The 57,394-nt window shown below is 42.2% G+C and overlaps 2 protein-coding genes across 2 annotated transcripts; one reads left to right on the top strand and one right to left on the bottom strand.

Annotated features, from left to right (window-relative positions):
- The first annotated feature begins 14,848 nt into the window (after nucleotides 1-14,848).
- CRLS1 (cardiolipin synthase 1) lies at nucleotides 14,849-41,293 on the top strand. The gene is made up of 7 exons (XM_082856736.1): nucleotides 14,849-15,306; nucleotides 18,081-18,218; nucleotides 22,787-22,916; nucleotides 35,846-35,931; nucleotides 36,834-36,902; nucleotides 38,494-38,585; nucleotides 40,317-41,293. The coding sequence occupies exons 1-7, from the start codon at nucleotides 15,001-15,003 to the stop codon at nucleotides 40,402-40,404; spliced, it is 909 nt and encodes a 302-aa protein (XP_082712862.1). The 5' UTR covers nucleotides 14,849-15,000; the 3' UTR covers nucleotides 40,405-41,293.
- A 3,840-nt stretch (nucleotides 41,294-45,133) lies between these two features.
- LRRN4 (leucine rich repeat neuronal 4) lies at nucleotides 45,134-56,281 on the bottom strand (the record flags this gene model as incomplete). The annotated part of the gene is made up of 4 exons (XM_082857803.1): nucleotides 45,134-46,379; nucleotides 47,894-48,031; nucleotides 53,568-53,772; nucleotides 55,621-56,281. 4 exons carry the CDS (start codon nucleotides 56,279-56,281, stop codon nucleotides 45,134-45,136), a joined length of 2,250 nt encoding a protein of 749 aa, XP_082713929.1.
- Nucleotides 56,282-57,394: the final 1,113 nt, after the last annotated feature.

Raw genomic sequence — 57,394 nt, 5'->3', positions numbered from 1 at the left:
CTCACAAGGCACATGTTGCCTTCATGTCCCATGGATGTCACTTCTGTACCAGGGACATGGGGAAACCAAAACACAACTTACAGCAAACTAGATGACTGGAAAATTAAAACCAAAAAAAAAAAAAAAGGCAATGTACACTGAACGTTTAACTGTAGGACCAATAAATGTGATTATTGCCATAGAACAGAATGTAAATATTAAGTCCTGATTTTAAAAAAGGAAGGAAGGAGAAGGTAGATAGTAGTGTAAATATGATGTCTTTGTGGGATAGAGGGTTAAAAGGTATTTAAAGATGATAAATCTATTAATAGTATAAAAAGTACATTTCACAAAAGTCAGTACAGATAACATCAAACAAAGTAAGGTGATAGACGAGAGAGCGAAGGAAGAGGAAATATACTACATAAATAGTATACACATCTACTATATGTTTATATAATATATACTTATGTAGTATAAATATACTATGTTAACATACATTGTTCAAAGAGGAAAATAACATATACTGTTTAAAAGGTCAGATGTTAAAACTATTAGATGAAATTATAAACCTAAATTATCAGAAGAAACTCTTCTGTGTTTCTTAGATCCTCTGTTGTCTACTTGGCATCCATTAATCGCAAGGCCAAACTAATGTCCAAAGTTGTTTACATCTCTGCTGGGATCCAGCTTTCTCTGATTACAAACCTTCCAACAACAAACGCCAGTATCTATGTTTCACTTCTTGCCCAATAGGGGACATCCTCACCTCACCAGTTCCCACAACCACAGCAATAAACACTTAGGCTTCCCCCTTGCTCCCGCCTTCTGACCAGCCTTGATGCTAACCCCTGTGGCCCTTTGTGGTGTGGTATTGCCCACTTCTCTTGGGAAGTGTAAGTAATAAATTCTTTCAAAGGCAGTTGCCTCATGTCTGTTAGCTTACCATTCCTGATTAAAATAAATCCCAGGTACAAATTTTAGAACAGAAACATACAAAGCAAAACAAGAAAACATATCGTGGAAAGTTTTAGAAGTAAGAAAAGAGCCTAACATATTCATGACAGAAGTAAACCTAAACCTAAATATGTCAAATCAATAAATGCAAATGGGCTAAACTCGCCTATTGAAACAAAAGTCTTTCAGATGGGATCACAAACTCTTGTATGCAAGATGCACTTAAGTCAACTAGAAAGTTGAAAATAAAAGTATGGACAAAGGTGTACCAGGAAAATACAAACAGAAAGCAAGGGTGTCATCTTAATATAAAAGGAGACTGAAGTCAAGGCAAAGCTTTATTAAAGAATATTTTCTATAATTCTAGGCAGAGCAGTTCATAAAATTATATAATAATTATGGATATGTTGCAAATAGCGTTAGGAAGCAGAAACTATAAGAGAGACCAGGAAATGCAGAAGTCAAGTAGTAAGAGACTGGTTTACTTCTCTCAGTTCATGGTAGTCAAGTGGATAAAAATTAAGAATAAAGAAGACATTCTCTAATAACACCATATACAAAAATAAACTCAAAATGGATTAAAGACCTAAATATAAGACTGGAAACCATAAAACTCCTAGAAGAAAACACAGGCAGTACACTCTGACATAAATCGTAGTGGTATTTTTTTTGGATCTGTTTCCTAAAGCAAAGGAAATAGAAGAACAAATAAATAAATGGGACCTAGGGACTTCCCTGGTGGTCCAGTGGTTAAGACTCCACACTCCCAATGCAGGTATCACAGGTTCGATCCCTGGTCAGGAAACTAAGATCCCGCATGTGGTGCAGTGTGGCCAAAAATATATATATATAAATAACTAAATAAAAATAGGGACTTCCCTGGCAGCCCAGTTGTTGGGACTCCATGTTCCCAGTGCGGGGAGCGGGAATGCGGGTTCAATCCCTGATCAGGGAAATGGGATCCTGCATGCCCCATGGGGAGGCCAAAAATATATATGTATATATAATGGAATACTACCTAGCCATAAAAAAGAATGAAAATTTGCCATTTGCAACAAAATGGATGAACTTCGAGGATATTAAGCAGAATATCACTGTAGATTACAGTTGAGTGGAGGGTGGGGTGTAGCTATTGGAGTCAGGTAGTAAATAGATTTTGGGCCCAAGTCCATCTTACAGTGGACCAATGGGTCCCTGAACCTACCCTATAGTTACTTCAGTTCCTGAATGCCTAATTGGAGCAGACATACTTAACTTAAAAAATCTCCACTTGGCTCCCTAATTTGTGGATCAAGGCTATTCTGATAGGAAGGCCATATATTATTATCATAGTATCGTAAGGCCAAAATAGTAAACCAAAGGCAATGCTGCATTGCTGGAGCAATCACAGAGATTACTGCCACCATTTCTTTTGGAAGATAAAGTGCACTATTTAATTCATTTTATTATAGAAGATGTCTTAGAAAGACAGCAGTAGAATGTTTTAAATTACTCTAATTGCAGCTGCAATTCCAATTGTAGCCTCTTTACTAGAGCAAATCAGCGTAGCCCCTAGAACTCGGCAGGAAGCTATACATTTGGCAAATGCTATTTTCTCTATCTCATTAATAAGAGAACACTGGCAGCAGTTTGCTTTCACCTGTCAAGAACAATATTTCTTCATTGTCTTATCTCAGGTCCGTGACAGCTATGACTCTCTGTCATAATTTAGTGTACAGAGACTTGGACCATCTCCCCATCCCATGGGATGCCAATTCTTGTCCATACACTGATGACATCATGCTGATAGAATGATAAGTGAGCAGACTATACTGGCTACCCTAGATACCTTGGCAGGTCATCCATACCATAACCTTGGAGGTAAATCCCACAAAAATTTAGGGGTCTGTCTCCTCAGTGAAGCTTCTGGATTCCAGTACTTAGGAGCATATCAGAATATACCCTGCAAAGTGAAAGACAAGTTGCTGTACTTTGCACCCCGTTACACTCTGAAAGAGTCACAATACTTGTCCTGCTTTGGATTTTGGAAGCCAGATACAACACACTAGGTATGCTACTTATACAATAAGTATAATCCATAATACTTTTAGTTTTGAGTGTGGCTCAGGGATACTGTGATTTATGAATTATATATTCATCCCTGTTTCTGGCACAGAGTTTCCCAAACCTTTGGAATTTCCTGAGCAATAAGCAAAAAAATGGGAGCATTTTTTTTGTCATAATACTTGGTCTCTTGTCCTCAGTTCCTGAAATCACTTCAGAGCCATAAAAGTGAAATGGGTGTCTTATCACCTTTCCATCACTACGGGGTTTATGTTACTGAAGGGACTTTTGGAAAGCACCTAAGGGTTACTAGGGAAGCAACTACACAATCGGGGGTTGGAACTTTCAGTCCTACCCCCTGATTTCCAAAGAGGGGAGGGAGACTGGGGGTTGAATCAATGGCCAATGGCTAATGATTTAATCAATCAGGACTATGTAATGAAGCCTATAAAAGTCCAAAAGGAGAGGGTTAGGGGCGCTTCTGGATTGGGGAACATGTGGAGATTTGGGGTGAGGACATGGAAGCTCCATATCCTTTCACCGTACCTTGCCCTATGCATCTCGTCCATCTGGCTGTCCCTGAGTTATATCCTTTTACAATAAACCAGTTATCTAGTGAGTAAATGGGTTTATGGAGTTCTGTGAGCAGCTTTAGCTAATTATTCACACCCAAGGAAGGGATTTGTGGGAACCTCTGATTTATAGCCAACTAGAAGCACAGGTAACAACCTGGGCTTGGGATTTGTATCTGAGGTAGAGGGCAGTCTTATGGGACTTCACCTGTGGAATCTGATACTATCTCCAGGTTGATAGTGTCAGAATTGAGCCAAATTGTAGGATACCCAGATGGTGTCCAGAGACTTGCTTGGTTGTGTGGGAAAATTCCACCCCCCACACTGGAATTTGATCCAGGACCCAAATAGGCTCAGAGCAAGAGAAGGCTCGCCAGTTGGTTCAGGCTGCAGTGCAAACATCTTAGTGATGTTGGTGCTCTAAGTTTCTGTGTCAGATTACTCGATGGAACCTGGTCCCGGCAGGTCCTCATAGGCCAATCACGACATAGGCCTCCAGGATTGGCAGAAGCCTGGTTCTCTTCAGCCAATAACTACTCCTCCTCTTCAGAAACAGCTCCAAGCCCTCTACTGAGCCCTCATCTACTGGCCACAGGACACTAAGAGGTATTCTCCGATCCACCAAGCCGTAATGTTGAGTGGGTGTAGCGGCATTCATCATAAAGTGAAAGGGGTGTATGGAAGAACAGGCTTGAGTTGGTCCCAAAGGCCCAGTATGTTTTCAGGAATGTGACTCACACTCCCAGTGAGTCTGGTCCTGTCATACTGCTCTTTCCCTTCCATATCTGAGGCCTCATAGGGTAGTTCAGCTGAGAAAGAAACATTTTGAACCTGGCTTATAGGTGGTTCTGCATGACATCTGGCGCTAGCCAAAAGTGGCATGCTGCTATATTACAGAATCTCTAAGGAGAACACAGTGTTCTGAAGAACACTGGGAAAAGGATTTTTTCCCCAGTGGGCATAACTTCAAGCATACATCATGTGGCTTAGCCAGTCAGGACGTATAAGAAACAAGATGGTCAAGCCTGTGCTTAACTTAGAATAAAAGCAAAAATACATGAAATGGCTTACAATGCCTTTCATATCTTGCCCCATGTTCACACTCTAACCTCAACTCCTACTGCGCTCATTCCTCTCACTCACTCTGTTTCAGCCACACTGGTCTCCTTGCTGGCCCTTGTACAAACCAGGCACATTCTACCAGAGAGTCTTTGCACATGCTGTTTCTCCTCTCTGATCTGCTTTTCAATCAAAGGGCCACATGGGTCATCCCCTCAACTCCTTTGGGTCATTACTCAAGTATCACCTTCTTAGTGACATCTTCCCTGGACATTGTTTAAAATTGCACTTCCCCAACCCTATCTTCCATCTCTGTTTCTCTGTTGACAATCTAATATACTATATAGTTTATTCATCTTGTTTATTCTGTTTCCTCATCCCACTAGAATGTAAGTTCCATGGGGATAGGAATTTTTAACTATTATCTTCACTGTTAAGTCCCCTTTTCCTATAATAGTACCTGGCACTGACAGGCACTCAATAAGTATTTGCTGAATGAATGAACATCAGTCTGGGGAAGAGGCTTGTGAATAAGTTTCTAAGAATGTACTCTGAGTCTGGGTGTACTCTGTACACCTGGGTCCACATGAATGCGCACCAAAGGAGCTTTGCAACTAAACAGATATCACCCATTCCGTGGATGTCAGCTAGTCTCTTTCTACAGCCACCTCAGCCCTTGGCCAATGAGTTCATGAACAAAGTGACCACGGGGCCTGGGGTTGCAGTTAGGCATGTGCTCAACAACATGAACTTCACCAAGACTGACCTAGACTATCACCATTGCTGAGGGTCTAAGTTGACAGCAGAGCAACTTATCTGAGACAACACAGTGCCAAACTTCAGGGGGATGAGCTTGCCACTTGGTGGCAGATCAATTACTTTGGGCCGCAAGAGGGCAGCAATTTGTTTTCTCTGGAAGAAGTGAGCTTATTTTGGATAGGTCTGCTCTTGCTGCCTTACTTCTTTCAGCAATGCCATATGTGAATTTATTAAACTTATTTACTGTCACGATATCCCACGTATTACTTCTCACTAAGGAAGTCATTTTACAACTGAAGAAGTAAGGCAATGGGTTGAAGTTCATGGGTACTGTCTTTACCATGTACCCCATCACCTAAGAGCATCTGGCCTGAGGGAACACTGGAATGGACAATGAAAAATCAGTTACGATGCCAACTAGTTGATAATATCTAGCAAGTCTGGGGTACTGTCCTACAGGATGAATTATTTTCTCCAAGCCAGTGACCACTTTATGGTGCTGTTTCTTACACAGCCAGAACACATGGGTCTAGGAACCAAGGTGTAAGAGTAACACCTTGTCACTGTTACTTCTAATGATCCCTTCATAAAGTTTTTGCTTTGCATGCCCATAAAATTGGGCTTTACTAGCTAGAGGTCTTACTATCCAAAGGAGGAATACTTCTACCAGAAGACAGGACAATGAATCCATTGAACTGGATGTTGAAACTACCACCTAAACATTTTGGCTCTTGTGCCTATGATGTAGAAAACATAAAGAGGATTAGTGGGCTTCCACTTGATAATTAGGAGAAAACTGGGTCACTGATATAAATTGGGGCATGGAAGACATTTCCAGAACTTAGAGGGTCTTCTAGGGCAGTTCCTAATATGTTCACATCCACTAATAGAAGGTGGTAGAAACTATAGGCAGGATCATTATGGGCTCAGACACCTCAGGATGAAGCTTTGAGTCATCCTACCAGGTAGAGAATCCAGACCAGCTGAGATGCTGACCGAGTAAAAAGGGAATACAGAATGGGAATGGAGAAAGATAGTTCTAAATATTAACTAGAACCTCAAGACCAGTTGCAGAAAGAAGGCCTGTATTTGTACATTAAGCAACTTGCCTCCCCCCCTTACTTCCCCTATTATTTGAAATAAAATGTATTGGTAGTAGTCAACTTGATAATTTAGTCCTTTGGATAGAGGTTATCAAGCAGAGTGTAGGAATAAACACCACACAGTGAGTGATAGATCTTTATAGCTTCCTTTTATAAAGAAGGGAAATATGTTTTTTACGTTGTCATGTTAAGTTGCTGTTGTTATACAGACGTTTATGAATGGGTAGAATGAACATGTATGCATAGTGACTAGCCAAAGAGGTGAATGGTAGTAAATAAAGTGATTTTGATACCCGACACCCAATCCATCCTCCTAGTGTGCCTTCCTATAATGCAGAGGTTGGAAAGCAAAGAAACGTTTCCCAAAGTTTTTTTTTTTTTTTTTTTTTGGCTGTGCCGCGTGGCTTTTGGGATCTTAGTTTTCCCACTAGGGATGGAACCCCAGGCCCATGGCAGTGAAAGCACGGAGTCCTAACCACTGGACCGCCAGGGAATTCCCTCCCAAAGTCCTTTTGCCACTTGAATTCTGAGTGTGAATTGGAGTCCACTGATTAGATTTGGAAGGTAGAATTGGAGAGCCGTCTTCCTCCTTCTTGCTGTTTTCTGCTGGCACATGTAGTTGAGGAGACATTTAATTTAACTTCTCTGCAGCAACATTCTAGCAGTTGTTAAGAGGCAGTTGTGTGATGTTGGCAGGCCCCAATTCTCCACCTTTCTTGTTGTGGGGGTAGAAGCTCCCCTGGCAAGCCAGGCCTGTAGTGTTTTTCTGGGAGTCAGCCCTGGAGACCCAGCATGCAGCCCATTCCTCCAGCCCTTCCAACAATATTACAATCATCTCTGTTTTACAATCCTTCTTTTTAATGTGCCGAGAATGGTCTGCATTTCCTGTAACTAAATCCTCACTGATATACCTTTATCCAAAGCACTCTACCCAGCTCACCTACTACATACTTAAAAAGTTATGAGGCAATATTAATTCATAAAAACTACATACTAGTTTTATTTGAAGTTATAGAGGTCACTATCAGAAGAGCTAAAAAAAGCTATACCAGGTTTGCTCTGGAGCATGGGCCTAGGGGTGGAAAGGTAGAGTGTACATATTTGTTTTCATCATCAGCTTTTCTACACAATGGAATTAGTTACCATATATATATATATATATATATATATATATATATATATATATATAACTTGATAAGATAGACATAAAAATAAATGAAAAGGTTAAAAAAATTGAGTGAGATTTTGACATTTAACTTGAAACTATTTTTAATACAGAGACTTGCAAAGTCACTGAATAATTCATTAAGATGAGAACCTTAGCCTTACTTCCATATACAAATAATAATTTCAACAGACTTCTTCTAGATATATTGAAAACACTGGATAGCCTGAAAACTTCTCTTTCTCAAAGAAGGTCTATTATCTAAAGTATTGGAAATGGCTCTCCTTCTCAGTCCTGAGAAGCACTGTATTCACAGGTTTGGCAGGCAAAATGTCATCCCCCCTCCGATGACATCCACATCCTAGTCCCCAAAATCTGTGACTATGTTAGGTTATACAGCAAAGGAAAATTAAGATTGTTAATCAGCTGGTCTTAAAATTGGGAGATTGATTATTCTGAATTATTTAGGTAGGCTCAACATAATCAGAAGGAATTTAAAAGTAGAAGAAGGAGGCAGATGGAGTCAGTCAGAGGAAGATGTGACTATGGAGAAAAGGCACAAAGAGAAGCAATCCTGATGGCTTTTTAGATGGAGGAAGAGGGGCATCAGGCAAGGAATGTGGGTGGCCTCTAGAATCTGGGAAAGGCAAGGAAACAGATGCTACCCAGAGCCTCTAGAAAGGACCATAGCCCTGTCAATGCCTTGATTTTAGCCCAGTGAGATCCGTGTTAGACTTCTGATCTTCAGACCTGTAAGATAATAGATTTGTGTTAAGGCACTAAGTTTGTGGTAAGGTGTTGCAATAGCAATAGGACAGCGATACAACATCGTATAAACAGTATTCTAGCAAAAGGAGCTGATATCTAGTCATGACACTGAAAACCAGCTGTAAAAAAAAAAAGAGGCAAGTCATGCATTTTGTTTTCTCCTACTCACTGAATGTTTGGAGAACCTCTCAGTGAAAAAGACTCTTAGCTAACATTTCGGTTGTGGAAGTTTTTCACATTTTGTCATTGACACCTTCACTGTGAGACAGTAAGAAAGATGCCTTTTTTGCTATAGTTTCTGTATCATCAGAGGTTACCCAAACAGCAGCTGGACTATGAGAGATTCTCAGTGAAGGGTCTGGGATGAAGGACACACCCCTTCACCAAGGTGATGAATAAAGAAGAGTAAGGCACTGAAATTTCTTGGTTGCTAGGTTGACACCTTTAAAAGCTGAGGTGTTATCCCCTTTTCTTCTCTGCTTAATATGTTAAATTAGGGGCCATAGAGAACAAGCACAAGATGTGAACGTGGGAAAGAGTTCACATCTGAACTCACAACCTGAGCTCTGACCACAGAAGTGTGAGTGAGCATTGCCCACAATGGTTATGACCATGGGGTTGGTGAGTGGGTCTCCTGAAATTTTACCAAAATTTGTATTGCTTATTTTTTATAGCTTTCATTGGATTATATAGGAAGCCTGCAAAACATTCCATGGAAGATGCTTTTGATCTTTTAGGGGCTGGAGTCCAGACAGCTTGCAATGTAAGCTCTCTGAGAACAGAGACATGTAGATTCCCTACAATCTAAACATGAGTGGTATAGAAGAATTTTCTAATTGTGGAAGAAAGGAAATAATATGTTTAGTTTAATTTGCTTCCTGGGAAATGGGCTTGGAATTGACAAAACATAGAAGAGGTGGCGGTAGCCAAATATCAGAGGGTGGTTTTAGTATCAGAAAACCTATTCCAAACTGTGGCTGATTTGTATACAAGTTGATATACTTTGGTAACAGCCAGTTTTACTGGATAAAAATCTCAGTTTTAGTGAGTGGGTAAAGACTGAAGAATATTTCAAAAGGGATCTAGCCCTGTATTTTGTTCAAAATTTAAGAAGAGTCATAGTTTAACTCAAATTTCGTCAAGAAACACAACTGTTTTCTCAACTAGTACTGAGCCTCTCAGCCCTACACCACCTTTTCCTAGATATGAACACGTGCTCCAGAATTAAAGTTATTAAACAACCTGATTTAACTGAAAAAAAAAATTAATGCTGGGAATTCCCTGGTGATCCAGGGGTTAGGACTTGGTGCTTTCACTGCCAGAGCCCAGGGTTCCATCCCTGGTCAGGGAATTAAGCTTCTGCAAGCTGCGCAGTACAGCCAAAAGAAAAAAAAATAATAATAATGCTGAGTTGTGTGGAGATGTGGCTTCTAAAAATATGAGGACTAACAAACTATTAAGTTTTCAAGGAATATGAGGTATGTATAGGAAATCAGTAGCTGAAGAATATTTATTACATTCAAAAACACTTTAAAAAACAAAATTCTCAAATTTGTATTCACTTTGCAGGTATTATATAACCCCTTTAAAATTAACTAAAGTGCTGAGTATTCTATGGAGGAAAAAAATTATCTTGTGCTCACATTTGAAGGTTTCTCTCAGAAGTAAACCACTGAAAGAATCCACAGTATTGCTTTAAATTTTTTCCATTGGGGAGGGGGGTGTGAAGGTGTTTATCATCTTTCAAATTCAGTCACTTGTTCTGAAATGGATTGGATAGTTAGATGATAACATTAAAATAGGTCTCTCTAAGCTATAGAAAACAAGATTCTTAAATTTTTGACAAGGAGAAATGGAACAAAAAATAAAGCAAGTCATACACTAAATAATGTTAAAAATCCTGCTGTTACTTTAAAAATATTTTACTACTGGGAATTCCCTGGTGGTCCAGTGGTTAGGACTCGGTGCTTTCACTTCTGTGGGACCAGGTTCAATCCCTGGTCAGGGAACTAAGGTCCCACAGGATGTGTGGCACAGCCAAAAAAAATTTTTTTTTATTACTAAGGGAAAATAGGACAAAAGTATTAAAACCAACTCTTTCACTTCCTTGTTTGTAGATAATGCCTGCCTATTTGACTGTTTTTACTTCCTTTGAAGCTTCCTACAAGAAATGAACCATTTATATGAGTTTTTATAAACTCTTAGCTAAAGACTTGTTCACATATTCTCAGAAAGGAATAATCAAAGGCTGGCACTAGAAATTGACAAAAAAAGAATTTAGTTTAGATCTCTTAATTTAAAGAGCAATCTAAATTATAGAATTTATATAGAGTTCATCTCTGCAGGCCCTGAAGAGCTTGACCCTACCACTAATGCCCTCTCTTGGGTACACGTGTTTCAAATCTAAACCCGATCACTTTATTCCTTCCTGTTTAGACTGTTAGTTCATGTAGTTATTACAATGGTTTAAACCTGTACCTTATTTGTGTTACTAAGTATTCAAAATACCTTTGGGGTTAGGATGAGTAATTAAAGCTCACTCCTACAAAACTTAACTCTCCTTGATTCCTGAGGAGAGAAATAATTTCATTTTCCTGATTTGGCTTTAACTTCCAATTATTATTTATATAAGACCCATCCACTTGCAGAGCTATTTTCTTTGCACTATAATTATTTCTTCTTTGTTACTTAATATAAGTAACAAACACTATACCTTATTGTATGTCTAATATAAGAAGAGGGTAAACATATCTCTATGTTTATCAATAGACTATTAACAGAAAATATTAACGAATAGATTTGGGATAGTTTTCTTTTCAAAAAGCTTATGCTTCAAATAGAAGTGACAAGTGGGAAAGAATGAGTGGGTTGCAGAATTTTCAAAAGCCTAAAACCAGGATCCAGGAATCTTTAGCAGAGGTAGGATGTGCCTATTTTCAGCACAGCCCGACCTGCACTGCTTTGCAACTAACCAAGGAAAGCCTGAGTGGCGAGACAATACTACCCTCTAGGGGCAACATTTTTACTTTCACAACTTCCACAGCAAAGGATCAATCAAAAGATAAGAAGCCATACACAGGGGCTTCCCTGGTGGCCCAGTGGTTGGGAATCCGCCTGCCAGTGCAGGGGACACGGATTCGAGCCCTGGTCCGGGAAGATCCCACATGTCGTGGAGCAACTGTGTGCCACAGCTGCCACGGGCTGTGTTCCACAACTGCTGAGCCTGTGAGCCACAACTGAGTCCACATGCCACAGCTGGTGAGGCCCGTGTGCCTGGAGCCCGTGCTCCGCAACAGAAGAGGCCACCGCAATGAGAGGCCCGTGCACCGCAATGAAGAGTGGACCCCGCTCACCGCAACTAGAGAAAGCCCGCGTGCAGCAACAGAGACCCAACACAGCCAAAAATAAATAAATAAATTTATTAAAAAAAAAAAAGCCATACACGGTATAGCTCCATAGTTCAGCTGTGACTGCACAGTAGATATTAGTAGCTATTGTTGTTAGCATTGATGCTTTCAAAGAAGTAACTTAAGCACACTGTCAACTGGCTAATTATTCAAGGTTATTTACAATCCTTTCTTTTCCTGTTTTGTTCTGTTAGAATTTACATGATTGACTACAGAAGTTGGGATAAGACACCTGACTAGTTTTTAAAAAAAATAATTCTAATAAAAAGGGTGAAGAGATAAAAATTGGCATTAATCTCAAGCAAGAGACTTAGGGCTCATAGACGGATACTTACTTGGATTCTTGTTACAGGCTTACTTTTCCAATTATTTTTTCCTAATTTTGGTAAAAAGTCCAGTGACAGAGATTCCCAATCCCTCAGACATATGAGCTGCCCACCTATTTAGTTAATCTTATTAGATAGAAATTAACTTATACAATTTATAAAACAGGGAATGAACTTATTATAAATCAAATACTAACCGTAGAACTTTTAGGTTTCCTCTGCCCCCTGCCCTCCCCTAGCTGAATATGTTAGCAAATATGCTTCACTACTATTTACTATGTGTATCCTAACAGCTTATATCTGGGATTGTTGTTTTACTGGGTTTCTGCATTTTCTCCACCCTTCATCCCAGATTAATCTGTTCATTTGTTGACACCTGTCATGTTCTAGAAAATGAGATCAAAGACTGATAGCTGCATGTTCTCCTGTCTTAAAATGTTAAGGAAATGGTCTGTTGGAAGCACTGTTACTTTTTAGTTCTATGTATTGAGCTGTCATTGACCTTTAGGCCAAAATGCCAGACACTTAACTGCCCTACTTTATAAAGACTTAGTAGTAATATCAGTAGTCCGTAGTAAAGCTGACTTTCTGTATTACATATATATACATATATATAATAGTTTCCTATATTTTATTTTATTAAACATTTTCCAGCTTTATTGAGATATAATTGACATATAACATTGTGTAAATTTAATATGATGATTTGATACATGTATATATTGGGAATTGTTTACCACAGTAAGGTTAGTTAACACCTCCATCACCACACATAATTATTTGTGTATGTGTGTATGTGGTGAGAATATTTAAGCTCTACTCTCTGAGTAACTTTGAAGTATATAATACAGTACTGTTAACTATAGTCACCATGCTGTATATTAGTGCCCCAGAACTTATAACTGGAAATTTGTAGCATTTAACCAACACCTCCCCATTTCCTAGTTTACTATATTTAAAGTGTGAGTTTTGTTAGTTGGGGGTTAATTTTTTCTCTAATTTTATATTGAAGTGAGAAACAGAAGAACATAATGAAATCACTACACAGACAACAGACAAAAGTTTTATTTTAAAAATTTACAGTTTAGTATAATGTAATTCCATACACAGAAATATACAAAAAATACATACGACTAAAATTGTATTTTAAACAGAAAACCATAAATTATATTTCATGGTTTAATTTCTGTGACTATTTTTTGCCTATGAGCCAAAAGGCTATCTCCAAACAATAAAGCAACTAAGTGAAGAGCTCAGGTGTTATTCTCGATGGTATCATTCTTGATGGCCCTGGATAAAACTAGATTACCATAAATTGATAGTACATAAATTGAATAAATAATTAAACATTAAATTAGAATTTAGAAAAAACAAGATTAAATACCAAAAGGAATAGAAATAAAAACTATCAGAGCAAGAAATGAAAAAAACATGAAGAGAAAAGCAAGTAAGATCATGCCCTCATAGCAGGAGGCAGATGCAGCAGGACTGACAGCTTATGGAGCACAGAGAAGAAAAAATCCCAAGACACAATGAGAAAGTGTCCTAAATTAGTAGAAGGTGGAAAGAGTGAGTAAACGGAAAGAGTAAACGCAGGTCCTTGAGTGGAAGGGATAAGAGACTGAAATACTGCCCACTCCCCCCTGACAGGATTATCCAGAAAGTCTATGTATCAGTTGTAGGTATTTGATTCCAATATCATTGTTTTTTTAAAAGAATTATCCTTTTTACATTGCTAGTACAAACACTTAATTTTTCTCTCAATATCAGCATTTCAATATGTGTGCAAGAAGTTGAAGATTTCTTTTGATAAATACTCAGCTCTACAATGACGTTCAAATTCAATTGGTCTTTCCTAAGCTACCTGAACTAAGTTTAAGATCAACTTCAATGTGGGTCTGTCAGCACAGACATGGCTCAGGGGCATGGTGCAGAGGCCACAAGAACCATTCAAATTCACTGACATAGACTCTACAAGAAAACAGGTCTGCAACATTAATAAATATTAATAACAACAATATAGCAATAATCAATATAATTTATAACTTCTATATTAATCATTAATGTATAAAATTTGTCAGTTAATTAACGATTCTTATTTTGGATATTCCTCTAATAAACACGTTTCTTAACCTCTCTAAGCCTAAATTTCCTTATCTGTAAAAGTAATATACTAATGGAACCCATCCTAGAGTTGCTGGGAAGATTAAACGGGATGATGCACTCTAGCCTGGCTACAGTAAACACTTTTTTCAGGTAAACGATCGGTAATTGCTAGTACTGACATTTTCTAACACCCATATTTTTGGGCATATGCAACGCTCAAAAGAGGGAAAAGAACAGAGAGCTAGTATTAAATACTTCTTCTGTATCAGACATTTTAGTAATATGTAAAACTCTCGCGATTGTGCCCAGAGCCGCGCACACCTCGGGTTTCCGGCCGGGGCGCGAGATGTCTCCCGCCCTCTCCCGGCCACAGCCGCCGCGCCGTAGTCCTGCCCTGCGCGTTCCTCTCCTCGCCTCCCCACGGAGCCCGGAGCCCGCCTGTGGGCGGACTGCGGCGCCGTGCCGGACCGCTACCCGGCAGCCCACTGGGCCTAACGGCACGTGACTCCCGCCACCTGCGCCGTCGCCCCCGGCGCTGGGAAGGCCAGCGGCGACGGTGTCGCAAAAGCGTCGCGACGGCGTCCGTTCTTGGCGGCCCAGGCCACTGGTATAACCGAACGTGCTGAGGCTTGAGAACCAGTATGGAGGCTGTCGAGGCTCTCCGATGTTGCTGGGCTTCGATGGGGAAGCTACTCGCCGGTGCCCCGGGCTGCTGAGCTCTCGCCGCCTGCGTCCCCGCGGCTCGCCCGCAGGGCCATGCTGGCCTCGCGGGTGGCGCGCACCTCGTGGGGTGCCTTGCGCGTAGCCGTGTGGGCCCCGGGAGCGCGGCCGGGCAAGGGGCGCGCCCGCGGGGCCTTGCTGCCGCCAGTGCCATGCTGCCTGGGGTGCCTGGCGGAGCGCTGGTGGCTGCGCCCGGCTGCGCTCGGCCTGCGGCTGCCTGGGGCCAGCCCGCGGGCCCACTGCTCGGGCGCGGGGAAGGCAGCCCCCGGGCCCGCAGTGCAAGAGAACGCCGCCACCGAGGCCCGGGGCGGCCGGTGGGGCCCGGCGAGCGCCGCCAGCCTGGTACGTACTGAGGAGAAGGCGGAGGGGCGACTCTGGGTCGGGGTCGACTGCTGCGGCGGCGCTCGGTCCCGGACGCAAATAACGTGCCGTGGCCGGTGAGGTCCGATGCTTCCGTTTCAGAACTTTTAAAGCGTTCCCCGAAGAGAAGTTATGGGCAGATCATTCGGTCGGGGTGAGTGTCAGGGGTACCAGCCGCGTCGTCCTGTCTCGGTGGTCAAGTTAGAGCCCTCTCCTTCCCGTCTATCCGCACCGGTAGCTGGACGCGCCTCTGGATATTGCATTGGTAAAAATACCCTTCACCTGTCTTATTAAAAGCCCATTTTAAATTTTTTGAAGCGAATCCCCAATGTTTAGGGCAAGTCTCTGGGCGTCTTCAGAATGATATACAGGCCTTTCTGTTTGCTTGTGCAGATTTGGTTAACTATCATTTGACCTTTGGTGACTTTACATATTGTAGGATGAAGGATAGCTAAGTAATTTAAATCGTAATTAAAAGATCATTTAACCTTTAATTATAGGAAAAGATTAAACCTCTCTTCCTGAGGTAACGGAGGAAAATATTTGTCTGCTTACCTGTTGAAATACTGACCAAACAGAAGACATGAGAGCATGAGTGTGGGAGAGCTTTTGATGTCATGTAGCAAGACTCATGCAATTATTACATCTTCAATTGTTATGTCTTCAGTGGGCCCCTGTGCTGCTTTCATCAGTTATACAGCATGGGTTGGGGTGGCCACATCCTGGCAGGAGTCTCGGCCACATTAATAGCTAGAGCATGTTGGGGTTTGAATGAATGCTGGATGCTTTGAGGTTGCCATATCCTGGCTGAAGTCCTTCCCAGAATGGCAGTAGTTGTTCGAGTATGCCACAGGTTATCTGGTTGGGTAATCTGAGATTAGCTCTCTTAATTTTAACTTAGAAACGTTTACAAATTTAATGATTATAAATTGAGGTATTTTATTTTAACTGAAATATCTTATGTGGAGCTAAAAGGAATCCCTTTCATTGTTCTAAGAACATTCAGTCTGGTTTATTAATTCACCAAATGAAATGCCCTGGCTGTTTACAACTGTGTCTTTAATTTTTCCCCATGGGCCTCTCTTGAGTTTAATTTTGGGCCTCTGTATTCTGACCTTTTGCTTTGTTTTTCCTTTCTCATGAACTGTACCTCCTCACCCCCCTCAATGAGGCACTGTAATGCTGGATCGGTATTTGACTTACTCTGTATCGCAGTATGGTCAACAGACTTTTTTTTTCCTCTGGACTCTGAAACACTTGGACCTTTGAACTTGAATTTGGAATATGTTCCAAGAATGATTCCATTTGATTAATATAATGTGGATTAGTTCAACAGAAGGTCCTTGAGTAGAGGTTTGGAGTGCTGCTTGTTTGGTGATTGTTTCCTGCAGAATTTGAATTTTTCTGTATCTTTAATGACAGTATTCTGCCACTGGGCCCCAATAACTTCATTATTCCTTCAAACTGAGGTGAACATTTCTTGCTGGGTTCTGTTTATAAACACAAACTTAGTATCTTTAGAGAACTGGCTTTTCTTACAGAATGGCTGAAGGAATTTTAAAAGAGGTATTTAGAAGTGGAAATGTCAAAATTAAGGTTCAGGCAAATAGGTTACTGATTGATAAAGAGGTTAAGTAGGGTTATCTTGTGAGGAGATAGTCCCATGGGGTAGAGCTGGCAGTCTTGACTCAGTGGAGAAAAAAATTCCGGCCTTTAGGGAATGACATTTTTCTCTGTATTATTTCTGTACCCTGTTCTGTGCAGTGTATCTTAGTTCCACTAGGCTGAGGCTTTTTAAAGTTGAAATACCCTCTCATGAAACAGACTTTGGCCAGGAAGGAATGGTTTTCAGAGCAGCTGCTGAGGTGCCCTTTTGTTGGTGCCAACTTCAAACACCTTGGCTCCAAATGAAGTTTCAAGGAATCATAAAGCCCCCACAGGGGAGCTGTGAAAGCCCTCAGCTTCTGGTTGGGGATCTTAACATTTCTGTGGCTATTTTGAACAAATTTACAAAATCTCTTTATTTCCTAAGTATCTCAATACCTTTTCCTTGTTCCATTTTCTTCTAGCAGTTCTCCAGTTTAGTGATGAGGTTATGGAATTAAATGTTTTATTCCTCTTCATTCGTATCTCCAACACTGTGTATGGCATTTAGCATTCTTTTGATGGGTATGTGATTTCATTTCATCATTAGCATTCTTTTGATGGGTATGTGATTTCATCATTACATATGATGATATGTAATTCGGCTTTTTTCTGACACTTTCTAGACCGTTTGTCTACTTGAGGTATAAGATCTTCCTGAAGATCTTTTTTTTAATTTTGTATAATGGGAAAGTAATTCTTTTTTTAAAAAAAATTTTATTGAATATAGTTGATTTACAATGTTGTTGAATTTTCACTTTTAAAAGCAGTATGTTTTTAGTTTTGAATTCTGATGGTGAAGTAATACATTAAAGGCTTGACTTATATGATAGATAATACATGTTTCTTCCTTCTCTCTTTAGTGAGAAAACCTACTCTATATACCACCAACATTTTAGTCTGTGTTTTGGTATATGACATATCTTCATCTGCATTCTTAACAGTTTTAGATGTGTGTAAAAATAACGGAATGGATTTTAAAACTGAAAGTACTAATTTTAAGGTTTATGTAGCTTCTAACCTTTAAGTTGATGGAGTGTATTTTTCCAATGTATATAGTTATTTAAAGTATGAATTTATAGTATTTAAATTTTGTTGTCTTTATGTTTCAGTATGAAAACCCATGGACAATCCCAAATATGTTGTCAATGACGAGAATTGGCTTGGCCCCAGTTTTGGGCTATTTGATTATTGAAGAAGATTTTAATATTGCACTAGGAGTTTTTGCTTTAGCTGGGCTAACTGATTTGGTAAGTTGTACCGGCACTCCCCCTGTTTTGCTCCCCTTCTAAATCCCAGGGTCTCTACTACACTGAAATAGCACAGACTCAGTCTGCTTTTCTTTGGAAGGAAATCCTCAAGATGAATTTCACCTAGTGCTTTGTGTAAAGGCTTGTCTTTAACATCTATATGGGACTCTGTTATTCTTTATATGATCTAAGGAAGGAAGTGGAGGTTGTAGGGAGGCATGGGAGAGGGAGCTCTTTACTCTTGGTTTTTAACTTCTTCATAGAAGAAAAAACCTTAGAAATTCTCAAAGGGCCAAGTACTTGCTTTAGGGATAGAAATAAAGGAGAGAAGCTGTGAGACTTTTTTTCTACTTATATAGTAGAGAGAAATATCTGATCTGCAACAACAGTTGGTTTTACTGGTGGAGAGGGAAACAGTGGGCCAGTTGTTGTGACCAGGGAGCTTGCAGAGGCCGGATCTCTGCTCAGGTTTATGCTGGCAGGAGGCCATAGGCACCCCACAGATTTGGTCCTTGATTCCTTCTCTACACCCCTCTGACCACCTTCCAGAAGACCCTGCCCTAGGTGGGCATTAGACATCCTTCCTTCTTCCACTCTCCCAGCAGATGGACCAAGGAGAAAAGAGCACCTTGACACCACTGTGTCAGTTTATAGGGAGGGAAAGATTTATTCAGGTTATCTCCAATTAGAACTTGGAAAATAATTTTCTAACAGAAAGCCACACTATGTGTTATATAGGCTTTTGTGGACTGGCCAGTCATCATCATGTGTGACATTATTTGTATTTATCACCCACCCTGTTGCATAAAGGATTTGAAATGGCTTGTAAAACTATATGTCCTGCAAAAACACAATTGAAGGAAGTGGGGGAAAGGTAGAGGAAAGATTTTGAATCAGGACAAAAGCATGTAGAAATAGACATTATGTATATAAATTGTATATTCTTGTACAAGGTTGGTCTGAGATCCAAGTGAGTACCCAGACAGGCAATAATAATTTGGTGCCTCTTTAAACTGATGTATGTTTGAAAAGCTTTGCTCAGTATTCAGTGAGAATAAAGAGAAACTAATTTTCTGTTAATAAAAGTCACATAGCATCTTTCTTTGTAACATCAGCTGTTCCCTTTGAGGTTCATAGAAACAAAATTACACCTGCCCAGTAGCATTGTTGAGCAATACAGAGTTAGCTGAAAATTCTGCAGGATAAATAATGAGGACATTTGCACTGTTATATGGCATTTCTAAATATGCATCAAATACAGTTTCTTGAAGTGGTTACCGCCTCTTTTTCCCGAGTTTAGCTCCTGTTTGTCACAACTTCTCATTCTCACAATCTCTTCTTTTGTCCCTGCTTTTATCTGTGAAGCCTGAAGCCCTCCATTTATTAATATAGTCTCCAAGTCTGTCAAAGGCCATTATATTGATAATGGAATTTTTTTTTCATAATAGGCAAGATCTTTTTCAGTTACTGGATTTGCTCTTTTTTGGTTTGTAGGTTTTTTTAGTTGCCACATGAGATTGCAATATTCATCGAATGGGAGAGGTCTCATTTACACTTTTCTAAATATGTAAGACAATGTGTACAGAAACCTGAGTTAACAGGCATCATATTACATTTACTTCATGTAGGTTTTGATGCCTCTAGAATGGCTGCTGGGCAGATGGCTGGACTCATGGAGGGTTTAAGTAGGGGAATGTTGTATGTGGGAAATGGATTACAGGAATGCAAGAATAGAAGCAGAGAGGCTGGTTATGAGGCTTATAGTAATCTAGGGAAGAGGGTTGGGAAATATGTTTTGAAGATAGAGTTGATATGTTAATGGATTGGATATGTGGGGTGAGAGAAAGGAATTAAATAGGAGTGCTAGGCTGTTACTTTTTTCCTTTTCAACAAGCAGATGCATGGAGGTTTACATTTTCTGTGATGGTCAACACTCAGGGTAGGACAGGGTTTGTGGGAAAAGAGTTGTTATGCCTGTTCAGATAGAGGTAACATTGGGTAGTTGAATACAGTAGTTTGGAGTTGGAGGAAATCATGGTTAGAGATAGATTTAAGAGTTATCATCATATAGATGGTCAAGTCTGGATGAAATCATCTAGGCTGTGGTAAAAGAAGAGAAGAGGTCAGAGAAAAGAACAATAATGGAGCAATGGAGAAGGAGCCAAAAAAGGACACTGAGAAGGAATAGCTGGTGAGAAAGAAAGAAAATTGGGCAATAAGGTGTCCCAGATGTTAAGTGAAGAAAGTGCTTTAATTGTGTTGGGGTCAAGTAAGCTAAGAATGTAGAATTCATTGGTGACTTTTATGGGTACAATCTCTAGAGGGTGGGGCAGTCAAAATGGGTTGGCGAGCATAAATGAGGTGGTGATGACAATAGATGTCACATTGGGGAAGTTTTGCTTCATAGGGGGATAGAGAGATAGTCAAGGAAGGGTAGTTTATAAAGAGATACATACTGGGGAAAGTTTTGTTGTTAATTAACTAATTAATTAAATGACTGGGTAGGAAGAGAGAGATTGATGATGCAGGGGAGGTGGGGAAAACTCAGAAGGTAAGAGGACTTGGGATCAGGGACCGCAGAGAGAATGTGCATGGACACTAGTAGGTGGTGGACTTGGAGGTGGGAATACAAGGGAGGGCTGACACTCTGTTTCTGTTTTTTGAGCAAATATAGACATGGTCATGAGCTAGAGAGAGAGGCTTTGGGAAGGATGAGCAGACTATGAATAGGGAAGGTATACACAGTAAGCAGGTGTGGGTTTGCCAGGCAGTATTGAGTGCCCACAGGAGATTTGTGGTCATGAAAAAGTGAGATCAATCAGCCCATTTATGTGTTTTTCTTGATCAGTGTTCAGCTGCTTGGGTGCAGGCCTATAGTACATGGTAGTTGTATTTAAGCAGGGTTGAGGGAGAGTGGAGTAGGGAGTTATAGAGGTTTACAAAGAAGAGATGATGTTGATGACCTTGGAATCCAGTGTGAGTAGAGGAACAATGAGGACAAGAGGGTGATGATGGTGATAAAATGGGAGGTTAAGTTCCCCGAGATCAGAAACTGAACTGACACCTGAATCTTCCAAGGCCCCAACTCCCAGTTCTAGGCACTTTCTGTTAGTGTTACCTATAGTATACTTAAGAAAATAGATTTTTTCAGTTGAGGTAGTAATAGCTAGTAACTGCTTTTTTTGAGGATTTACTAAGCGCTGAGTGCTAAACAAGTATTAATCACATTATGTACTGAGACAACCCACCCTGCGAGGTAGGTAGCACTATCTCTGGTTTACAGATGAGGAAACTGAGGCTTAGGCCAAATAACTTGCCCAGAGTCACACAGTTAAGTGAGTGGGAGAGCCAGTGCTTGAACCACTTATGCTCTGCTACGAAGAGTAAGTTCTTAACCATTGTCCTGTACGACTGCTCTAAGTCATTGGAATACTTGAGATATGGAGGACTTATTTATCCTTTAAAATGTACCATGTTAAATTACGTCTAGATTAATTTGATCTTTTTCCTTGGAACTAGGACTGGAAAATTCAAATATTTGTTGAAGTTTGAAGTTAAATAAAATGAGTAAAAGCCGGGGTAGGGACTTGGAAAACCAGAAGATATCTGCCTCGTTTAATGAAAATAGGCAGTACTTGGTTTCAGTCAATTTTGTGGCCCCAGGGTGGCCAGATCTTCCCATTTCTCAAGTGAGCCTGGAGATCTGGATTTTTTTGAGTTAAGACTTTGAATATTTAAATATTGGCAACTAATTTATATTTAAAAAATCACTGGGCAGGTCAAACAAAACCAGCCTGCAGGCCTCTTTGGCCCCCTGGTAACCCAAGTATGACCTCTGCTTTAAAATGTAATTTGTTTCCAAGAGTAGTGAATAAGTAATTTTCATATCAAAAATTTTAAGTAGGCCAGGTACAGAGGACTGAGTTTTGTATTCAAATACAGGTCATGCAATACAGTCAGACATGGAATTAACAGTGGCACTAGATAAAAAATATTGATAATAGTTAAAATAGAATAAAATAAAAATAATAACAGCTAAAACGTAGGGAGTTGGGTCATATTACAGAAAAGTAGGTAGGAATGGAAGTTAGAAAATCTCGCAGTTAAACGGTAGTCCTTGCAAGTAAAAGCAGCTATTTTGGCTGTAGTGAAATAGCTCAGGGCTCAAGGGGTGGGGGATGGGAGGGGTGGGTTGGGGTGGGGTGCCTAGTCCAAGCTCTGTCAGTCCTGCTTTCTTTGAGTTTTATTTGGGTTCTTTACATCTCTAAATTTGTGTCTGGGTTCATCCCACAAAGGGGCATTGTGAAAACATTGCAAAATAGCTGAAGGCCTTGAGAAAGAAAAGTGAAAATTTTTTTCTGTAGAAAAGTGAAATCATTTTCTGACCAGTTGGTAATTTAAAAGCTAAGTGTATACCAGTAAAACAGAAGGTTTGGGGGTAAGAGACAGAAGAGGTTTTATCTACATTTTATGCAAGTATAGCGGTTATTCCGGTATCTCTTAACCTTCAAGATATCTACTCTGTACCTATTATGACATTTATTAAAAAAAAAAACTTCTATTTTCAGTTGGATGGATTTATTGCTCGAAACTGGGCCAATCAAAAATCAGCTTTGGGAAGTGCTCTTGATCCACTTGCTGATAAAATACTTATCAGCATCTTATATGTTAGCTTGACCTATGCAGATCTTATTCCAGGTAAGAACGCGTCATGCGTACTTTTAAATAGTACAGGGAAGAATCACATTTATCAGCTTAGGATTTTTCTTGATTGAGAGACAAATAATTTTTGTTCCAAAAGTATGTTTTCAACTTTAAAGTGTTTCCCTAAATTTAAACTATTGAACTGTTTTGCTTTCCAAGCTATTTGTTTTACTTTAGAATTTATGACCTTGTATATACTATAGAATGCATTGTTTTCTTAGTAAAATTGTTTAAAATTAAACAAATATTTCAAAAAAATTGAGCTAATTCATATTATCCTAGAATCTTTTGAAACTATTATTTTCTTTGTGCCTAGCTTTTGAAAGCAATTTAAAATTTTCCTAAGTCTTATTATTTATTAAGTACAATTTAATAAGTGAGAGCTCTGAAATCCTAAAGATGTCTATAAAATTTCACATTGTTATTATTATTACTTAGATGGTATTACGCAATTTCAAATTATACACATAGTTTGTACATTGTCTGAATACTCTTTTTTTTAATTAATTATTTTTGGCTGTGTTGGGTCTTTGTTGCTGTGCGTGGGCTCTCTCTAGTTGTGGTGAGCTGGGGCTACTCTTTGTTGTGGTGTGCAGGCTTCTCATTTCAGTGGCTTCTCTTGTTGGGGAGCACGGGCTCTAGGTGCACGGCCTTCAGTAGTTGTGGCTCGTGGGCTATAGAGTGCAGGCTCAGTAGTTGTGGTGCATGGGCTTAGTTGCTCCGTGGCACGTGGGATCTTCCCGACCAGGGCTCGAACCCGTGTCCCCTGCATTGGCAGGCGGATTCTCAACCACTGCACCACCAGGGAAGCCCCTGAATACTCTTTGTAACAAAATTTTATGATCTTTTGTATTTTGTATGTGCTTTTTGGTTGTTCATTTTCTACTTCCGCTGTGTTTCTCAGTTTTTAATCCTTTGGTTCAGATTAAACTGTTTATTTCCAAGAGTTAGAATCTGAGAACAAAGAAACTGGTACTTGGTCCTTCAATACCATGTTATTACTGACATTTGATAGGAAGAAGTTTACTGGTGTTTCAGTCTAGTATAGTCTCCCAATCTAGAGATTCTTTTTCTCCTCTACCTTTAGGCTTTTCTTTTTTTTTAATAAATTTATTTATTTATTTTTATTTTTGGCTGCGTTGGGTCTTCGTTGCTGTGCGCGGGCTTTCTCTAGTTGCGGCGAGCGGGGGCTACTACTCTTCGTTGCGGTGTGGGGGCTTCTCATTGCGGTGGCTTCTCTAGAGCGCAGGCTCAGTAGTTGTGGCACATGGGCTTAGTTGCTCCACGGCATGTGGGATATTCCCTGATCAGGGCTCGAACCCTTGTCCCCTGCATTGGCAAGCAGATTCTTTTTTTTTTTTTTTTTTCTTTTTTTGCGGTACGCGGGCCTCTCACTGTTGTGGCCTCTCCCATTGCGGAGCACAGGTTCTTGACCTGCAGGCTCAGCGGCCCTGGCTCACGGGCCCAGCCGCTCCGCGGCATGTGGGATCTTCCCGGACCGGGGCACGAACCCGTGTCCCCTGCATCGGCAGGCGGACTCTCAACCACTGCGCCACCAGGGAGGTCCCTACCTTTAGGCTTTTAAACCCACATACCAAATTTAAAAATGAATTGGACTACTGTTCATGTGCTTCTTTGAAAGTCAGAATTATGGTGTGTGAATGGTTGGGGGTATTGAAGGGGCAGGGGTATGCTATAAGTAATATAGATAATTTGTAGGAGAAAAGATCCTAAGGAGCATTCTGTTAACATTCACAATTAAAATTTGTGTGTGTGTGTGTGTGTGTGTGTGTGTGTGTGTATTTTCATGCTTCTCATTTTTCAGAGTTATTTTGTATTTTGTTGTATTGTTTTACAAAGGTTGGCCAGCCCAGGTATTTCCGTGGTGAACACAGAAATTGTTTCCAGGTTTTGGTATTATGGATATTGTTGATACAATTGATGTAGGTCACTTTTGGAACTGCAACTTCCCTTCATTATCATTCTGGGAACTTCCATTGTCTCTCTTCTGTGTTGGGTTTGTTTTTCCAGGCTCCCATGGCTTCCTTGTTAGGGTCCTCCTTTTTGTGGAGTAGAATCTCCAGTTGTTTCCTAGCTAGGATGCAGCCTGGCAGCAAGGTTTTTAGAGGTGTACAATGTCTTTATTCTACAGACACCTAAAATGTATTTGTTCTACCCTCCATACTTGATTGGGGCATAATTTTCAATTGCAGGTTATTTTCACTCAGAATTTTCAAGACCCTGATTATAGATTTCCAGATTCCATCTTGCTGTTGAGAAGTCTCATGCCATTCTGATACCTTTTCCTTTACGTGTGATTATGTTTTGTATTAGAAAGCTTTTAAGATTTCTTTGCATAATTCCTAGTTGATGGTTTAAAAAATTCTCGCTCTTAAAAGTTAATTTTCTAACTGCTTCTTGGGACACCCAATTATCCCAGCACTTTTTATTGAAAATTCTATACTTTCCAGACTCACTGCCATGTTCATATATACATGGGTTATTTCTGGGTTGTCTAGTTTATTCCCCATTGATTTGTCTATCTTTGCACCAGTACCATCCCTAATTATTATTGCTTTGCCAAAAGTCTTTTTTTTTTAAATTTATTTTATTATTTATTTATTTATTTTTGGCTGCGTTGGGTCTTTGTTGCTGTGCGCGGGCTTTCTCTAGTTGCGGTGAGCGGAGGCTACTCTTCGTTGTGCGTAGCACGGGCTCTAGATGCACGGGCTTCAGTAGTTGTGGCACGTGGGCTCATTAGTTTTGGCTCATGGGTTCTGGAGCGCAGGCTCAGTAGTTGTGGCGCACGGGCTTAGTTGCTCAGCTGCATGTGGGATCTTCCCAGATGAGGGCTCGAACCCGTGTCCCCTGCATTGGCAGGCGGATTCTTAACCACTGCGCCACCAGGCAAGTCCCCCAAAAGTCTTGATACATGATAGAGTACATTCTTCCACCTTGATATTCTTACCTGTTTTCATTTGTGTGTGAATTTTAGAATCAGCTTTCAAGTTCCCCAGAAAAACCTGTTGGGATTTTATTGGAGTTGCACTGAATTTACAGATTTATTTGGAAGAATTGGTATTTTTACAATATTGTCTTCCAATCCACATACATCTTGTATTTACTCTATTTAGGTCTGTTAAAATGTCAAAATGTTACAGTTTTCTCTAGAGAGGTAATAAAACTTTTTTATTAGATGTATTCCTAGGTGACTGATAGTTCTTGATGCTTTTGTAAATGGTAGCTTTTTTAATATTTCATTTTGTAGTAGCTGATGTTGATAGGATGAAATCAGTTCCATCTCTGACAGTGGTTTTTGTGTCTAGCAAAACTTGCTGAACTCTTATGCTAATAATATAAATGTATATTCTCTTGGATTTTCTGTATCCTTGATTATGTATTATCTATAATTAATGACAGTGTGTTTCTTCTCTAGTCCTTTTACCTTTTTAAAAATTTGCCTCACAATAGTGCACAGTGCAATGTTGAATAGGAGTGGTATCTGTGTCTTATTTCCAGTCTAAGAAGGAAAGCTTTCAGTCTTTCAGTATTAAATATGACATTTCCTGTAGGGTTTTGTAGATACCCCTTTTTCAGGTTAAAGAAGTTCACTTCCACTGGCAGTTTGCGCAGAAATTTTTTTACATCGGATATGGAATTTTATGAAAATTTTTTTCTTCATGTATTATGATAGTCATATTTTTTCCCTTTAAGCTTAATGTGTGGTGAATTACGTTATTGATTTTCTAAGTTAAATGAACCTGATGACATTCCTGTTACAAATCTAACTTGGTCATGATATATTATTAAGATATTGCTATTTGGTTTACTGATATTTTGTTGAAGATTTCACATCTAGATTCAGAAGATTGGCCTGGAATTCTTTTCTACAAATACCCTTGTTAGGTTTTTTTTTTTTTAATATTTATTTATTTGGCTGCCCTGGGTCTTAGTTGCAGCAGGTGGCATCTTTAGTTGTGTCATGTGAATTCTTAGTTGCAGCATGTGGGATCTAGTTCCCTGACTAGGGATCGAACCCAGGCCCCCTGCATTGGGAGCGTGGAGTCTTAGCCACTGGACCACCAAGGAAGTCCCCTACCTTTGTTAGGTTTTAATATCAAGTTTATAATAATCTCATAAAATGAATTTAGGGAGTGCACACACACCCCACCCCATTCTTGGGAGATGTTTGTGTGAGATTGCAATTATTCCTTCTTGGAATGTTGGTAGAACGTGTTGAAGCCATTGAAGCCTGGAGTTTTCTTTGGGAAAAAGTTTTAAAATAGTTGATTCATTTTTTAAAAAAATGGTTACAGGATGATTCAGTTTTTCTGGTTCATCTTTGGTCTGTTTTGTGAGTTGTGATGTTTTACTAGGGACTTGTCCATTTCAGCTACATTTTAAAAAAATTTACCATAAGCTATTTATAGTATCCACATTAACATTTTGATGTCTGTAGACTATGTAGCGATGTCCCCCTTTTCATCCTAATTATTAGTTATTTGTCCCTTTTTTTCTTTGACTTGTCTTGCCAGAGGTTTGTCTGTTTTATGAATCTTTTCAAAGAACCAACTTTGAACTTTGCCATACTTCTCTGATATGTTTACTACTTCATTAAATCCTGCTCTTTTGTTTCTGTCTCCTCCTTTGGTTTTTTTCTGCTGTTCTTTTTCTAAATTCTATAGATCAGTCCTGTCTAGTAGAAATATAATGGGAACCATAGATCTAATTTAAATTTTTCTAGTAGTTATGTTCAAAGTGAGAAGAAACAGGTGAAGTGTGTGTGTGTGCTTGCACTTCTGCTACAGTGGAGACTGAGTGCTCTGTGCATGCACTGCTGCCTGTGCCAGGCCACCCCCCATTTTAATAACATTTTATTTAACCCACTAGATGGAAAATATTGTCATTTCATTATATAATCAATAAAAAATCATTAATGAGATTGTTTTTTCATACTCTGTCTTCAAAAGCCAGTGTGCTGTTTGCACTTACAGCACCTCTCACTTCAGACTAGCCACATTTCAAGTGCTTTATCTTTACATGTTGCTCATGGCTATTGTATTGAACAACACAGCTGTAGATGAATGTTTAACTCGTTCCTTTTTTTGTTTGTTTTTTTGGCTGTGCCGTTGTGGGATCTTAGTTCTTCAACCAGGGATTGAACCTGTGCCCCCTGCAGTGGAAGCACGAAGTTGTAACCACTGGACCACCAGGGGATTCCCTCAGCTTTTCTTTTTTAAAGTTTGCATTTAAGGCTATATATTTCCTCTAAGTATCCCTTTCACTGTATCTCATATGTTGGTATTTGTGTTCTTGTCATTATCGAGTTCAAAGTAATCTGTTTCCATTATGATATTTCTTTGGCCTGTGGTGTTAATAAAAATTTATTTCTTAATTTGTGGGATTTTCTAGGTATCTTTTTGTTATTGATTTAAAGCATAATTACCTTGTGTTCAGAGAACATGCTCTGTGATTTTAGCCCTTCAGCCCAGTATACAGTCAAATTTTATAAACATTTTATGCATTTTTCAAATGAATATGTATTCTGCAGTCATTGGGTATGATGTTCTATGTATGTCCATTTGGTCAATTTTTTTTTTTTTTAAGTAAATTATTTCTTTATCTTGGGCTGTGTTGGGTCTTCATTGCTGCACGCAGCCTTTCTCTAGTTGTGGCGAGCAGGGGTTACTCTTCGTTGTGGTGCATGGGTTTCTCATTGCGGTAGCTTCTCTTGTTGCAGAGCATGGGTTCTAGGCACGAGGGCTTCAGTAGTTGTGGCATGAAGGCTCAGTAGTTGTGGCTTGTTCGTGGGCTCTAGAGCGCAGGCACAGTAGTTGTGGTGCACAGGCTTAGTTGCTCCGCGGCATGTGGGACCTTCCTGGACCAGGGATTGAACCTGTGTCCCCTGCATTGGCAGGTAGATTCTTAACTACTGTGCCACCAGGGAAGTCCCTGGTCAAGTTTTTAATCCTGGTGGCTAAATCTCCTTCTTTACGGACTTATTTTTTACATTTGGTCTGCTTTTCTGTCAGTTACTGAGAGAGTAAAGTTTCCTGCTGTGTCCAATTTTCCATTATTTTTTCTTTTTAGCTCTGATTTTTGCTTCATGTCTTTTGAAGTCATGCTATTAATAAGTGCATATAAAGTAGAATTGTTATGTCTTTTTGGTGAATTGAATGATTTATTTTGAAGTGACCTTCTATATCTTTAGAAATGATTTTTGCCTTGAAGTCTCTCTCTCTCTCTCTCTTTTTTTTTGACTGCACCATCTGTCATGTGAGATCTTAGTTCCCTGACCAGGGATTGAACCTGTGGCCTCTGCAGTGGAAAGGCGGAGTCTTAAACCACTGGACTGCCAGGGAAGTCCCTGCCTTGAAGTCTCTTTTGTTGACTATTACTATAGCTACACTAGCTTACTTTTGGTCAGTGCTTACATGATAAACCAATCTTTTACTTTCAACTTGTCCACATCTTTATATTTTAGATATTCCTTAAAAATAACATATAGATAGATGGTTTTTCTTTACTTTATCTAGTCTAAAAATATTTTATCTTTCAGCTGGAACATTTAATCCATTTACTATGATTACTAGTATTTGTGTAGCAGTCTTCCATTTTATTTTGTGTTTTATTTGGCCTGTATGTTCTATTCTACTTTTGTCTATATTCTATAATTATCACTGTTTTCATGTACCAATTGGAAAGTTTTACACTCTGTTAACATTTAGCTAGTCTCAAAATTATAATTCATCTTTACCTTATCAAAGTTTAATGTTAACAAATCTATACATTTGGCCTTCTGTATCTGGGAGTTCTCCATCCACGGATTCAACCAACCTCAGATTGGGGGGAAGAAAATCTAGAAAGTTCCAACCAAACTTTGCTGCAAACTGGAAACTGAGGGTATTTACATTGTATTAGGTATTAAGTAATATAGAGATGACTTAAAGCATATGGGAAGGTGTGCATTGGTTATATGCAAATACTCCACCATTTTATATAAGGGACTTGAGAATTTGTGGATTTTGGTTTATGTTGGGGGAAGCAGGGTGGATCCTCAGACCAACCCCCCATTGATACCGAGGGATGCCTATATGCCTTCTGGGCACTGGAAGGGCCTTAGAATACTTTAACTCCATTTATTCCTTTCTCAATTTAGGTTATTCTCATACTTTAATTTTATTTATGTGTTCAACCCACATGATATTGTTTATTAAGTCAGTGTTCATTTAGATGTATCTTCATACTTTTTTCTGGTTTATGTTTAGGTGTATTTCAGACCTTCCACCTGGAATCATTTTCCTTTTCTCTAAAGTATATCTTTAGAAATTCTATTAATACAGGTCTACTGGTGGTACATTCTTTTCTTTGTTTCTCTGAAAATATTTTTATTTTGCCTTTATTCTTTGTGTGAGGACATTTAAATTCTACTCTCTTAGCAGATTTTAATTATACAATACAGTGTTACCAACTAGTCAGTGTGTTATACATTAGATCCTCAGACCTTATTCATCTTTTGTTTCATATTAAAATTTAAAGTTTGTGTCTTTTTACCAGCCTCTTTCTAGCTCTCTTTTTTTTTTTTAGATTCTACATATAAGTGATATCATGCAGTATTTGTCTTTCTCTGTCTGATTTTGCTTTTATTCTTGAAGGATATTTTTGTTGGGTATAGAATTCTGGGCTGGTAGTTAATTTTCTTTCAGTACATTTAAAGTACCATGCAATTGTCTACTCACTTCCATTGTTGGTAATAAGAAATTGTTAACCCATTTCTTTTTCAAAGGTACTTTTACTCTGTCTGCTTTTAAGATTTACTCTTTCTCTTTGGTTTTCTGTAGTTTCACAATATTTGGTGTGATTTTCTTTTTTATTTATCCTGCTCGTGATTTGTTGGGCTTTTTAATCTGTGGATTGATATCTTTAATCAGTTCTAGAAAATTCTGAGCCACAATCTTCAAGTATTGTTGTCTGTGTTTCTCCTTCTTTTGGGACTGCAGTATACCTGTGTTAGATTTCACTGTATCCTTTAAGTGTCTGAGCCTCTTTTCTGCATGATACCTCATTTTATCTTTCTGCACTCCATTCTAGATGATTACTAATGAAGCTTGCTCTTTCATTTCACTAATTCTCTCTTCAGCTGTGCCAAATTCATTTAAGTCTTCTATTATATTTTCTAGTTATAAAATTTCTATTTCATTCTTCTGCAAACTTAGTAAATCAACTTTTATAGTTTGCAGTTCCCTGCTGAAATTTTCAATCTTGATTTTTGTATCCCTTTGAACATAGTAAACTTTAGTTGTTTTATAAACACTGGTAATTCTGAAATATCTTTTGAGGGTCTCTTTCATGTGTCTGTTTCTATTGAGTCTTACTCATGGTATCTTATGTCTTTGGTTATTTTTGACTGTTTAGACACTGTACTAATATTTAAAAAATAATTTGGAGGAATATCTTGATGTGTAGGATGATGGCATCACTCTCCAGAGGAGATTTTTTGTTCAGTTCTGCCAGTTATCTAGGCATGCTAACAGTCTGGGACCACCTAGATGGCCAGATGATAAGACATTCTTTTTTAAGGCTTAGTTTGCCTAGGGCCATCTCTTCTCCCAACCCTGTGGAAATAGTTGTTCAGATCCCAGCTTAAAGCTAGGAGGTGGTTTGTCACTGCCCAACCTGAGGGCTCTGGGCTTTGACTACTGTTTCCCCACCCTTTAAGGCGGCCAAAACCCCTATTCAGCTTTGTGGCTTACTTCCCTAGGGTCAGGGACAGTGGCTTTGAGTGGCTTTGAGTACCTAGGCTTATTTTCCTGAGTTCTCATTCTGATACTTTCTTAGCATCTTACAAGCTTTTCACTTTCAAGATTTTTTTGTTTAATGTTCTTCTTTAACTGTCTTAGCAGGAGAATTATTACCTACTCAGATATTAATGGAGCTGAACCTGAGGATCTTTTCATTTACCTATAGGTCTGAAATTTTGCAATGTTATATGTTCTAGATCCTACTAGAGTTTGTAGTAAATCTTTCTTCCATTGTGCTGGGTACTAAGAAGGCCCCTTCAGTCTGAAAACTTATCCATCAGTTCTGAACATTTTTCCCTAGGTTCTTTTCTTACTGGAAACACTTTTTGTTCTCTTTCTGGGCGATTTCCCCAACTTTGTCATTTACCCCTTCTACTGACATTTTAGTTAATTTATTTATTTAATTAAAAAAATTGGTTTTTGGTTGTGCCACGTGGCATGTGGGATCTTAGTTCCCTGACCAGGGATTGAACCCTCAATCCCTGTAGTGGAAGCGTGCAATCTTAACCACTGGACTGCCAAGGAAGTCCCTCGATTGACATTTTTATTGCTATCATGTTTAATTTCCAAGAGGAAATAAAGAGCTCTTGTTTTGTATGTTCTTTCAAAACAAAACAAGGGGCTTCCCTGGTGGTACAGTGGTTAAGAATCTGCCTGCCAATGCAAGGGACACGGGTTCGAGCCCTGGCCGGGGAAGATCCCACATGCCGCGGAGCAACTAAGCCCGTGTGCCACAACTACTGAACGTGCGCTCAAGAGCCTGCAAGCCACAACTACTGAGCCCATGTGCCACAACTACTGAAGCCTGTGTGCCTAGAGCCCATGCTCCACAACAAGAGAATACACTGCAGTGAGAAGCCTGTGCACTGCAACGAAGAGTAGCCCCCACTCGCTGCAACTAGAGAAAGCCCGTGCACAGCAGTGACGACCCAACACAACCAAAAAATAAATAAATAAATAAATAAATTTTTAAGAATATCTTTTTCTTACTTCATAGGTGAGTATCATCATTTCAGGACATCTTCTATCTGTTTTTGTATGTGTGTTTGTGGGGGGGGGGGGTGGTTTTAAACCCCTGTATTGTATCTATTTCTTTTCTTCTTCTTTTTTTTTTTTTTCTGTTTGTTTTGGTCTCTCTTTCATGATGGAGACTTTGCTAAAATGTCTGGTGATTCTTGGCTGCTTACTTCATAAATGTTTAACTGGGTGCTCCCTGGGCATTGGTGGAATTTGTTGGGTGGTATACTACCCTCTAGGGTGAACAGGCTGTGAGAGACCAGGCGTGGCCCTGAATTCTCAGTACCTTTAGCTCTATTCTGTAGGTAAGAGCTCTCCATTTGCTCCTTAGAGATTGCAGAGGTCCTGGTTTAGAGATTAACATGTAGAACAAGGGTTGGCAGACTTCTTCTGTAAAGGCCAGAATGGTAAATGTTTCTGACTTTATGGGCCATGTGGTCTTTGTTGTAACTACTCAAGTTTGCTATTGTAGTGTGGAAACAGCCATAGAAAATATATAACAAATGACTATGGCTGTGTGTTAACTTTATTATTTTCAATGCAAACTTCTACTATGTAAAAGTGACTTGATTTTATTATTTCCCTTTAACACTAATAAATTTGCCCATGATGTACTCCTTTGTTGCAGAAACTGTATTTCAGACAGAGTTAGCAAATAGGAAAACCTTGGAGCACTCCCTGACACATTTTACACCTCCCTAACACACTATCATACTCTAATAGACAAAGGAAAGCTGCTTTAGCCCTGGAAGAAAAGGGAAAGGAAGGCCAGGAGAGAAAGCAGGAACAGTTAGAAGATTCAAAAGCCAGGGAACTGGACAAAATTGCCCCCCAAATCACAGTAAGAACATGTATGTATACAGGCTCTCAGTTGGCAGAGGCTTTAGAGATCACCCAGTGCAGCCTGGTCCCAGTCTGGCTGTGCTTGTGAACCCCCAGGGAGCATTCACCTTTGCTTTTATGAAGCTTTCACGAGGTGATTCTGTGATGAGTAGTCAGTTTGGGGAACACTGGATTTTGTAAACAGTCCTGTCTTCCACCAGACTGTTAACAGATGGTAAACTGAGCCCAGAGATGCATTCTGCAGTAGTACTGACTAACTGGTGACCTTGGCCAGGTTTTATAATCTGCCTGAGGCTTGTTTTCAATATTTGTAAAATGGGGTAATGATGGTTCCCATATCATGGAGTTGATATGTAGATTAAATGACATAATATGTATAAAATACTTAAATGGTGCCAGATGCCCAATAAATGGTAATTTTAGTAGTTAATAGAACTAGAGCCCCAGGCTTTGCAGTGTATTGAATTGCTTCATCTGTTCTTCTGCAGAAACCTTATTTAGAATTAAATTATATTCTTTTTCCCCTGTGGTGATGAACTACAATAACAGGTGTTTATTTTCCTCTACTGTTGTGTTTACTGTATATAATTCACATGAGTTTGCTGCATTTTAAAATCTGATTTAAAAATAAATAAAATCTGATAGTTATTTGATTTTGCCAGTTGATTATTACTATAGAAAAGTTTGGTTTACAGGCACAAAAATCCTCCTAAAAATCATGACTGCCTTGTTTTGTTACTTGGTTCATACGGTCGAGTCTTCTTTGTGCTCCAAATGCCATGACTTGAGTGGATAAGCATTTTCTCTTTGGAATCGTCTTGTCATTGAGTACTAGGCCAAGGATCAACACTTACATCACAGCCACAACCAGCAGAGATTTAAATTTTAAATCTGTAATTAATTACTGAGATTTTTCATAAGTTTCTGAACCAATAGAGGACCCTAAGTATGGCCTTAAAAGTAATTCACAAAGAACTGTTTGAAAGTATTATGGAAGGGATGTGCATGATTCTTTTATTTTAGTAATTGAAACAATTTGAAATGAGTGTTAGCCTCAAGATTTTTTCCTTTTTAAATAAATATTTTTTTCTAATAACATGACATATATTCATGGTTAAAACTTCCTTCAACGTGGAAGGATGTAAAATGAAACAGGACCTCTGCCCTCCCATTCTCATTCGACAAGGGAGCAGGAGTTCCTTGGGTATCCACTTAAAATGTCCTTCTGCTGGCACTGGGACCGTCCTGTAGGATCTTAGGAATAATGAGAAAACTATCAACAAGTTGAATTCATGTTTAACTAGAATTCATTGAATGAATGAGCAGAAGAAAAAATAGCAATTGCCTGGATAGGAACTGGCCAGGCAAAAATGAAGATATTTTGGTTCTCCACAAGTGGTACACATAGCAAATTTTACTGTTCATAAAATAATCTAGAATGAAGAAGCAAGCAGTCAGAGTTCTTAAAAGTCAGAAGGGCTTGAGTTAGGACTTCCCTGGTGGCACAGTGGTTAAGAATCCACCTGCCAATGCAGGGGACACGGGTTTGAGCCCTGGTCCCAGGAGATCCCACGTGCCACGGAGCAAGTAAGCTCATGCGCCACAACTACTGAGCCTGTGCTCTAGAGCCAGCGAGCCACAAATACTGAGCCCACGTGCCTAGAGCCCATGCTCCACAACAAGAGAATCCACTGCAATGAGAAGCCTGTGCACCACAACAAAGAGTAGCCCCCGCTCGCCGCAACTAGAGAAAGCCCGCGTGAGCAGTGAAGACCCGACACAGCCAAAAATAAATAAATAAATTTATTAAAAAAAAAAAAAAGAATGCCTTGAGTCCCGGCATCCTTTCCAACCTTTTTACCATCTCATTCCATGTAATTATAGTGAGCTTGGTGATCTTTTTTCTAAATTTACAAAGCTGGGAAGTAACAAAGGAAATAGGATTGAGTAGAGCTGACACTGATTAACTGCAATTTAAAAACGTATGCAAGAAAAAAAAAATACAGAAAGGGGTGAGAGGATCAACATTCTGAAATGTGACTTTAAAAGCCATAGTCTGTCTTTCACCTTGTTTTGAAGGTAGGTTAAAAAAACATAAAAATCAGTGGTTCACTGTAGGGACCCTAAACAGGCATCAATAAGTGTTTATTTTAAAATTTTTGCTTAGGTGAAACACCAGTTTATGGTAAGGCTTCATTGTATGTATAATGTCTTAATAATTTTCAAAATCCCAATCAAAATTATTTTATATTTGATTTTCAGTTCCACTTACTTATATGATAATTTCAAGAGATGTAATGTTGATTGCTGCTGTTTTTTATATCAGATATCGAACTCTTCCAACACCGGTGAGTTTGTTTCAAAAAAATGTTCTTTTAGTATTACTGTAACTTAAGGCAAAAGAAAAAAATCATTATTGCGTACTGAGTTTCACTTTATGGGAATAATTTATGACAATTATGTATTCAATCCATTTACTAGGAATTTAAAGAAAGCAGACATAACTGTCATCTTGCTATTTGAATCACCCATTATGGTAGCTGTTCAGTGAACATATGAATGATCAGTTTTTAAAAGGATGTTTTTGTTATAAGTCAACATTGTTTTAGTTGATAGTCCATAAAACTCAGGCCAGCTAGCCCCATCCCTAGCAGCAAACTCTGTTAGGAGTGTTTTGTATAACTAAGCACCCTTCCCTGTCTAAATTAGCTTCTACTATGGATTATCTAGAACTGGTTTTTAAAATCACAGTTTTATGAGCATGGAGTGGTTTGTTCGCACATTTGTTCATTGGTTCTACAAATATTTGAGCACATAAGCATAGCATAGCTTATAACCACCTCATGAACATAACAACCTCATCTTTTGATTCCCAGTCTGGTGAAAATGGCAGTATTTTATTCATTTTGGTTCTTTTTAGCCTATAAAGAAAACAGTGATGAGGGAGATTTGTTGAATCTATTTAGTAGAAAGACATAGTTAAGCAGACTTTATGATAGTTATTGTGTTAGAAATTTATAGAAATTGAGAAATCTATAAATTAAAAAATTTATTTTCAATAAACTGTAGGTGATTTATGAAGAATGTAGATGTTGCTTATATAGTATAATAAAAGAAGATGCAGATAAAGGGTTTATCTAGCATATAGCCAGGCATGTGTTATACACTCAGTAACTGTTGCATATAATAACAAAATATTTATTTTAAACTTGAATGATGAATAAACTTTGTTTTTTTTGTCCTCTGCCAGAGAACACTTTCTAAGTATTTCAATCCTTGTTATGCCACTGCTAGGTTAAAACCAACCTTCATCAGCAAGGTAAGAGACACACAACATCCTTTTAAGTTAAAAACAGTTGAGGATTTTATTTTGATGACTATAAACCTCAGTCTGGAGCAGCTGAAAATGAGACACATTTTAATGTATTGACCATAGAGAATAGAGAGTGGGGTCATTAGCCCAGTTCTTTTGTCCTCCAGGCTTTCTGGATCTTTAGTATATATGTTGTGTTTTGTGTTGGTGGTGTAAGAATTTAAGTCTCCAAATGAGGTATTAGGGCCACCACTTAGGGGAGGTGGAAATGTAATTGCATATTGACACAAAGAGAGTATGAAAATTTCTTTCTGGTTTCACTACCCACCCCTCCCTGTAGTGAAAACACCATATAACAAGGTCCTTTCATTTGCAAGATCGATTGTTAACATGGAAAGGGACAGGAGAAAGTTTTATTCACTAATAAACAACTCCTACTCTTAGTTGTCCATCTGTTTTCCTGAGCCCTCTTCAGGATAACTGTATGCCAGTCTTTGCACACAGAGAGGACACTATTAATGCCTCTGAAGGCACATTTGTTTTACTAGTAGCCTTGGTAAGTTTGCTGTAATTATTCTTTTGCTCCATGCCTTGTGACAGAGGTTTAACAGGTTAGGGATGCTGATCATCTTTGGGACAGAGGGATGATTACTCTTAAACCAGAGACTCCCTGGGGTGAATTTTTACCTACAAATATGCGTTATTTATTTATCTGTCTATTTATTTTATCTATTTATTTTTGTGACTTACATATGTATCAAGTACAGTAATTGGAGTATAGCACTGTACAGAAGGTGGCTTAAAGAGGTACCAGGGACAAATGCCTTAATTCCTTGGGCTTGCAGGGAGTTCTCCAGACAATTTTTATTACTTATTTTTAAAACGGAGTCGAATCCTTGTAATTTGGCTGCAGAATGGATGAGAGAACATAGGTGCTTCTCTAGACACATCACCCACGGATTCATACATCACCCGCTTCCCCAGAATGCTTCTCTCAATGAGTACAGGAAGTCTCCAGTGGTTTTGTTGTCTTCCTTTTCTCCACCACGCTGTCTTTTAGGGTAGGGAAACCTACTCATTTCCGAACTTAGAGCCTCTCTCATGGAGATAAGTGCATTTCAGTTTTCTAACTTCATAGGTTTGACAGGTGGTAGGCAAGTGAAAGGAGCATTGAATGGAGTACTGGGAAATGTGGGTTCTGGGTTTGGATCTGTAACCTGCTATGACTGCAGGCAAGTCACTTAACTCATTACCTTTTTACCTGTGAAGAGTATCTTCATTATTTCCATATTCACAGGGCTGTTTTAATAGGCAACTGAGAAAAAGGCAGAGAACTTTGCAACATTATTGCTATGGAAATTCAAGATAGTGGTGTTTTCTGATAGTTGCCCTTCCCCTCACTATATAGGGCAGCTGTGGAGACAGATGGGCCTGTTAGTGAAATTCAGCCTTTTGTGTGAATGCCAGCTTCTTTGGCAGGGATATTACAGCATCCCTGAGGGTCTGTTGTGTTACACTGTGATGGGTTATGCCTTTCTCTTGTGAGCTTGAAACATGATTGGGTTGGCACTGTTCATTTATGACTTCTTATTTTTAGGTTAACACAGCAGTCCAGTTAATCTTGGTGGCAGCTTCTTTGGCAGCTCCGGTTTTCAATTATGCTGACAGCATTTATCTTCAGATCCTGTGGTAAGCTAAACTTAGAATTACTCTCTGAGAATGTCAACAAAATAGTTTATTTTGACAATCCTAGAATTACTTTGTTCTTAATCATGTTTATTAAGCACTGGGTAAAGCTGTGGGCTATATTTTTTGATTGATACCATTTTTAAGAAGCTTACTATCAAGTATAGGATATAGAAGTTATAGGCGGTTTCATGCAAATTAGAAGGGATGAGAGGTACAGATAATGTGTTGGGGTTTTGGAGTAGAGAAAAATACTTCCAGGTAGGAAGAAGAGGGAAAGCTTCAGGGAAGAAGTAGCATTTGAGCCATGAGGTCTAGGTGGAGAGAGACTGAGGGGAGGCCATTCTGGTGAAGGGCAGACCCTGAGCAAAGTCAGACGTGCAGGAGGAGTGGATAAGGGGAAAGTGCACCCAGCCTAGTGAAGGGGGCAGAGTGGGAGAGAAACTTGGAGAAAGGAGTTTGAGTTTTATTTTATTAAGGTTATGTATAGCCTTGAAAATGTGTCACATTCATACTTTATGCCACACTGATACTAAAGCACTGTATTTTTACTCTACTTTTAACTTGATAATTAAAACATTGCTTGATGCAGTCTGAGCCAGAAAATAGTTGGTTAACTAAAGTCAGTTAAGCTAAAAAGCTTTAAAAATGATACACACGCTAGACATTTTATTTTCTAAAATATATAATCGTACATTCATTCTGATTTGTCCTACGTCTTCTGATAAAGGCTCAATGCCTTTTCTTTGATTATAGGCTCATCAGTGGGATTTTTTTCTTTCTTGCAAAAAACTGCATCCATAATACAACCTCTCTGATTTTCATGTTCTGCTTTTAAAGTGATATAAGAATGTAAGACATTTATGAAGCAATCAGAGTATAGAAACTTTCTAGATTTTTACCATTTTCTCTAGTATTTTAACAATTACATTGTCTACTTACTTTGACAGTAATTTTTAGCAACTCGCTGTGATATCAAGCCTTTCCAAAGCCTCCAGCTTAGTTCTCAGAAATAGCGACTCTTCCTACCTGTATGTTTCATTATGTGTGAATTTAGGATATCAAACTGGCATAAACAGGTTTGAGATCAAACAGAGTCTTGATGAGCCTACACCTCACCTGGTGGAAACAGAAGTACCTGTGTGCACCAAAAAGGAACGTGTTAGCTGCGAGCGCTCAGCAAGCCCTGGGTGTCACTCGTGTCATTTCAAAGAGAATCTGATTAATTCTCCTTAATTTTAAGGAAATATCAGTAAAGAAAGCTGAATTTTATTTAAAATGACTCAGATATTAGAATTCCCAAGATCTGTAAGAAATAGCTTCTAAAACTAACACTCTAAGCAGCGTGGAACAGTGGGAGGAGCACAAGGGCTCTAGAGTTGGAACCAAGCCAGACTCATAGTTCTGTGGCCCTGAGCAAACTCTCTGGGGCACTGTTTCCTCTGTAAGATGAGGTTGCTGTGAAAATAAAACTACCTAGAATAATGTCTGGGTAAAAAATGACAATTGCTATTATTATTTTTTTCAGACTGATTAGATTAATTCTGTTTGACATTACTGATTCAAATGAAGTCTTAAAGAAAAGCAGTATATTTAAATTCTTGTTAAAAAAAAATTACACCAACACAGGCTTTTTTACTTTGAAACAACTCTTTTAAATGTATTCTTTATGGTTCTTATAGTTAGCATTTTTTAGAGTTTAGACTAAATTTTCTTTCTTTCCTTCCATAAAAGGTGTCTTACAGCTTTTACCACAGCTGCATCAGCTTACAGTTATTATCATTATGGTCGGAAAACTGTTCAGGTGATAAAAGGCAGATGAAAGTCATCCATCATCATTAGCAAGGAAGCAATATACATCATCGGCGGCAGGGCCAGTGGAAATCTAAGGGAGTTTCCTTTTTTGGTGTTCAGCTTGAAAAAGGACTTGTCAGAACAAACCGTGTCATCAAAATTTAAGTAATGTGCATTGAAAATAAGCTTGATCATGGGCATATGCAGAATTTCCAATGTATTTTTAAATACAAATAAAACTATAATTTAGAATTTTTTTATCTTAGGTTTCTTGATTAATTTATAAGTAGCAATTATTGTCAGTCATTTTTTGATATGTAAAACAAAAAACAGTCTAGAGCATGGAAACTGAAGAGTTGTCACTTTAATAGAATTTAGATTGCTCACAAAGCACTAGGGAATTTCCTGGGTTTAAATATACATCCTGTACAACTTGGCTGCACAGTTGTCTGTTTGACTTTTAGATCTGTGCACACATTAACAGTACATGTGGTTAATATTTGATTGTTCAGGATAATGACTATAAAGGTAGCTTAGTTGTGGATGAATTAAACTTGTAAAGAGATTTAAAATGCAGTAAATTTTGAAAATAATAAATAAGATCAAAATAGAAGGTACTGAAGTTCATGTTCAGAAGTCTTCCAGCTTCTCAGGTGCCTAATAGTTTATGCATCAGGATAATAAGTGACAAAGGTAGTTGGAAAATGAAAATATGTCTGTTACCCTAGCCATCCAAGAGGCAGTGAGTTACATCATGCCTTCCCACTGTATCTCTAACATAACAATGTTTGTATGATATTGGGACCTGTACTCATATGTTATGTAAATAATATGAAATTATATTTTTCAAAGGTTTTTTTAAGCTTTGGGGAATCTTCTTTTGTTAAGATGTTAAACGAATAAAAGAGCTGGAAAAAAGTGACCTTCAATTTGGGTTGTCTGTATTCCACGGTCGTCTGCTGTTGTGGAAGTTTTCTGATTCATAAAGTCCATTCAGATATATCACTTGCACTTAACATTGTAAAAATAATTGGTTTGTGATCATCTGACTTAAAAGCCCTATTCTTGCTACACTGTCATGTTTAAGAGAATGCAAGATGCAGGGAGAGGGGAGAGGAAGACAAGTGGCTGGTGCCGGTTGCCTCCTCTTAACAGTGGAGGACTGTTGCTGCTCATTGTCCTGAGGTCTAACCTAAGTGTAACATGGACTCATACAGTGAGATTATCTAAACATAGCCTATTGAGCTGTGTTAAAATGAGAAGTTATAAGCAAAATTCATGCCTCTTGGTTGTGACATCCTTGGATCAGTGTGCCCCTTGTTGCCTGCTAGTCCTGGCTTCCTTGTTCCCAGATTAGCTGCTGAGCCATCCTTGGCTTGGAAAACACTGAAGCCTGCGGCCAGGGACACTGCTAAGGAATCCAGTGGAAGGGGGTGAGAGAAGGGTGGTGTGAGGCTGGCCATTCTCCCCTTTGGGAACCTCCTGTAATGTCTCATAACGGCCTGGGGTGCAGTGAGGCTTGAGGTGGAAGTCCCATTGCTGGACCACCCAAGAGGCACGTTGACCATGTCTCAGCACTAGCAAAGTATGAGCACACAAAAATGATGTTTAAAAAAGGGAGAACTTGAAATAAAGTAGGGGAAAAATTAGAATTTTGTGTCTTGTTATGCTTATTTATGGTCTAGTGTTGATACTATTTGGAGTGACTTACGGGTTGGGTCCCTAGTCTCTTTAGTATCAAAGTCTTAATCTGGTTCTGGTTAATAGACTTTTTCCACGTCAACCTGTATGTTTTTGGATACTGAATTGCTATAAGACATAAATTCTGCTGGTCTATAAAACTTTGAAATTGTATTAGGTATGTTTGAGTGTATATTCATGCATACAGACTCCAAGCAAGACAAATTCATTTTGATGCCTCCACATAACAGACTCAATCATTTTTTTTTTAAGGAATATTGTTTAAATTAATTAATTAATTAAGTCTGTTTTCGGTCTTCCTTGCGCTGCACAGGCTCTCTGGATGCGGCTCGCAGGCTTCTCTAGTTGCAGTACTCAGGCAACTAGAGCGCATGGGCTCAGAAGTTGCGGCATGCGGGCTTAGTTGCGGTATGTGGGATCATAGTTCACCGACCAGGGATCGAACCTGGGCCCCCTGCATTGGGAGTGTGGAGTCTTAACCACTGGACCACAAGGGAAGGTCCCTCAATCTTGATATTAAACTAAAAAAGGCATTGGGATAATTTAACTACATTCCTGAGGGCTTTTATGTTTAGGACTTCTGCCTTGCAATTTTAAATTTGGAGCTGGTAGGTATCTTTTAAATCAGTCTTATTTCTCTTGGTTACATATTTGATGAAACTAGGGATCCACCTCAGAATTTTGGGAAGCCTTTTCAAAACTTCACCTAGAAATACAGTTCAGTTATTCAGGTCAAACTTGGATATGCTTAGTTTCTGCAGCATGGTTTTTGTGCTGCAGCATGTCATGGAAACAAAAGATACATGGGAATCAAACTTGATTTTTTTTCTTGGAATAGAAGTAAAATGCTGTTGTGGGTTGAATTGTGCTTCAAAGATATTGTTCAAGTTCTAACCCCAATACTTGTGAATGTGACTATTTGGATATAGGGTCTTTGCAGACGTAATCAAGTTAGGATGGTCATACAGGATTTGGGTGAGCCTTAAGCCACTGCCTAGTGTCCTTATATGAAGAGGGAAATTTGACTTCTGGGTACATATCCAAAGGAAATAAGATCATTATCTTGAAGAGATATTTTCACCTCCATGTTCATTGTAGCATTATTTACAGTAATCAAGACATGGAAACAACCTAAGTGTCACTGGATGAATGGATAAAGAAAAAATAAATATACAATGGAATATTATTCAACCATAAAAAAGAAAGAGATCTTGCAATTTGGAACAACATGGATGGACCCTGAGGGCATTATACTAACGGAAAAAAGAGAAAGACAAATTCAGTAGGATCTCATGTGTGAAATCTAAAAAAAGCAACTCAGTTGATTGGTGGTCCCTAAGGGTGGGGGGTGGGGTGGGGAATGGGTGAAGGTGGTCAAATGGTACAAACTTCCAGTTACAAGTTCATGATAACTACAGTTAGCAATACCGTACTATTAGAAAGTAGCTAAGATCTTAAAAGTTCTCACCACACATACACTCATATACACACACAAGATAACTATATGAGGTGACAGACGTGTTCACTAACCTTATTTTAATTATTTCTCGATATATAGGAGTATCAAATCATTGCATTGTATACCTTAAACAATGTTATATGTCAATTATATATCAGTAAGCCTGGAGAAAAGAATGGAAAAAGGGGGGAGGTGTTTAGACACATGAGACAGAGACTGTCACAAGACAAGGAGGCATGGATGAGTGATGCACCTGTAAGCCCAGGAACCCAAGGATTGCTGGCTTCCACCAGACACGGGTGGAGGGGTGGGGGCAGTGGGGGGAGGGGGGCCGGCGTGGAATAGTTCTCCCTCAGTCTCCAGAAGGAACCAACCCTGCTAATACCTTGACTGCGGATTTCTGGCCTGACCAGTAGGAGAATTAACTTCTGTTGTTTTAAGCCACCCAGTTTGTGGTAACCTGTTACGGTGGCCACAGGAAACTTACATAAATGCTAACGTAGAAAATTAAAATCTAGGTATATGACCCCCATTTTAATTTAATAAAGTCACTTTCCCCCCTAAGTTTGTATAGAAGTAAAAAAAAAGGTGTAGTGAGACGTAGCCCACAGTCAGATACGAATCATACAAAAAAGGTTTGTTTGATGCAATTTGAGCAGAGAAATGCTTTGGCCTCTTGCCAGAGCCTTGAGGTTTTCCTTTTATTTCTTCTCTCTCTTAAAAAAAAAAGTTTCCTGGGGCCTCCCTGGTGGCGCAGTGGTTGAGAGTCCGCCTGCCGATGCAGGGGACGCGGGTTCGTGCCCCGGTCCGGGGAAGATCCCACATGCCACAGAGCGGCTGGGCCCGTGAGCCATGGCCGCTGAGCCTGCGCGTCCAGAGCCGGTGCTCCGCAACTGGAGAGGCCACAACAGTGAGAGGCCTGCGTACCGGAAAAAAAAAAAAAGTTTCCTGAAAGTGAGCTTATTAATTATTATGCTTCCTTAAAAAAGGAGTTCACATAGGTGAAATGCAGCAAAAACCGAGTTTGAAAGGACAGCCTTCCCCGTGTTTCACAGATGTTCCCTAAAGACTGCAGTTTAAAGCTAGAAGCACACCTGCTACTGTACCCTGAAATGAACTAATGAACCCGCAAAGCCTCAGGGAACATAACCGGTTCTCAGGTTGAGAATCCACTGGAGTCGTTCCCTTTAATAACAGGACCCTTACCAGAGCTTGACCATGAGGGAACTTCTCTGAAATGACCTGAGGATGTCGCTTCCAATATGAGAAAAGCGGCCGCATTGCGCCATTTGTTTTCTCTCTTCCTAATTCCACACACAATTCTAATTATTCTACCGGACGTTGAGGGGCACTGACTGCTGAAAAACCCCAATAAAACCACACACAGGGATGCCCGGCAGCATGAACCATCACGTTTCTGGGAACAGAGAGAAGCAGCAGGAAGGGAAGGCAGAGAGGTTCCCGGGAATGAGGAACTCAGCGCGGGGAGTGCCACGTGTGCCTGAGGAGCGCGGGCCTCGCCCGAGGGAGAGACGCTCGGGGCCGACCGGCCGTTCGGGACCGGGTACCGCCTTCTCCTCGCGCACGCGGCGGGTGCTCAGCGATCGCGCGCCCGCGGGAGCGAGGCCGGGGTCGGCGGCGCGGGTTCGGCGGCGAAGGCGGGGTTGCGGTAGGCCAGCAGCTGCGTACGGCGGTAAGGGGAGCGTGGCGTCCGGCCCCGTTGGCAGAGGCCGGCGGCCAGCAGCGCGGTGCTGACTAGCAGCAGGCCGCCCGCGGCACCCAGCCCGGCCACGAGGAGCGCTGGGCTGCGCCCGGTGCTGAAGGTGGCGCACGCCCCGCGCCGGCTCAGTCCCGCGCCGTTGGCCGCCAGGACGCACACGCGATAGGCGGTGGCCGGCGACAGCCCGTGCAGGGCGTGCTGGCGCGCGGTGGCGCAGACGTCCCCCACCACCGACTGGTTCCCTGGCCGGCCCTCGGGCGCGTAGCGAATCTGGTAGGCGCGCACCACCGAGTTGGGAGCGCACCAGCGCACTAGCGCCGACGTGTCAGTGGTCTCGGCCACCGCCTGCAGTTTGGGGGGGTCCGGGAGGGTGTCTTCCCCGCTGAGGCCGGGGCACCGGCACCGCCAGCGCCGCTGCAGCTCTGCGCACGGCGTCTGGAGGTGCCTGCAGGGGTGGTAATCGCAGGGCTCATCCCGGGCCGGCGCCCCCACCTCCTCCTTCCCGCTCTCTTCCTCCTCCTCACTGGAGTCGTCCAGCAGCAGGACCGGAATCCCGCCCTCGGAAGGAGGCGGGTGGGGAGCCCGCGGGGTGGCCCGTGTCCCCCGGGCGGGCTGAGGCGTGCTCTCTGGGTTCCGGGAGGTAGGGGAGAGACCAGGGTGTTTGCTGGCCCATGGGGTGGAGGCAGCTGAGACAGTAGGTTCCAGGACAAGCTGAGCAGCATGTTCTTCTTGTTGCTCTGTCCCGGCTGTGCTCGCAGCCCTAGGTGGGTTGCCAGAGTTGCTGGAACCTGCTGGAGAGACAGTAGTGGAGGGAACGGCCCCATCCTCGGCAAGGCTGTGCCGTGGCCCCGCCGCTTGTGTGGGGGGATCCACAGGGAGGGAGGGCACCTTGGTGACACTCTGTCGGCCTCCCGCACATTGGGTAGAGGGGACTGTTCTCCGCAGGGTGGAGGGACCCTGTGTAGATGGTGTGTGGGTGGAGAAGACTGAGGAGGGTGGGTTGGAATCAAGGAAGGTGGTGTTTTGGTCCGAATGGCACACACTTGGCAGCTGGGACAGCAAAAGAGGGGCTGAGAAGGTGCCACTGGATCCTGCAGCTGGTGTGCACACAGTGTCTGCTGCCCTAGAGGGGAGGCCAATTGGTTAGAAGGTATTTGGCATCAGGGCTGCTTCTGTGCTGGGCTTTGAGTCCTCAGTGCAGATAATCCCTCTCCTAAGCCTTGTGACACATCTGACAGGTACCATGTGGTACACATGCAACGTGGGTCACGCCAGTGACCTTCAGGGCAACCTGTGTAGGAGGCTCCCCTCATCACTCCCATTGTGCAGAGAAGAAAATGGGAACTCAGAAAGAGGGACTAACTGCCCAAGATAGCGTGGCTAGTAAATGCAGAGCCAAAACCCAGGGTGAGCCCGGTGAAGGGCAGTCCAGATGCTCTAAGTGTGGTCTGCCATTTTATTCTCACCTGTCTGCTTCCTAGTGGTGAGTACTAGTAACAATACTCATACTAGCTAACATTTTTTGAGTGCTTGCTGCATGCTAGGGACTGTTGCTAACACTTCACTGTATAAACCAATCTAGTCTGCACTACCTCATGAGGTAGGCACTATTATCCCCATTTTACAGATGAGGAGGTAGAAACACAAAGAGGTTAAGTAACAGCCAGAATCAACAGTAGTAAGTACTCTCAACCTTTTCATTCATACCAGAGCAAGACCCTTCACTGCAAAGGGCCTGGGTGCCAGAGGCAACATGAAGGGGTCAGGGGGGCAGACTGAGCCCCACTTGATATCCAGGCTTGTGTGAGAGGTGAGAAAAGAACCCCACAGGACAGGGCTCTCAAAGTGAGCTGCAAGGAGAACAGATTAGCTGGTGGAGGTGGTTTGAGGGTGCTCAAGACCGGAGGTGTCCCTAGCCCCCATCCTCTCCTGGTGGCCAGCCTGGGCATGGCTCCCCATTGCAAAACAACTCTTCCAGCCAGCAGCCAATGGGAAGTCTCCATAGGAATTCTTTTTCTCCTGTCTCACAAGAGAGCTCTATAAGCCCACTGGCCCTGGACTTAGAGGCCAGGCCCCATTTGGGGGACTCAGTGGGGCCCAGTGGTTAAGAGCACAGTTTTGGAAGACGGTATAGATCCTGCCTCCTCCACCCAGCGGCTACGTGAATCTAAGCAAGTACCTCTCTTCCTTGGGCCCCAATTCGCTCGTTTGTAAAATAAGCAATGATAACTCCGCTTTAGCAGAGACAAGCTAGCTCTTTACTTCGCCTACTTTCTTTTCCTAGCGGGCACACAGCTAGACTACATTTCCCAGCCTCCCTTGTAGTAGGCGTGACCTGCTAAGTGACATCTGGCCAATGGGATGTGAGTGACGGTAGTGAGCTCCACCTCCTGGCCTGGCCCATTAAAACCTCCTGAGTCGGGGGTCCTCCACGCTCTCTGCCCCTCTGGCTGACTGGAAGGGAAGTAGAGCCTCTATGTCCTGGGTTCTTGAGTGTGACTACACGGGGAATGGCTGCCCCACCCAGCACTGCCAACCTGTCCAGCATGGTTACGTGAGCAAGATATGAGCTGTGAGAACTTCAGGTCCGGAGGGCAGGCCCTCACCCCTCAGTCATCTGCTTTGTAAATGTGTTACCTGCTTAGGACAATCCTCTTTGCATCCATGAGGAGCCAGGACAACTCACAGCTGCAAGTGAGGGGATTACCAAAGAGGTTGATGGACAGGACCTGGGAGGAATGCAGGTTCCAAGGAGGGAAGGAACTCAAGTTGCAGCTGAAATGCACAAAAATCTATTAAGTCAGTCTTTTACAATCAGGTCAAAACTATACCCAGAGAGCCACGGTGGTGTTATGGGAAATCCATTCTGTTAGGTGCTAGATGATATTGCTTTGAGCAAACTCTTAATAACCTTGGATTTTTTTTTTTTTTCATCTGTAGGGATACAAACCTAACCCAGTCAGTATCACCCCTCATAACAAATGGAGACAATCCTCCCTGCTGGTTATATCAAAAAGAGTCTGTGATGATGAAAGTGTTTATAAATATAAATCTCTACACAAGTAAGATATTGTTGGATTTCCCTGGTGGCACAGTGGTTAAGAATCTGCCTGCCAATGCAGGGGACACTGGTTCGAGCCCTGGTCTAGGGAGATCCCACATGCTGCAGAGTAACTAAGCCCGTGCGCCACAACTACTGAGCTTGTGCTCTAGAGCCCGTGCTCCACAACAAGAGAAGCCACCACAATGAGAAGCCCACACACTGCAAGGAAGAGCAGCCCTGCTGGCCGCAACTAGAGAAAGCCCGCCCACAGCAACAAAGACCCAACACAGCCAAAATAAATAAGTAATAAAATAAAATATATATTTTTTTAAAAAGTAAGATATTGTTATCATAGACCAGTCACAAGTTCTTAATTAGTGAGAGCACTTTTTTTTTTTTTTTGTGGTACGAGGGCCTTTCACTGTTGTGGCCTCTCCCGTTGCGGAGCACAGGCTCCAGATGCGCAGGCTCAGCGGCCATGGCTCATGGGCCCAGCCGCTCTGTGGCATGTGGGATCTTCCCGGACCGGGGCACAAACCCGTGTCCCCTGCATCGGCAGGCGGACTCTCACTCACTGCCCCACCAGGGAAGCCCAGTGAGAACACTCTTGAACGTATACTATTGCAGTTGAACTGCATCTGATGGCACTCAACACCAGTCCTTTGGAAGATGCCTCACTGAAGTGTATCAGTTAGCGCTTGCTAACTTAGCTTAAAATAATAAATATTTATTCTTTTTCATGATTCTGTGGGTTGACTCAGTGATTTTTATGGTCTGGGCCAGCTCAGCTGGGCCCGAAAGATCTAGGATGGCCTCCCTATATGGAGCCTCAGCTGGGTTTGCCGGGACCACTCACCCAGGAGGCTAGCTCAGGCTTGTGCACATGGTGGTAGACCAGTCCCCACCAGCAAGAGAGGGCGAGCCCCAACTTGCTCATCTGCTTTTGTCTCTGCTTATATAACATTTGCTAATGTCCCTCTGGCCTAAAGAAGTCACGTGGCCATGCCCAGCTTCAAGGGGTGGAGAACAGACTCTACTTCCTGATGGGAGGAGCTGTAAAGTACATTGCAAAGGGGTGTGTCTACAGGGATGGGAGGAATTACCAGGGCCATTTTTGAAAACAATGTACCACACCTAGCAATGGCAGGTCCTCTCCTGGTTTTCTGCGTTTTCTGCCCAGAGCCTCACTGAGCGTTTGGCCTCAACTATCTCAACTCCTGGAGTCTCCTGGCCTCTTGTACATGTTCTCAGTTATAATCTGAGCATCATGAGCAACAGGAGTTACACTCTATCTACAGGCTTCTTCTGATCAAAGGCTGGCTTTTCTCCATCTGCCTGGGAAACATCCACCTTCTCCTCCTGCTCTGGGGGAGATGCAGATGTTCTGGGCAAGGAAGGACCTACCACCCAGATCTGCTCTAACACTCCTGGCCAGTGGGCACCTGACAGTTGTCCCCTGTGGAGCACTGAATATATGTGTGTGCCATTTATATTGAAACTTAAGCTTTGCCCACATATATGTGTATATATATATGCAAATGCTTGCTTTTAGCAGGATTCACAGAGATAGAGTAGAAATCTTAGGATGGGAGTTTACTTAGCACTTCATCTTTCAAAAGAAATATTTTTCTTTTTGCCTGAAGGGGAAAGGAAAATGATTACCATATTTTGGGGGAAGTAACATTGCTTAGTGGTTCAGGTAACATTATCTCATTGATCATGAGGTAGATAATATTTCACTCTTTTTTTTTTTGGCTGTACTTGCGGGATCTTAGCTCCCTGACCAGGAATTGAACCTGGGCCCCGGCAGTGAGAGCGCCAACTCCTAACCACTGGACCACCAGGGAATTCCCAATATTTCACTCATTTTATAAATAAGGAAAAGGAGTCTTTTCCTTATCTGACAGCCCTTTCTGCCATCCAGTGCAACCTGCATATGATAAAGACAAGCTGCATTTGCCATCCGCATGCTGAGGGAGACCCTGCATCATGTCCTGACGCATGATGGCACCTAGGTGTTCTCTGCATCTGAACTGACAGAGCCCTAGTGTGGAAGAAGTTTCCCCTTGCCCTCTAAACAATCCCTTTTCTCTTTTTTTGCTGCTATATTGCCAAAGGCGTCTCCCTCCTGCATGTAGTGTTGTCGGAGAGGACTGTGGATGGCGTTGGGCATGCTGGGTTGGCAGAGCAGCCAGGAGGGTGCCATCCCCTCTTCAGAGGGTGCTGGCTGTGCCAGGGCACGCACACGTCCCCCAGCATCTATCACAGATAGCCTCCCAGGGGAGGCTGTGGGTGAGCTAAGGAGAGCCAGAAGCAAGGTGGGCTGAGAAGGGAAGAGGGTCCAGCAGGGGAGCGGGCATTTAATGAGCTTCAGAGGCTTGAGAGCTCCCAGCCTTCTGGGAGTGGCTCCTCCCCCAGCTGGAGCACAGTGGGGTACAGTGGGGGCCTGGGCTGAGCCAGCCAGAGAGTTAAACCTTTCCCTCCAGCCACGGAAAGCATGGAAAGGTTTTCATTTGGCTTAAGACTCAATCAGATTACAATTTAGACAGACCTCTTGGCTGAATATGGTGACTGGGTTACAAGGGTTCTTAACCTGAAGACCTTGGAGACAGGGTCTGTGAACTTGGATGGAGAATATTACTTCTTTACTTTCACAAACCTCTAACTGAAATTTACCATTTGCTACAGTGGCAAAAGAAGGCAGCAAATCACAGGTGAATCACCAACAAATCACAGATATTTCCATATCACTTTTCAGTAGTTTTCTGTCATTTATAATCATCAAAATTATGGAAGTTATTGGACCTGCTGCTGGATTTTGTTATTTATGGTGTTAAATAAAGAAGCACACCCCACACTCATATATTCCTAAAACACACATTAAAAAATATTTTGTTAACTATAATTGGTTTCTTTGGAATCCTACGTACATACCCTACTTTATGTATATCAGAACATTCTTCTGAGAAAGGCCCATAGGCTTCACAGAATGCCACAGGAGTCCATGGCACAGAAACGTTTGAGACTTCCTGCACTAACATGTGGGTCTCTGAAGGTGGAATCACCGATTAGAAGGCTCTTGGTTATTGGGGTAGGGAATGATGAGAACTTGATATCAAGCTGCCCTGCAGGGCAGGTAGGAAGGGCTGGCACAGGAGCTATTGGGAATGGAGACCAGACTGGACCTGGTAACTGGGGAGCCAACCTTAAGATCCATCTACACCTGCACTGACTCTTCAACCCATTCCCATCTGGCCTCACTGAGAATGAATGTCACCAACACCCCACATTTTGCCAAATCCTACGGCATCAGACAAGGGGGTGGGGACAATGCTAGAGGAAGCATGTAGGGTGAGAAATGGCATGCCAAAAAGTTTTAAGAAGTGGAAATAGCCAATGACCTTAAGAAGGCCTATCCAGAAAGGATGGAGAAGCACCAGGGCAACATCCTGAGGACAAGGAGAGCGTGTCAAGAGGGGGAAAGACTCAACAAGGGGCTCAATGGATAGAGAAGTGTCCACTGGATGTAGCAGCTGAAATGCCACTGGTCCCATTCAATCATGAAGCTGAAGTGGGTGGTCAGATTGCAGCGAACTGAGAAGCGTAGGGAGAGGAAGCAGCCACCACTTCTGACCCAGGTATGCCTGCTTTTCTTGGGGTCTAGGTTGCCTTTTCCACCTGGTGAGTTTGGACTCACCGTTGAAGATATGGATCAATTATGTTCTTCCAGTCTGCTGGAGCTGATCGTTAACCCCACTTGCCTTACAGCACGGTACATGGTGTGTGCCTCTGTTACTGATCCCAGCATATCATGACAATTGGCAGATGTCCGCTGCCTACAGAACTGTGCACTCCCTGAAAGCAAGGGCCATGCTGTCATCATCAACACCACCATTGCCCTCAACAGCATCATTGTTACTGGTGCCTTCACCACTATCCCCATCAGCATCCACCGTCATCACCTGATGCCTCCTCCACCATCTCTGTGCTGAAGGTGCTCAGTCAGGGATCTCCAGCCCAGGCCTTCCATGATTTCCAGGCTCATGTATCTAGTTGTGTGCTAGATCCTGAAAGACCTATGAGACATCCAGTGGAGATGCCCAGTAGTAATAATACAAACCTCCTGTTCTGTGCCAGGTGCTGTTATAGGCACATCTCAAAACATTTCCTCTCACAACAATGCAGTGGGGGAGGATTTGATCATTATCCCCATTTCACAGACGAGGAAACTGAGCCACAGAAGCATTAGGTAACTTGCCCCAACTCACATAGCTAGTAAGTGGTAGGTGAAGTCAGGATTGAGCCCAGGCAGTTTGGTTCCGTATCTGATAACCTTAAATAATGCTGCATCAGTCTGAAGCTCAAAAGAGGAGTCTGAGCCAGAGATGATATCACTGTCATCCACATCATCACCACTGCCACCATCGTCATCACCATTACCATCCTATCACCAGTTCACCATCATCAGAGTTACCATTATCGCCATCACTGTCATCATTATATCACCTTCATCACAACCACCATGATGATCTTAACTAATGTTATAGAGCACACACAATGTGCCAGGCACTGAGCTAAGTGCTCTGCATGTTCTATGTCCTTTTCCCTTGTGATAAGCCCCAAAGTGAGTACTCTGGAGCTAGCAGAGAAAAAAGAGAAGTAGCTACATTGAGAGTGATGGTGGGGCAACAGTGCTTGCTTCCCAGGGCCCAGTTGTGGGCCCACAGGAAAGGAGGTGGCCTGGGATCATCTTCAAAGGGACGTTGCCCTTCCTGCTAGAAGTCAGAACAGTAGTTGCTCTTGGAAAGGAGGGTGGATATAGACACTTGGGACATCCACTGGGCCAGACGGCACCATCCCCAGGTCCCAATGCAAGTAGGACCTGCTCAAGCCCTGGAAGGGGCTGCTGACTTGCATAAACACATGGGGAAGCAGGTGGTTGGAGAAATAGAGAAGACCCTGATGCCCTCAACTCCTCTTCCCACTGCAAGTTTCTCATCCTGGGCTTAAAGGAAACTTAACATGCATGAGAGTTTGAAGTTTTAACATTACTCTGGACAGGACTGATTTGCTTGATTTTTAGGCTGGATGGACTCTCTAGGATGTGCCCACCATATCACCCGAAGGATGCGGAGGAACAAGACCCCAGCGAGGCCTTGAAGGAGCAGTGGAAGGCAAAGTAAGGTCTGGTTTATCCTATAAAATAGTTATGCCTATTCAACTTAGTGTAATGGGCAAAAATCAGTCACGTGCTTCAGGAACACTTACTTCTGGAAATGAAGGACCTGTAGGAGAGGCGTGTCTTGAAAGATGTGTGTATGGACAGAGGTAAGTGCTGGTGAATCTTGACAATCCAGCTGCTGCAGGTCAGGGGTCACCTTGAAAATGTCCCCCTCCAGGCTGTTCAGCCTGGGCATCTTCCTTAGGTAGAGGGACGTGAGCTTCGGCAGGTCTCTGATCCATCCTGACTGAACTGAAACACAGAGGGGAAGCTGCCCACTACCTGGGAAGGCATAAACCCAGGAGGCTGGCACGGGATTAAGGAAACAATGAGAGTGACAAGGTGAGTGGTGAAGGTCATTGCAGAGCATGGGTACAGTGGGCAGCTTTGGGAATCTCAGAAGCATGAGCCATTTCAGCTGGAAGGGCCCTCGGAGATGACCAGTTATTCCTTTTCCAGCCCCAGGTGGCTGAGGCCCCAGAGCACAATGCCTGGCGAAAGGCCACATGGTGGGGAAGGGACAGGGTGGGGCTTGACCCCAGGACACTGTCTCCAAGTCCACTGTTGCCCCACCCTCTTGTTAAACCCCTCACAGAAGTACCCCAGCCTTTACTCTGATGGCTACTAGGAGCAAGGGAAATCTTTGAGGAATGTAAGGAAGGAGAGGAGGAGTGAGGTAGGAGGAGGCCCAGAAACCTCATTTTGTGGCTCTCCTAGTAAATGGAGAACGTGCCCCTTCTTCTGTTTCCTTTTCTTTGTTCTCTTGTCGGTGGTGGAACAGGTGATTATAGTAAGTCCCCTACATACGAACATTCAAGTTGTGAACTTTCAAAGATGCGAACATGCATTCGCATGTCCAATCATGTAAGTTAGTTCTATTTGAGGAGGCGCTGTTAGTTTTTGAGGCACAGGGCTGGAATGTAGAACAGTACATGAAGGTTGCAGCAGCCATTCAGAATGCAATCCAGTGCTACCATGTCATCTATGATAAGAAAAAAAAGAGCTAATACCCAGATATCACTGGATTTTTGTTTTAAGAGGGTAGATAGAATTGAATCCAGCAAGGAACCAGAACCTGTGCCATCAACATCAGGCGTGAGTGAAATTGCAGCTCACCCTCCATCTCCTATTGCTGACGATTCTCCAGCTCTACCATCTCCCACCTCCTCTCCCTCCTCCAGTCAGTAACTCTTCTTGCCTGTTCACTCGGTGCCAGCCCCTGTGTGCCAGCTGTTGTACTGTACTACTGTACTTTTCAAGGTAGTGTACTGTAAGATTAAAAATGTTTTATTTTTTGTGTTTGTTTTTTATGTATTATTTGTGTGAAAAGTATTATAAACCTATTACAGTACAGTACTATATAGCCGATTGTGTTAGCTGGGTACCTAGACTGACTTTGTTGGGCTTACCAACAAATTGGACTTACGAGCATGTTCTAGGAACAGAACTCCTTCGTATGTAGGGGACTTACTGTGTAGATGAGAAGTGTTTTTTAAAAAATAACACCAACCTTGTGAATCAGAGTCAGAACATGCCAAGTACAGGAAAACAGGTATTCTCACCTCCCTCCTGTGTCTTATTGAAGGATTCAACATTCACAGAAAGAGTTTTAGCCAACTGAATAGAAATCAATGAATGCATCCTCTGAGCATCAGGTGCTTCACGTTAACTAAATGTTTGGCACCAAGTTCTTCCATTCATCAGCCCCAAAGCGCTGCATCCACTCCCCATTCTACAAGCATTGACCAGCTCTGCTGGGGAGCAGAACAGAGAGGCTAAAAGTGTGGGCTCTGGACCCAGAACGCTTGGGTTCGGATGTGGAGGCACCGCTAATGACCTGGGAGGCTGCGGGCCAGCCATTCCTCTTTCTCTGTGCCCTGGTTCCCTCACATGCAGAACGGAGATAATAGTCCCCACCTCTTGGAACTCAAGGAGTGAAGCCTGGTGCGGCGCTTCGAACAGGGTGCCCTCGGCTCGGGGCGGGTCTTTTTGAGTGGTCTTGTGAGCAGGCGCCAGGGGCAGCGCCCCTCGAGGAAGTTCACAGCCCTTTCTCCCCAGATCGCCAGCCCCTCGGGCTCGACACCCGGCGCCCGCACTCACCGCGCCGGAGGAACGTGCCGCTGAGATCCAGGACCTCGAGCGCAGCCAGGGGCGCGCCACCAGCCCCCGCGAAGGCAGCGTCGGCGATGCCAGCGTGGTCGCCGCGGCCCAGCGCGGTGCAGGACAGGTTGAGCAGGCGCAGCGCGGGGAAGCAGGCGAAGGCTCCGGTCTGCAGCGCCCGCAGCGGGTTCCCGGCCAGCGCCAGCGTTCGGAGGCCGGGCAGCACGGGCCCGGAGCACGGCGGCAGGGCTTCCAGCAGGTTGTAGCTGAGGTCGAGCGTGTGCAGTCCCGCGGGCGCGCCGGGGCCCCAGCGCAGCGCGGCGATGCGGTTGTGGCGCAGCGTCAGCACCTGCAGCCGCGGCAGGTGACCGAGCTCGGGCGCGCTCAGGGCGCGCAGCAGGTTGTGGCTGCCATCGAGCCTGTGCAGCGCGCGCGGCAGGCAGCCCGGCAGGCGCTCCAGGCTGCGGTTCGTGAGGGTCAGGGTCGTGACTCCCGCGGCGGAGAGCCCTTCGCAGGGCGAGACCGTGGCGTTGCCGGCCCCGCTCCCCCAGGGGCTCTGGTGAGTGAGCTGGAAAACTGGGACCTTCTGGAGAGGCCCCGCCCGGCTCGGGCGCGGTGCCGTCCACGGCAGCAGCAGCAGCACCAGCAGATCCCACCACATGGCGCTTAGCTGGAGACAGAAGAGCGGACCAACCCATTAAATGCATTGGAAACTCCGAACGAAGGGGCAAATGCGCCGCCCCCACCCCCCGCCGCCTCTTCCCCAGGAAGAGCCTGGATGTTCCCTGAAGGGCGAGAGCTGTTTCCCCGCGTCACCAGATGTGCGGTGACTTGGTCCCTGCCTGCTTTGCCCCATCATCTCCCGCATGTACCCCGTGGCACCTCCTGCCCTTCCTTCCCCTAGCTTTGCCTTTCCCTCTCATTCACTCGAGGATTTCCACCCACAGGTGACCTCTTGAGGAAGGCCTCCCTTATCTGCCCCTGAACTTTCCAGTAACCCTCTCCCTTTGCTTGTCCCCATCCCATGAGTTTCTGGGGGGAAGGGAACATGACCTTTCTCTTTGCAAATTCTCCCCAGGTGTGCAGACGCTGCTTCATAAACGTATATTAGTAACACGCCAGTGGATGGCCTCAGTCGGGAGGGAGCTCTGCTGGGGTATAATAAACATGGGACTTAAGGAAGACTTTATTTGTTCCAACGACACTCAGTTGCCCCAATTTTCCCCCTTAGACTGCGGAGCCACAGGTGAGTCCAGTTTGCCTGTAAACTAGTTTGCAAGTCACACTTTAAATTCTGGGATCTCTTTCTTGGGAGGACACTCAGGGTTGCCTTCAGGGAAGAAGGGAGCCCACAGACCACTGTGGGGCTTGGGAACCTGGAGTCAGTATTTCCTCATCCCATGTTGGTCCCAACAAAAGCTAGGGTTCCTGAGGTCAGCCCTGCCCAGAAGGGATGACTGAGGGCTGCTAGAAGTGGAGTTTCTGGAGTACCCAGGATTGCACAGGGCAGCTGGGAGATCAGGTAGGGATAGATCAGGCAGCCACGGGCTGCTGTGGATGTGTCAGAGCTACTTCCAACTAGGTCCTGACCTTGAGGTCACTGCTTGACATCCCCTCATTTTTGCAGGTGTGCATTCCTGCTCCAGCTCTCTCTGCTGACTGCTAAGTCCCTGAGCAACCACCCTGGCTCCAGGGAAAGGGCCTCCCTCTTGCTAGCTGGGGGGGTCAAGGCAGTGAAAAAGATCCTGGAAACTGAGGCTAGGAGTCCATGTGT

The sequence above is a fragment of the Leucopleurus acutus genome, assembly GCF_964270905.1.
Source record: "Leucopleurus acutus genome assembly, chromosome: 16".
NCBI classification, from domain to species: Eukaryota; Metazoa; Chordata; class Mammalia; order Artiodactyla; family Delphinidae; genus Leucopleurus; species Leucopleurus acutus.
Note: the sequence above shows the minus strand (reverse complement) of the source record. Positions and strands in the feature narration are given on the sequence as shown.

What these genes read in the sequence shown, in the direction of transcription:
- CRLS1 (XM_082856736.1), top strand. Translation starts at nt 15,001, where the DNA reads ATGCTGGCCTCGCGGGTGGCGCGCACCTCGTGGGGTGCCTTGCGCGTA. An exon ending in CGGCGAGCGCCGCCAGCCTG is followed by an intron (nt 15,307 to 18,080) that starts GTACGTACTGAG and finishes TTTATGTTTCAG; the next exon opens with TATGAAAACCCATGGACAAT. An exon ending in CTATGCAGATCTTATTCCAG is followed by an intron (nt 22,917 to 35,845) that starts GTAAGAACGCGT and finishes TTTGATTTTCAG; the next exon opens with TTCCACTTACTTATATGATA.